The sequence below is a fragment of the Dermacentor silvarum genome, chromosome 2 (assembly GCF_013339745.2).
Source record: "Dermacentor silvarum isolate Dsil-2018 chromosome 2, BIME_Dsil_1.4, whole genome shotgun sequence".
In the NCBI taxonomy this organism is placed as follows: domain Eukaryota; kingdom Metazoa; phylum Arthropoda; class Arachnida; order Ixodida; family Ixodidae; genus Dermacentor; species Dermacentor silvarum.
Genome location: NC_051155.1, coordinates 189,950,217 through 190,021,796, shown reverse-complemented (window position 1 = coordinate 190,021,796; position 71,580 = coordinate 189,950,217). Strand labels below are relative to the sequence as shown.

General features: G+C 44.3%; 3 protein-coding genes across 5 annotated transcripts; 1 reads left to right on the top strand and 2 right to left on the bottom strand.

Annotated features, from left to right (window-relative positions):
* Positions 1-13,642: 13,642 nt before the first annotated feature.
* On the bottom strand, positions 13,643-20,054 carry LOC119442334 (neurogenic differentiation factor 1). The gene is made up of 3 exons (XM_037707176.2): positions 19,938-20,054; positions 18,107-18,474; positions 13,643-14,094 (listed from the first exon to the last, which is right to left on the bottom strand). The coding sequence occupies exons 2-3, from the start codon at positions 18,452-18,454 to the stop codon at positions 13,843-13,845; spliced, it is 600 nt and encodes a 199-aa protein (XP_037563104.1). The 5' UTR covers positions 18,455-18,474; positions 19,938-20,054; the 3' UTR covers positions 13,643-13,842.
* Positions 20,055-27,746: 7,692 nt separating this feature from the next.
* Positions 27,747-43,559, bottom strand: LOC119442332 (isopentenyl-diphosphate Delta-isomerase 1). Of its 3 annotated transcripts, none has more exons than XM_049662062.1 (6): positions 43,412-43,559; positions 41,173-41,399; positions 38,773-38,865; positions 34,748-34,878; positions 32,638-32,821; positions 27,747-29,802 (listed from the first exon to the last, which is right to left on the bottom strand). In XM_049662062.1, the coding sequence occupies exons 2-6, from the start codon at positions 41,357-41,359 to the stop codon at positions 29,654-29,656; spliced, it is 744 nt and encodes a 247-aa protein (XP_049518019.1). In that variant the 5' UTR covers positions 41,360-41,399; positions 43,412-43,559; the 3' UTR covers positions 27,747-29,653. The 3 variants fall into 3 exon arrangements, with proteins under 3 accessions (XP_049518019.1, XP_037563102.1, XP_037563103.1); XM_037707174.2 differs by having other exon boundaries at positions 43,359-43,558; XM_037707175.2 differs by lacking the exon at positions 43,412-43,559 and adding an exon at positions 42,576-42,846.
* Positions 43,560-44,079: 520 nt separating this feature from the next.
* LOC119442331 (cyclin-dependent kinase 5) lies at positions 44,080-70,025 on the top strand. Its single transcript, XM_037707173.2, has 11 exons — positions 44,080-44,193; positions 44,472-44,560; positions 46,405-46,472; positions 51,920-52,037; positions 55,623-55,718; positions 57,533-57,607; positions 57,694-57,790; positions 60,910-60,979; positions 61,844-61,904; positions 62,630-62,710; positions 66,702-70,025. The coding sequence occupies exons 1-11, from the start codon at positions 44,157-44,159 to the stop codon at positions 66,798-66,800; spliced, it is 891 nt and encodes a 296-aa protein (XP_037563101.1). The 5' UTR covers positions 44,080-44,156; the 3' UTR covers positions 66,801-70,025.
* The last annotated feature ends 1,555 nt before the right edge of the window (positions 70,026-71,580 follow it).

Sequence of the window (71,580 nt, the reverse complement as noted above, 5' to 3'; positions counted from 1 at the left end):
TTCCCGACCCGACGTTTGTGAGCGAGTTGAGTGCGTAATATGGGCAACGCTTATCTTAGCGACCTGCGTTCTCATGCGAGACCGAGTTGCCTCAGCGACCGACGGGCACCGAAAATCAAGAAACAGAATGCACGCATGAAAAACTGCAGAAAATAAACATAATTAAAGATAGCGCCAGGCAACAGCTCGCGCGTCTCTAGAGTATAGCTGCAGTTATCGCCTCTACTCGAGTGAGGCCCGATGCATATTTTTATTCCATACGGTCCGTAAGGCTAGGCGTCGTCCCATACCAAGTGGCAACCGCAGGTGTAAGCGCAGCAGCCAATACGCCCACGGATTTGCTTGCTGCAGCTACCGTTCGTTATGCCTGAGTGCTCGGGGAAACAGAATAGCGCCCACTTTTTTTTTCTCGGATTGTAAACAAGCAGGAATGTCAGACTTGTCGAAATGGCACATGGTATGGGAGAAAATCCAGAATAAATTATTGGCTTTGTATTTGATAAAGGGTCAACCTCTATAATATGACTAACATAAAGGTATAGTATATACATAAACGACGACACAGTCGGTCGTCAGTAGGATAATCATATATATGTTAGTGGTACTTGCAAACAGCTCTAGTTTACTAAACGTTCAGCGTGAAAGGTACAGGAGTGTGGTAATATTCAGAAAAGAAGAATTTGTATGTTCCCGCATGCATAAAGCGTATACAAAAGCGGGATTCAAAAACAATATTACGACTGAAAAAAAAAAAGAAAGACCAGTTGTCGTTCGGAGATCGAACTTGGTACTCCCGTCCACTCTATGGGCCAACTGAGCTAACCAGATATAGAGGGGCCTAGAGGGACCCGATGTCTCGTGGCCAGCCTGTTTAGTGTAGAGAGAAGAGAAACAGGCTAGCTCACGGTAGCCTTTACCTGAATAAGACCAGGTGAACACATCGGCATAGATACAAGCATATGTGGGTTCTCAATAAACAGCAATTATATCTGGCGCTGCGGCTATAGCTGTGCTAGTCAGCCACCAATTAATTTTGCCCGTTGATAATTTAGTTTTACCACATTTCTTGCATCCTCAGAATCAAGAAAAGCGTACAACTGCAGAAATAATTAAGAATTTTCAATTGCTCAATGAGTTTCGCAAAGTTTACAAAATGTGGACTCCATGAGAAAACTCCTCTACGGGAATGTCAGATATCAGAACATCAACACTTTCATGTCTAGTATACTTGGAAAGCACCTGTACAGTCACTTGCGAACCCGCTACATTACTGACACTGAGAGCAAACACCGAGCCGTCTATGCCTTCCAACTCGCGTTGCTAAAACACTTCCCGAATATTATTCAAGTTTGCAGAACAAGTCCGATCAGAAGTATTTCAAGCTGAGTGCGACACACTTAACGTGCCATTATTTTGGCAATGATTTTGCTTCTCGTGCACTGTCTTGGCGTGCCCAATTGTGCATACAGCGCCTGAAGAGGTTATCGACAGTGATTTCATCTCCATTAGTGGACGGTGTAATGCATGTGCTCTTCTGTGTGGACTCACATGTAGCGCAGAACCTGAGCGCAAAACTTTGTTTCTTTGAAATGTAACCGATAATGCGGAGTGCGTGCTGGTTAGAAAAGACACCATGTAGCGAGAACTACTTCTTGAAGTTTTCTTGGACGAGCGAGGAGGCACTGCTTACCCAAAAGTGTGCGACCCAGGCTTGTTTCAACCCATCAAAACGAAATGCCAAGCTCTACGGTCGTTTAGTGCTCGAACTCTGCCCCTAATTAGCATAACGGAAGCTGCCTCCGAAGGAGAGAGCGAGAGGCTCCTTTTAGGCTGGAAAGACAGGGGAAGTCCTCAACTGCAAAACTGTTTGCAATGCAGCAGCGCGCAAAAAAACGCGGTGTACGAACGCTCGAGCTGCTGAATAAAATCAAGATGTTGGGAACGCGCAAGGGAGTGGGGTGGGGTTGGGGGCAGCGCTAATGGAGGTAGTGCTGAACGGGGCCCGTATGGTAATGTAATTTCTTGGACCGTTCATGTTTTGGTTGTTGTTTTCAGTGTCAATGATGACTTCCATGAGAACCGACGCGTAAGCCTCTTGTGGGCAAAAAAAAAAAAAAAACGAAAAGGAAAGGAAAGAAAGATAAAAATACTGCGCGAGAGGCGATGCTATCTCCATATAGCGTTCACACGACCGTGCGGCATGACAGCCAAGTAAAGGAAATACTACATCGCCGAGCGGTGTATGCCTTGGAAGGCCAACATGATGCTTATACATATAGACGCTTAGAGAGAGTATACATTGCACCAAAAACCCGCAGAGAGCGCGACGTCGTGCGCATGCACTACGAAGGCTGCGAGAACGGCAGAGAGACCCAAAAGCGTATGTCGGTTCCCGTGCTTGTGGACTGATCTCGTGCGCGATGGGAAGACGCGACACGTTGGGGAGCGGCGGTCTCCGCAAGCGCCCTCTGGCTTGCGGCGGTCGCGCGTGAGCGGTCGCGTGTGGAATTCAGGAGCGCCAAAGCGGGTTTCAGGCTCGCAAATAAGATAACAAATCCTAGTCGCCCGGAGTCACAACTTGAATGGCAATATGGTTGTCTGGAAAAGAGAGAGAGAGGCGAGAGACTGAGAAATAGTGTTTGCCCTGTCTGCTACAGGTACATATATCATTGGTGCTCTTCTCTCTTTTTTTTCCCTCTCTCTTACCTCTGCGTAAATAAACGCAAAGGGGTTTCAAGTAGGGATGATGGACGTATACAGCGATCCTTGGTTTCACATGTTCATTTTAACCTGAAAAGTAATTGGAAATACAGAATCGATTATTTTATATGGAGGTGAACTCGTATGGAACGTTGCAGCAGCGTTATCTAACACCATAGTCCCTTAAAGTATTGAGGGACTATGCTAATACTGATGCTGAAAATATACCATTACCAAATTACTACAACGCTCTGCCAACATGCCAGCGAAGCGTGCGCCTTTACACTCGCTCATTCTGTATATCTCTCGTTGTGTGTGTTAGCAAATCGGACGCTCGTCTGACGTTCGTGTGATAGACTTCACATTTCCCTTTTGCCCCTTCTCTGCATCTATGTCACCGCACATGTCAGCAGCGATGACTGCGAAGATGGAAACCTATGTTGCGATTCCGCCTGCGATCCGACGTGTGTCTAGTCGTGCGAACATACGCAGCGGATCAGCTTCCAGCACGTTCTAGCGTGCTCAAACAGTCGCAGCTGCCATCTTCCAGTCGCCGGCGTCTCTCGCCATGCACTCTAAACACGGTGACATTTTATTACTGAGCGCGTTTTCACATTTCTAAAGGCAATTAAGCTTCACAGGCGGAAGCGTTAACTAAACTTCGCTCTTTAAAGGGACACTCGAGAGAAAAATATTTGGGGCTGTGTTATAGTTACTTAGTTCCAAATTACCAAAAACGGCAGTCTCACCATGCACGCGAAAAGGCTTTTCGTAAGCCAGAAAAGATGCGGAAACGAAAGGCGTGTGCCGACGCCGCCTTGACGTTCCCGCTAACAGTTCGCCGTGACGTCATGAATTTTGGCATTGTCTGCCCGAGTTTACCTGTTTATTTGTTAGTAAAGATTGACTATATTGTTTACTAACAGGGTGAAAGGTTTAACTAAGTAAGTTTCAAGAACTTTTACTGAGCCACTATACGGCCGAAATACAAAAATATACGTTGAAATCCGTGACGTCATACTGACGTACCGGCACTGGCGTTTCGGCACGAAATTCAATAAATGACGCTTTTACCTTAATTTTAGCTTCTAATTATCAACTCATTACCGTAAAGTGAACGCAAATTGAGTTTTAAAAGAGTGCTTTATAGATAAAAACTGACTTAGTGTTTCCAAAAAACAATACGCGCTATATCTGCCTAGTTACGATGTTCTGAATATTTGTCAAATGTTACACACACACAAACAACAGATGCTAATTACCTAAAATATACTAATTAATTTTGAATGACTAACTTCTTAGCACATGTAATTGCGAAATTGAAGCCGAGTATTGAAGTAACGTCTGCTTAGCAGAACTCTTTGGAAGTGGCGCTAGTTCTAGGATCTCTACAGCAGACGTGACTTCACAACTCCCAGGCCTGGCTTCAATTTAGCAATTACAATATATACCCTAATTAGAGTAATTTCTAAGTTAATTAGCACATTCTCGTTAATTGCCCCCCCTCCTCTCAGCACCCCTCCTCCCGGCACTATTTATTTCCGCTAATCTTTCGTCATTGTGGTATGGCTTGACGGTGCGCTTCCGCGATATTTAACGGTAATTATTATTTTTTCTTATCACCCTGAATCACCTGCAGATCCATCATTTCGTCTTCGTTCAAAGCAGAAACTGAAACATGGACAGGCACTTTTGTTCACTTACTCAAAGTTTAAGGCTTTTTGTGCTCAGGGGGGCATCCACCGAATCAAACGAAGGAATAAGACAAAGAAAAATGAACTAAACAGGCGGTTAAGACCCGAAGAACAAACGCTAACGAGAAACAACGTATACATAAAGTCGCGAAGCGGGCCAAGGCAAGCAGTGCGCGCGGAGAGATACCATCGCTCCTTTGCCAAAGGGAGCGTAAAGATCATTTTCTCCCCACTCCGCCGGCGCGCCTCAGTGACCCGCTCGTTTTAGTATTTGTGCCTGCGCACTTAGGGCGTCCCGCGCTCACGAGATCGATAGTAGCGACGGGGACGCCCGGCGTTATCGACAACACGGCGAACGTGATCGACCGGCAAACAGTGCGGCAGGGAAGATGGCGAACGAACGAATGAACGAACGAAACGCACGCCCACGTAAAGAAAGATGGAGAACGAAACAAAACAGCAACAGGAAACGAAAGCTTGCGAAACGCCCTATACGGGCTTCCAGGAACTATCCGTCAGGGACTGCGACAATCTCGGCTCCGTAAACGTGACAGGGGGAGCAGGCCGGGCTTGAGCACCGAAATAAAGCTGACGCCGTGCTCGCCATGTGACGGGCCATGGAAGCAGGCGCGCGCGGAGAGTCGCTTGCTGGAGATCGTGCGCTGCTCGGGAAACAGATTAAGCCTCATACGTGTAACAATGGTAAAGAAATAAGAAAAAAAGAAAGAAAAAAAGAAAGGTAATGAGTGGTGAAATCAATGAAATGATGAGGAAACAAATTGACGGGAAATCAATAAAATGGCGACGAAAAAAAAAGAGAAAAAGTCGTGAGCACCGGGGCTATACATCACGGAGAAGAAAGATTACCTCTTCTCTGAAAGCAACTCGGGCAGCCCCACGGGAGAAGAAAGTAATACACAAGCAGCCACATCGCATTCCTGCCATTCGAGCAGCAATAGACAGATATTTTCTTTGTCATATGAGCAGGGGTGTGCAAGTATTTGAAGCTTTCGAATAACAAATCGAATAGTCACTATTCGTAAATGGGAATATTTTTCGAATACTTTTAGAATATTTCAATACGTAAACTACGCCCAAGTAAACATAAAACTGTAGCCAAAGTACGGTAAATTTTCATCCCCACGGGTATAGTATAGACATAAAACATGAAAACTTGCGTAGTGGAGCAAGCTACATCACATAGGTAGCTGTACTTTACAGGCCGTATACAGAGATCATTCGCACTCTCTGAAAAGCCCTGCGCGTGCGAAGAAACTACATGTTTGCTCCTAATGCTCTACATGTGCTTTTAATAAACAACGCTTTATAATGGAGTATGTAATGGAAAAAAACTTGCTAACTTTGGGAATATTGGGATGTGAACATCGTTTTATTTTACTTGTGATAACGGCTGTTTATTATTCGAAAACTACGTAAAGGGAATTCTCACTGTCTCACTGCAGCGACACTCGTTGACTTTAGAACGTTTCTGCTGCTCTTTCTGCTAATGCAATTCGCAGAAACAGTAAATGACTATAACTCTCACGTTTATTGCGGGCTCATGCATTTTTTATTTTATTTTACCAGCGAGGGCTGTGTGGTTCTGCTGATACGTTGGCCGTGGCGTTAGCCTGCCTTAGCTATTCTGTAAGTGCACCTACCTCCACTTCGGCCAATCTGCCAATCAGAAACACGGTTTAGCTTCGGCTAGATGAATTCGCATTCTTTGGGAAGATCTGTACAGAAATATATATCTGCTTTGAACAAGTTTAGTTTTTTCTAGCGGCTCGTAGCATGTGCTACTTGCTGCTTGGTTATGCCTATAAAGAAATAAAGGAGCTTTCAGATACGAAGAGGATCGAGGGGTGCAGGATTTTCTTTACACGCTCAGACCAATTGCTGCCCCGCGGGTCACAGCGGGAGAGAAAGTGCTGCCTCAGCACGAAGGCTTCACCGCAGCGCAACCTCTAATGCTTCTCGATTAGTACAGTATAGTACGGCACACATATTGCTTATTACCTGCGGCCTCACAGCATGCCTACCTACAGCAGCCTCTTCAACACCGTCGGCACGCAAACTCCGTGAACGATGAGCGAAGTGCGCGTTAGCGCACACAACACACCTGCGGTGTCGTCGGGTCATCACGCGTTTTAACGCGAATATTCACTCCGGACGCAGCGGGTCTGTACGACGGGAGGGCAGTTGAAGGACGAGGTGTATACTTGTTTTGAAACTCGCGGCGATCGGGAAAAACCCTTTAGTCAACCCCGGATCGTCACGTGCCCCGGATGATCGTTGGGCGCAGCCACGCATTGCAGGTGGTCGCAATAAAACGAAAACGGAATGCGAAGTTGAGAAATGACGCAAAGTGCTCACTCGCTGGCGCAAGGTGTACACGCGTATACAAAAACAAGCGAGTCAACCAACAAACAAAGTCGAGGAGCCTTTACCTGAACAATTAAGGGCGAGGAGCGTCGAAGGACAGACACGTCTGAGTCACGCGTCATTTGGGAGGAACCTCCTCGGGGAACAATGAACTCGTGTTCATTGCACCTCCAGGCGGCCTCCCCGCAGTTCCGAGAATTGCAGCTATGTCTCGAAATGGCCGGGTTGTGCCTCGCTTTCTCGCGAACGGAAGAAGACCCTATGCGCTGGTAAGGCGTTGCACGAACACACCGCGCTTCAATATAACTTTTATGTACTTACGAACGCGACGTCAACGTGCGTGGCAGCATTCTTTATGGTGCGAAGGGTGGCACACAGTGTCGATATGGATTCTTTGAAATAGCTGGTACGCCTTAAACCAACGAGTCGTCGATGTAGAGGTATACAGGAGCGAAAAAGAAAGCAGGCATACAGTGAAGAACTCGCACATTAGACGGCCCGGTGATACAGAATGCCTTGTGGTTCAGGACCCGCACTCACAAAGCAGTTTTTACGCTATAACTGATTCGTAAGAGGAGGCGCCGGTGGATCGTTTTAGCGAACGGGGTATTAACTAGGTCGCCTAATTAATGAGAAATTGCCAATGAGAAATTGTTCATGAATGAAAAGTTTTGTTTATTCGGCCCCGGATCCAGCTACATAACATAGCTTCAGCGTCTACAGGTCACCCCTGAGAGTGAAGTAGCCGAGATGAGATGCATTCCAAATAAGAACGTGCCACTATTACAATTTCGAATACGAATCGATCAGCGTTTGCTATTATTGCGATAGCAATTATATGCACACTGCAGGTGCATTTCTGGCGTCGTCGTCGTCCTGATGTTCCGTATGAAGTCCAAGGGCGATAACATCATCGCCGCGCGCGGTATGCTGTATACGCGGGAGTGAAGTAGTAAGTGGTTCTTGAGGGAAAGGGAAAGGTTGACGCTATCTTCTGCAGCCCTTGAGGGAGCACGGCTCAGCGCCAAAGGGGGAGTGAAAGCTTGCGAGGGTGAGCACACGATGGTGGCTCAACCTCGCTCGCGCAAGGGAGGAAAGTGGAGAGGCAGCGTGCCGTCTTCCGTCGCGCGCAAGGCTCTGGGGGAAAGGGAGGGGGCGTTCTTCGCCAGCGGCGGCCGCGCGGGCCCTATCCTGAAGGCAATCTACGACGGCGAGAGCGTGCACCGAGTGCTGATAGTTTCGCCGCTTAGTTCGCGTTGAAGCGAGAGGCAGCAGGAAGGTCAGTTCGCTCGCTGCTGCTAACGCGCTTTCTTACTCCAGCGTTTTGACAGCGAGCGTGCGCGGTCATCGAGTGAGATGTGTTCATGTTTGCTTGTGCGCGCGTGACACCATGCTTGTTAATTTAGTTAGTAAGTAAATGTTTACAAGTTTATACGGCCGATAACACAACTATCCTTGCTTCGTATAGCTGTCCACTAATTTGCTATCGCAATCGATGCTTCGCCTTTCGGGCGAAACTGCGACTTTTCTTATTCGCATTTGATTCCAGAATTTCTCATACGAAATTGTCGAATATTCGTTTCTGTTCTTATATTCGGGACTCTGAGCAAACCTTCGGAGTCTCGAGGGACAGAGGCCGGCCGATGCAAGTTCGGACTATTCCGAATTATTCTGTGGCGGGAGAGCCACGGTTGCTGAGTGAGCGCACGGGACAGGTAACTTCTGCCGAATATTTTGCAGTTATTCGATAAGACCCCCCCCCCCTTACACACGCACAGACAGATATTTAAGCAGCCTACGTACAAATTTGTCAGCTATATTTAGGCAATACAATTTGCTATCTGGCCAGTCTCGCCGTGTTTGCATACCTTTAAAACGGTGCGAGGGGCTGTAGTATCTCATTTCTCTCCTTAAACCAACACAACACTTTACGTGCATCTGGTGACACCATGTTCATTTGTTTCATTGCTGTCATTGTAATTGTGCTAGGGATAACTAAAAACAGTTGTTTCTCATTTACAAACTCCTTAGTTGAGTGAGCATCCAGTTACGAATGTCATTTCGTGCAAATAACTAAATGATCCTCTCTATTTTTACCAAACGGACAATGCGCAAGCCTTGTTTTGAAATGGGAAAATATTCGATTGGATATCCGGAGGTCATTCTTCCCGTATATTCGCATACGATTCGATTCAGAAATTTCGCTATTCGAACACCCCTAGTTCCAATGGAAGCCTTTAGCATACGCCTCTATACAGCTCCCAAGAGGTCTCTGCAGGGTGTCACGCCCCCATGTGCAGCGTGGTACAGCTAGCCAGCAGTCATCTGACTGGCGAGATAACAGTACGCTAAAATGTTCTATAGTACCCCAGGAGTATGACTCCACGAAATATTATATAACTGAACAGCTCTAAGAAAAAAAAGAAATAATATGGGAACGTCCGCAAGTAAAGTATTTCACAAAAGTAAATTTGACCCCCAGGCACGGTGCAAAAGGTACTTCGTGATAGTTGTAGTCGCGCATGTTCTCGGCTTGTGCCACAGGCTAAACGAAACTGCGGTGCACGCAAGCATTGAAGTGGTGTTCGGTGCACTAAAATGCCGTGGTCTGGTTTGCAAAAAACGCTGACATCGGCGAAATTATAATCATCCAGTCAAAGGGAGAAAAAAAAAAAACCGGTGTATACTGGCTTCACAGTGTGCTACATTAATGCGAACGACCTTATCCACGGAGCACACAAAGAAAAGAGGAGGCGCAAAATAAAGATGAAATTGCTTGTCTGGCCTTCTCTATCTCTCCATAAACTCAACGTTGTCCAGCATCTTCGTCTTTTTAATGTCATGGTAAAGAAAATGTCTCTTGCAGCTTTGGGATCTCGCCATATTGAAGTACAGTCAAACCTCGGTTTAACGAAACCTGATTTCATTATATATTTTTTTACCAAGTGCTTTCGATTCCTTGAAACGTATTTATAAAGCACAATGCAATAGAAAACTCGAAGAAACGAAGAGAACTCAGCGTCTCGCCCGATTTAACGAAGTGGGGAAGAGGCGGAGGCAATGGTAAGATATGGAGGAAATATGAATATGCCATGTTCAGGTAATCCATCTTCAGGTAATCTTCAGGTAATCCATCAATATGTTCAGGTAATCCATCTTCAGCTGTTAAGTAGGTTACCACTCCCATGAAGGAACACAATAAGCGCTCAACGGGCCCGTTGTTTACAATAAGTTCGTACGCAGGCAAAAATTACATCTTTTTTTTTTGCTTTTGAATAAGTATAACTTTATTTGCATGAGTGTTTTAAGTGTTTTAGATTTAACGAAGTTTTCGATTTAACGAAATAATTTGCGGGTCTCATTTACTTCATTAAATCGATGTTCAACTGTAATATGTGCGACTCCCTCACATCATCGGCGCGCCATAGCCGGGACAGTTGGAGTTCTTAATGTACTGACACAGCTCAATTAGAACGGGGAGATTTCGCAGGTGCATAAGTTCTTCTCGAGTTTGCAAGCCAATGTTCTGATTTCATGCACCACCATTCTATGCGATGCACATAATGTCATCCTCGTCCACTACAGTATTGCTCGTTCTGACCTCCAAAGTACATGCGCAGACGCCACCGCTCTCTTGAGTCTGCGTGGAGCGTAAAGTCTTGCATTAATTGCCCAGCACTGCTGTTGCGCGATAGTTCGATAATTAGCGCGCTCGACTCCCAAATGTACATTTCTTCACTGACATTTCTTCACGCTCTGACAATGGCAAAGCTGGGGATGACGAGTTGATCTGACAAAAATCGTCGTCAGCGTAACGAAATGGACGGATGGACAAGGCAAACCCCAATTTCGAGCACTTAACTGCTGCTAAAATTGCCAGTAAAATGATCTCAGCTTACACGTTGCATAGTATAAAAGTAAATACACATCTCCGTTAGTTGTAGAGCATGTCGCTGTACTCGTCTTATTTTTGTGTGTTAATAATTGTCTCCTATAACGCGTTGGTCGTAAAAAGCTTCACTAAAGCTTCGCTTTACGTAGATTCAACGCGTGCGTTTGATCTACATAATTTTTCTCACGGACCTCTACCGCATCACCCTGTTTTTCATCCAGCAGTGCTCGGCCGCGCACGACCAGACGAGCCCTCTCGCAGGTTGAGTTATGGGCGTTCCGGTTAAAAATGTTTCCCTATAGTCGCACAGGCTAACTCGGTGCGCTGACAAGTGCTCCTGTAACGACCTCGGCAAGAAACTATCACCGCCCGCAAACTGCCGCTCTTCGCATCTTACCCTTGTTATATAACTTCTTTCGCCGGTGCATCTGGCAGCAAGAAACTGGTCTGCGTCCACTTCTCCTCCAGATGCTAACGGTTGCTCTGTGGGCGGACATGCGCAGTCCGTACGACTGCAAGGACGAGGCCGGACCCACGCGAACGGGGGCGGCACGACGTTGACCCCTGGCTGTGCTGCTGTTGTTGCTGTTGTTGCCTTTATCGGGCGCGTCGTAGACTCGTCGTCGCCGTCGCCGCCGTGACCGGCTGGCGTGGGCTTACCCGCTCTCGTTTCTACTACGCGCGTGTGTTATGGCCCTGATGCGAGTATGAGTCACCGCCGGCGCTACGCGCTGAAGCAGCGTGAGTGCCTCGGGTGTGTGCCGGCTCTGCTGACGAGCTCCTTGTCATTGCAAGGCGGTCTTCTTCCTCCTCTCCGCGCAGGAGGTGCGATGCGGCTGCCCCAGCCGGCTTGGCGTTTCATTCAAGGCTGGGAGATTTAGCGTGGGCGTACCGTAGTTTCCGGTCTGTATGTCTCGCGAGCTTCTGATGCGGCGCCAGCTACACCAGAACGGCGAAACGAACACCCGTCACTGTTCGCGGTTCCGCAGCGTCCCATTGAAGCGGGCACACTTGCCTAAGGTTCTGGCCGATGGAAACGCGAACATATTTTAATTGCGGTAGCATCTGCGCTAACGTGCTAGCACCTCACCATAACTGTCTCCGTTCGCATAGAATTGCACCGCTATTGAACCACACATACATACACACACACAAACGCACATGCGGCCGCATCGGCTGACATGTTTAATTGTAGTGTGCGGGAGCGGAGTTCCATGGTGCAGGCGTTGTGGAGACTCCAGCACCTCCACCACTTGAAAATATGTTTATTGGATGTGGGCCCAGGGCCGTAGACCCAAAAAGATCCACAGCGAATATCACTGATTCAGGTCGCGGACTCTCGCGCACTGCGTTGCCGATCGTGCTTGCGCCCTGGGCTGTTCTCCTCTTTTTCATTAGAATATATATATATATATATATATATATATATAGTGACGTCAGGGGACGACAGGAGGAATTGTTCATCAATAGAGAGGCTCTTCACTCTTCAATATTAACGTCATAATTAAAATAGTCTGACATCTTTAGGTTGTCGTTTCCCTAAAGGCACAAGCTGTGGGCGATATAAAATACTTGTGAGGCTGCAAAAACTTTCAGCAAGAAACTTCGGTATTTAGTCACGATCAGTTTCAGCAGACTTTATTCGCAACTTAGTTCCGGGGTTTACGCACAGAAAAAAAAATGTCACTGACAACTTGGTGACGTACAAGGCAATAACAAAGGTGATCTGCACGATGCGCAGAATCAGTTTGGCATAATGTTCTAACAGTGTCCTAACAAGCGAAACAATATGTAATAGTAAATTGCACGCGTGCACAAGTTGACTGTCGTCAATAACAATGAACCCAAAAACATTGCTTATGATTATATTTACAAGCCTCGCGCAATTATTCCGACATGAAAGCATCAAACATGATTGTTTGGAAAATGTTGCCTTCAAGAAAGAAATTCCTTAAAGGGATATCTTGATGTTACTTTTTCTGGCCATGCAGTGCAGTTACCCAGCGCAACAGAAGAAAGAAAAGTAACACCGATACCACATTAATGACGATGAACCTTGTCAAAAAGCAACGCTGCATGGAACGTTGGCGTGATATGATCCTAAAATTCACTGCATCATAATGAAAGAGAAACCTGATACTTTTGCACACAATACTTTTGCACAGTAAGGACGTAGCAGCATTAATCATCTCATCAGAGACCTGACGTAAATATGCACACATAACTTTCAAAGCGATATTTCTTTCCTTCAGCGGAGTGAAAGGAAGCTGCTGTATTTAATCTTTGCTAGGGAAAGAAATACTGATTCGCAACGTGTGTGCGTGGCTGACTATACAGTCATTGAACATTACGTGTCCAGGCCCTATCGCAATTAGAGCAACAGTTTCAGCGGGAACACTGAAGTAGTGCATTGTTCTTATAGGTACGTATGTCGTCTGCACATGTTACGCTTCTGCTCTGAATTGGATTTCTTCCGGATTACGTGAAAGAAAAGGTAGTTTGCATTGACTGGTAGAAAATTGATGCGTAATTACACTCTCCTCTAAGAATTATTCTTCAGAAAATTAAAGAGCACACTGCATTTTCCTTGTCTCCGTTCTTCAGTCATGTGCATCAACACCTATGCCAGGCAAAGAGCACGCGTGAATAAACAGCGTTTCCAACGGAAATGTAGAAAGAGCGAAGAAAGAGCATATATTTCTAACAACCCCTAGTTCGGTTCCTCAATTGTAGATGAGCGAGCACTAGATTCAGGACCCAACATCTGATCCAACGGGGACGCCAAACTGCTGGAGCTAAGGTCTGAGTGTATACGACTTCGGAAGGGTGAGATTTTGAGAGCGCTTTCTCGATTTGGAAGAAACTAAATGCTGCAGAAAAAATCGTCTCGCGCTCCACATTTCCTTTTCTTAGTTCTGCGCGTTAGAGCTTACTCCAACACAATGTTTCCCCTTTTTCACGATTGTCTGGCTTGTTTTTTTTTTTTTTTTTTTTTCTGTTCTGTTCATCTGTTCTGACATTGTCGCAAGGATCGAAGCCCGCCCTTATGTAATGCCTCGGCGCTTTTAAGGTGAAAATAAATTAAATGAAATGAAGTGCACTCGAGACTAGAATTACCGCAGGCAGCAGAGCAAGCCCGAGTATAACGCGACGCCGCCGTCAAGAAGCGGCCTAGGGAGCCGCCCCCGGATACGACGACGGCGCCAAGGGCCGTGGCCGTTGAACCAGAGCGGCGGCGTCCGGCGTCCGGGGTGGCCTCTCGTAGGCGTCCGCGATGGCGGGCGACGACGGTTGCGGGGGCGTCTTCCCTAATGTGGCGACCCAGTGCGGCGCCGGGGACGGCGCGGCGCAGCCGCCGTTGTCCGGGACAGCGATCGCGCGCGGACTCAGCCGCAGCTGGCCGGCAATCAGGTTGACCGTGGCCTGCAGAGAATAAGCATGCGCGAGCGTCGAAGGCATGACTAAACAGCAAACACGCGCCTCATCGTACAGGCGCTCCTCATGAAGCGTTCTGCCTGATTGAGGACACTTGCGAAATTACCATCATCTCTTGCAGCTCGTTTACACTATAGAAGAACCATCCGTGATGTCCGCACTGAATATACAGCAAAGGCCTTGAGCTATAACCAGACATGGGCACCCTCGTGCGAGGTTATCCTCATCCTCATCTTACCTCTCCCTCACAGAGTTTGGTGAGGGTGAGGTAAAAACTGGAGTGGGAAAGTCCGTGAATGCCAGAGTGAGGAAGGCCGACTTCGACGAAGTGAAGCCAAATTTGCGAGGCCAGATTCAAGCCGCTACGGTTATCTGATCACGCGCTCCTATAGGCAATAAGCGCACAATAGGATGAGAATCGGCCGAATTTATCTCAGCCGACTTCTGACAACAGCCAACAGCAAGTATTGTCGTCTTTGTATGTTGTGTTTATTATTTATTTTTTTCTCAATATTTGTGAATTCTTATTTATTTACATTACATTTTATTATTTTATTAATTAGTATAATTTTATTGACATCAATCATTAATGTTTATTTCATTTTAGCCGTATTAAAGTTTACATATTTGCATCCTCGCTCATTCTGCATTGGTATACACTTTAAAAATGGTTGAAATTTCAGAAGTACTGAAAACCTGCGCAAAACGGCAACAGGGGTTCGAAAGCTGCGAAAAACCATTTTTAATATTTCTGCATTCACTCCCGAACTGAAGCAAATGTGAACTGACAAAAGTACACACAAATGTACAAAAGGCTATTATCGCAGATTGACGAGCTTCATGGCTGGAATGACAAGAGGGCGTTGGGCCGGAGAGGTTGTCAAATGAGGCCGAAGGTCGCTGTTCGTTCTGCCGTTCTAGACACGAACTCTTTCATAACGGCATCCAAGTGCAGTTCCGCAGCTCTCTTCTTGTGCACATGGAGGAGGAGAAAGTGTGTCAGCCTCCTCTGCATCATTCGATTGCGCAAAAATGTTTTTACTCGCCTCAGAGCACTACTGAAAGATTGCTCTCTTGAAGCAGCTGAAGCAGGCACAGAAAACACGAGTTGCAGATACCGGACAACCTAGTCAATCATCTTACGCATATCTGCAGACTTCCCCTGCTGAATTTGTGAAATGTGTTCACTTGCGGCCGGGCCCTCGTCACGCAGGAGCGTTGGGAGAAGCACGAGTTGCGCTGAAAGCATGCTGATGTAAAAATCTGCAGCGTGTGCTCCTAAAAGCTAATTTAGGTCGTTTGCCGCGAAGCTGCGACCTTCAGCAGCGTAAGTCAAAATGTGCTCGAGGCTAATCAGCTGCTCCATGCCAAGCTGTCCAAATCGCCGTTGGATCTCGCTGGTAATACCATCGATAGCGGCAAAAAAACTGTTTTCTCTGTGACGACTTGCCGTCAAGCGCTGCAGGCTCCTCAGGCTTGTATGTGAATCGAAGCCTTCTGGGCGGCTGCAAAACTCTGGGCATGCGGGGTTCCTATAGACCTAACTCTGTTGCTCTTGAGTTCGTCCGCTGCCCTAGGACGTCAAATGAGGCGTCAGACCGTAACCTTGACAAGCGGTCACAAAGAGCATCTGCTGCTTCTCTTGCTCCTGCAGCGCGGTAAGCTGGGCGTTGGAGCATCCTAGCTAATTCCTCGCATGGCCCAAACAGGGCTATAGAAAGGTCGATGCCCAATAAAGTTTCGAACTTCCTTAACACTTTCTAATGTCCTTTTATGGCTGTCTCGCTGGTTCCACTGAGAGAGCTTTGAACTTGTACCAGTTCCTGCAAAGTCGCATGCACCCTTTCATAGTTCTCAACGAACCTGTCCATTGACTTTACTATTACTGTACACCTTGTTGGACACAGTGACAGCAGTAGGGTGTTCGGCCTGGAACAATCCTGCTCACCGGCATCATTACCAGGAGGAAGTACAACGCTCAATTACAACGCTCAAGTGCAACGACAATTTGCGTGTCACGAGTAGTTTGTTCTTTCTGGTTAGGGGGCAGTTTATGAGCTGGCGATCGATATTTTGTGCAGGTTTTCCGCATTTTCAAGAATTGTGGTCAGTTTTGTTGGATCTTAAGAGGTAGTTGGGAAATATACAGTGTCCGGTGACTGCACGGCTTGTGTACTGTTTCGTAGGGAAGTGCGGTGGCACGAGGGAAATGTTTCTCATCTATTGATGTGTGTTCCCTCTCCATGTGCAAGTCAGTATTCCGCCAATTTTTTTGTGCATCTATCTGCGTAGTTGTGATTTAATTCAGAGTTTGGTCACTGGTATGTTGAGTGGCGTGCCTTAATTTGTAGGCTTCTTAACTAGCCATCGTGTCACCGTTGTACGTCCAGTTGATCATCGGCCTTCTGAAAAGCATTGGACCACACAACCACCAGTTTGAAATTTAATTATAGCTCGATCTTGTCAAAAAATTGATTTCAGCGTAAAAGGTCGAAAAGTGGGTGCAAGTTGGAATTAGCTAGTGCAAGACAGTGGTAATTGGCGATCGCAGGGAGAGGCCTTCGTCCTGCAGTGGACATAAATAAAGGATGATGATGATGATGATGATGATGATGATGATGATAATAATAATATTCGACAGAGCACTCAACACTTCTGCACCGATTTACAGCCCTAAAGGTCCTTAAGGGTGCAAATCGGTTTATAACTCACACCCTTACACCCGTAAATTGTGTAAGGGTGTGACCGTGTGAGCTATATTAAGGGTGCAAATCGATTTACAGGGAAGGTTTGTTAAATGTAACGATAGTCACAGCGGCGCGCGTCACGCTTCGGCTGGCCCATTATAAGATCACGCCGCGATGTCGTTCGCTGCACACGGTCTTAATTTGCAGACAGTGGGAGAGTCCGGCGACCTCCACTTTCGAAAACATAATGCTTTCAATGTTACCACCGTACAAGCGTCCTGCCAGCTGAGAGGAGCGGGTCATGCAGTCCCCGCAAGAAAGTTCGAGAAAGCATGGTGGCCGCTTCTGGTGCAACACGTCAAGAATATGCTGGGCCAGAAGGCCTGCTCCTACCAAGGAGGCCTGGACTGGGGTTTTACTTCTTATAGGACTAATAAATGTTATTTCCTCCTGCTCCTCCTCCAACACCGTATATTTGCGCCTGCTAGCGAAGGTGCTCACACAGAGTATGTCTGCAAAACATCACAGCAGCTGCATCGCAGTGACCTTGCCACCGCTGTTCGCCCGTGGCATTTTTCGCTGCCTTGCGTATACGGGGCCGTTCCGCTAAACAAATTGTTTTAGTAATTACCAGACATACAAAATCAGGCCACCTCTTAAAACTGTCCGTGCCTTTCATACATATCCAATCCTTCATATTGGCTCTGTTACGCCAATAGCACATACAGATACGTGCCTGATAAGCACTTGCCGTTCTTTCTAATGAAAACACTTCTGCGGGTGGCAGTAGTATTCTGTAGCGTAGGCAGCTTTATTTTTTCTGCTCGGTGGTTACGAAGCCTAGAACGGGTAGGAAAGTGCTGCGCGCATTTACCGCAGCTGGCTGGCGACGCGTTGGCAGCGATATGCAACTGCAAGCATCTGCAAAGGACGTCTACAGCCAAGAACGATTTCATTTCAGCTAGTCGAACCCGGATATATCGATCCCTCATATAACGAATTATTTTGTATAACGAACAGTAGTGAAATCTCCTTGAATATCTTTGTATAAAATTTTGATATATATATATATATATATATATATATCGAACTTTTTTGTGATCCCCTTCAGATTCAATATATCCAGTTCGACTGTATATAGTTGGTTCATAATTAGTGTAGAACCTAATATACAGAGCAGACATTAGGAAACAACACTACACATAACGTTCTCAGCAGCAAAGCTTTGTCCAGGAACATTCAGCCCAAAACCCTACGGAGATTTGCGTGCAGGCTTTCGCGTGCACTTATGCCAACGAAAAAAAGGTGCCGACCTGCGAGAGTCCCCTGGCCAGGTGGCGGGCGAACACGGTGGCTTCCATGGGGCTGCCCTGGCGCAGCGTCTCGGCCAGGGCGCCGATGTAGTTCTTGGCCAGCCGCAGGGTCTCGATCTTGGAGAGGCGGGGCACCCCGCTGCCGGGCTCCTGGTGGTTGATGGGCACGCGACGCCTGAGCGTGTCCAGCGCCGCGTTCAAGCCGTGCATGCGCTGTCGCTCGCGCGCGTTGGCCTTGTGGCGGCGCTGGCGGAACTTGGACAGACGCGGTGAGGACGAGTCGCACGGGCACGGCGACGGGACACCGCCGCGCGCGCTCGAGCTGGACGAGGCCGGACACCGGCGCATGTCGCACGTTGTCTCCTTGGCTGTTGTGGAGGAGGTAGCGGGGACGTCTTATAAGTATCGACTGCTTGCCATTATCGCACGATCGTCCGCGTTACCAATTGTCCACGTCGTGAAGCGAAAATACAGTCCAAACCGGATATATCGAATCTGAAGGGGATCACAGGAAAGTTTGATATATGGGTAATTCGATATATAAAATAAAGAAAAATTATGCAGACGTTTTTAAGGAGACCTTACAGCTCTTCCAAATATACACAATAATTCGTTATATGTGGGTTTGATATATCCGGGTTCAACAGCATACGCTTTCTGCGGATTGTTGCTGTCGCATGAAGTCAACATTAAGAGCTCCTTCTGCCGCTCTGCATACTCAAATTACGCGCGATAACAACTTTCCGGCTCTCATTACGGCTATGAGCTGCGAGGTTTGCGTGGAAAGGCGTATGTCGGTCTCACGTACATTTCTTTTTCTCGCGCATTTGTGAGTGAGAAGGAAATCGGGCAATACAAAATATTTCAAAGACATTTTATTAACTTTTGTTATTCACTCTGCACACCACGAACAATCTACGAGCCGTCGCTCAGACAAATTAACGGTACTTTATACCGATTTCACTCCAGAATGTGCCGACGTTCTGAAGAGGGAAAGCCAGAATTCTCCAAATCATTTATCAACTCTACCTTTGTGTGATTACCACACGGGGCAAGAAATCGTCAAGCCGGGTACAGAGTGAAGCGATCTTCGGGGGCCACTTGGAGGACAACGGGCCTATACTAGAACCATCTCGGGCAGTAATTTTTTACGGGTACGGAGTAAAATTAGCACACGTGTTCAACTTCTTTTTCCGCTCTGTGGACCATAAATTTCGGGGAAGTGCAAATCACCATTGGCTGAGGCCAGACTTTTAGTTGGGATATGCCAATTTGTCGACGCTCTAGCCGATCATATTCACGTCACTCAAGGTACATACGTCAAACCCACTGACACCGTGCACTTTTTAAAAAGAGAGAATAAAAAATAATAAAGCAGAGCAAAGGCACACACAGGTTCGAGATATTTGGTGCTCCATAACTTTCTGTACCGTAAAACGACCGAACGGACGAAGAAATCGGTAGACAATAATACCGGTGTCACACGACCCCTTTTGATCGCGATCAAGCCGGTCCAGATCGACTGTCCCGATTCTCGACTGTGACTGGCACCCTCGCGGAGCTTGCGCAAAGGAGCCAATCACGACCGAGAAATTCGATCCGGATCGGGCTTGATCGCGATCAAAAGTGAGCAGTGTGACGTCCGTATTAGATACATATTGTAGACGTTCCTTTCTTTCTGTATCCCATATGTCCCTTCTCGGCACACAAAGTCAGGAGAAACATTTATAATAAGAACGCAGACTCGCTTCCTTTTCTCGTAGCGAGGCTATTAAGTTCGGCTGTGCAGTGACAGGTGGTCGAAGCTGAACGTCGCAGTTCGAAAACTCACCTCAGGCGAGCAGCTGGCTGATTGATATGGGAGTGGCTCGCAGCAGGTCGAGAGTTCACGCAGTGTTGTAGCCCCAAACTCGAAGTGTTCCTAACGTGCAGCCAAACTGCCCTGCCGCGCGCACTGCGGTGCTCGAGCCCACGGGCTCACCTTTATGGGCCGCTTATCAGTATCTCGCACTACGGCAACACCTTTCTTCTCCCCCATTCCCTAATACTCTACCTTTACTGCCTTTTATTTCCCAGCCTCTCTCTCCCCCTCCTTCCCGTGCAAACATTCGCGCACGCATACACCTTATTTTCCCTTCCACGAGGAGGCAGCATGCGGCGCCATGTTGCCTCGCATCATCCAATGGCGTTACGCGCGAGCTCGCGAGCTCACGCGCGTATACAGACGCCGCGAGCGTTTCACCCAACGCCAGGCATCGCGCAAAAGTAATTACTCCTAGCCGCCGCCGCTGCCACGCTTGGGCCGATACCTGGAATATGTAGGAAGAATTTTGCGCTTCAAGCGGCCGTCCGCTCCGAGAGAGAAAGACGGGCGTTTGTTATTTCGCACCCGTGCGGGGCGGCCCGTACGAGCTCCGGGCGGCGGCCCAGGCTTGTTTACCTTGGGCAGGCCGCGGGCTCGCGTCTTCGGCGTGCGAGCGCCGCGGGACTGATCTCTGTGGAGTTTAATGGGCTAAGATTGGTAATTGGAGGCGATGCAGCGTAATAGGCGCGAGCAAGCGCACGCTTGCTTGCATGACGGCCTGCCGGTTCGCCGCGTGCTTCCTATCTGCCGAAGGCTCCGCCTGCGCCCCTGGCAGAATCGATAGAGATAGCGCGCGTCCCACCCGATGGCCGTTCATCTTCTCTCGCGGCCGAGGCAAGCGCGCCGCGCGTATCCGCGGGATTAATGTGCCTCCGCTGCTGTGAGCCAGGAATCCGGCGTGTGTTCCCGCTGCCAAGGAAGGAGACGCCTGGGTTATGCAAATGCGCCCACCTTCTCCGCCGAAGGCAGGGCTCCCGTCTTTATCGGACGGCAATATATTTCAGCCGCCAAGTGCGAAACCACCCCCGCCCCCTGTCTTCCTTCCTTCCGCGAGGCGTCTTAGTCGTGCTTCTGCTTAAGCCGTGCTCCTATTCTTCCTTGTCTCCTGTGAGTCATCTACGCGGAAAAAAAAAGAAAGCGAAGAAAAGGAACAAGATGGTGCCCAGATTTTGCTATTGGGGGTCGCGGCATTAAAGAGGAAAGAAGCTTTAGCAGCGCTGAAAAAAAAAAATGCGTCGGCTTATATACAACAATGTGGAATTGCTTGGCGAGTGTGTACCACACGATTATCTTTAGCTAACACTCGTTCTCCGTACCACCCAGTAGACGTAAGTTGCATGATCTGGCGGTGTAGGAAGTCACAGCCGTGTCACCAAGGCACATCGAGGCGTCACATCTATTTGTAAACAGTGTGTACGAATCAATCACCGTGCAAGACAGAATCCGTGTGTGGTTTCATAACCGGGCATGCATGCCCTCAATTTTTCTTCTTTACTTTGTTGGTGCCATGGTTAACCCAGTTTATTGGTTAAAGTGATTGTCGGGCTGTGCGTCAAGCACCCGACAGCGTTCAGACTCCGGTGCTGTCGTGTTAGTGCTCTTTACAGCGTGTACAGCAGCTGTAGGCTCTGTCCTGTATCCTGTTAATTGGCCTACACTTGGTGATTGTTATACCGATGTCACTTGTTGCTGCTATCTATCAAACGCTGTATCCATTTTTGTTGACTAAATCGGTTGCGCTGCCTGGCTACAGAAAAACGCTCTTCGTGACGGAAAGCGTGCTTCACTGCACACAGATACATCTTGAGGGAAAGCCACAGATCAAAGCTGAAGGTCGCGCGAGCGTTTTGGCTGCATAACGACAGTAGCAAACGGTAGCTTTGGTCAAAATGCGACTCAGTTCACGCAGTTGCTCGCTACTTTATCTTGCAGTCTTGTGACCGGACTCTCAAAGCTGGCGAACGAATCAGCTGCGCGTTGGTCGGAGCGTGGTCGGCGGCTACTCCGCGGACTCTTTTGAACAGAGGCGCACTTACGATCGTTACCGCTTTTTCTGCGTAACGATCTGCGCTACCACAGTTGACATCGACCGGGCGGGGCGACAGCTTTTTAATATCGCAAACACTTGTAATCGCACAACTTTAGCGTCATGCGCGTTGAGGTTATTCACACTCAACAGCAAAAGCACTACATGCGCCATAAGCAACAAGCTTGCAGTGATTTCAGCCGAGCATGCGTAAACACAACCCCGTAAAGACTTATAAAAAAAATCAGGCAGAACCCATCTCAAGATGATTTTCGACGTTAATGCGATTAACATTCAAGTAATGCAGCGACGGACCATATAGCAGAATACACATTTATTTACAATCCGTAGTGAGGGAAATGTAGGCTATGATTGTTAATCGCACTAATACGCACATGCGTCACATCGACACTACAAACCACAGAGTCTACAGCTCCGGACTCTACAAAGAAACGTTCACTAAACGCGGCCACCCAACCGCAGCCAGTTTTGCCCCACTGGCACTGTAGAATTGGGGTTCAGCATACCAGACTTCGAATGAACTACGGCGCGATTGCATAGGCGTTCAGCTAGAAGAACGGGCGTTCTAACATTTATCAGTCGGACAAGAAGCTGTGGAGTGCGCTCGCAGCGATTGAAGAGCGCCGTGAAAGAGGAAAAGTGACTGAAGTATCGAAAGAATGCTAACCGGGAAAAGAAAATTAAAAATAAATAAAACAAAAAACAGGAGTGAGGGTAGTTCTCGACTGTGGATCTGATCACTCACTTCTTCGGAAAAGTATATTTGGTGATGATGATGGCGACGACCAGCGGACGGTGCGTTGCCTTCTTTCTTCAGCAAACGCACCGCAAGCTCCCGCTATCGCTTCTATAGTTATGTTTCCCAGTGCACCATTTGTAATACGTTACTCACACTTGTACGTAACGAACTGCATGTAATTTATTACTTGAATTTTTTTCTAGTTTTGTAATTTATCGATTACTTGTCTTATTCGGTAACGCTCGCTGTAATACAATTTTTTTTTTCAGTAACCAATTACAGTGCAACCAGTTACTTTATTGACCGAGACAAGCTGCAACTGGCGACGGAGCTTCGAGCCCTTTAATTTGGCGGGAATTGCAGTAGAGCGCCTGGCTGTCGAGGCACTCGGCAGCCTCGCCGATGTTCAGAAAGGCAAACCCGGGCACAAACCCGGGTTAGTTTTGTCATCTTAACGCTCCGCCGGATATTGGCCGAGGATTTGAACTGGCGCTGGTATGACACGATAGTGATGGCCACATCGCACGTTGATGCCAGGAAATCAACTACGGACCATTTTTCTTTTTAGCTTTTTAGTGACCCTACCGGCAGCGCCTTCCCGGAGCCCCAGCAACAATGAAGCGCTGCGCTCCCTGCTCTTCCCCGTCGTGTTGCTCGCTTGCGCGCAAGGTGTTCGTACATTGCAACGCCACCCGTCCCTCCTGCGCGCACGCCTAACGAGTTTTCAGTGTCGCTGCTGGTGCCTTCACAAGCAAATGAGTGAAGATGACCAACGAACATTTTTAAAGCAATTGTTAGTGAAGATAAACGCACTGAGAGAGTTGGGAGGAAAGTAACGGAAAAGTAATCGATTACAATTTTGTAATTGCTCAGTTACTTTCGTGGGGCCAGTAATTGGTCACTGCAATCAATTACTTTTTTAATGAAGTAATTGTAGTTGTTTTCTTTTTCTGCGATTAAGGCCAAACTACACGTACGCTTGCTGGCTCAAAAGCTCGCGCAAGGCGCCTCGCGAGGAATGGCGATTTGAACCTACAAGACGCGCGCCAGCGCGCGCCCACTTGGCTCACTATTTTCGCCGTGGTAGACATAACTTAGTATTTTTGTGAGGCAGCCAGAGCACCGATACTTGTCTGGAGAAGATATCCGTGCTCGGCGCTAGAGTGACCTAGAATACTCGGCGCCGCGCTTCGACGCGTTAAATATCTGTCCCGCACCATCTGCGCATGCGTAGGCGCGCGGACGCGAGCTTTCGCGCGCCGGTAAGCGTATGTGTAGTTTGGCCTTAACGTGTATAAGTCTGTGTGACACATCTTTTAACCTTCTGGCCGTATCGCCATGTCTGCGGCAAGCAATGCAGATGACAAGAGATAGAATGCGTCCGCAAAACATTCGTCCGGCGCTTGTAACCCGTAAGAGCTTCTGGCCTGCAACACTCATACGCAAAGCAAGCTGCTGCTCAAATTATGCGTGCACGCCTTTTATTCTATAAGCTACTATTGAGCAATTGATAAGATGTTCATACTGATTTTACTATTCTACTAATCTTTTTTTTTTTATGCAGGATCTATTAGACACCGTTGGATATCCGATACCATGGCATTGAAAGAGCTTAGCAAGTTAGCATCCTCTATCGTTAACCTACTTTTGTTATCGAGTACCTGTCAAGACACCACGAACGATCACGACGGCTGGAACAGGCGAACGCCAGAAAATTATGCGACACATTCCCACTAAACTGTGTGTCGTCGGTTGCTAGTTTTGCACCAAGTAGAACAAGTTGATTTATACGGGGTTTTCCGTTCACTTAGATATGTGTATTAGGCTTTTCTGGAGGAACTCCTTACATTCATTAAAAAAAAAAAATTGAACCGACACTACTTAGATGAGCCGTTCGAAAGACGTGCAGCATATCTAATCGTCTGCGGTTCAACGTGAACTGTGCACAAAGTTCAGGGGATGCTTAATACAGCTGATAACGCATTACCAAGTCGTTTGCAGCTAAGTAGTCAATACGCCACAGAGCGATAAATTTTATTTTTACTTTCAAGAATCGTATGGCCTCGTGTTATACTACTTATTTAAAAAAGTTAAAATAGCCACTGCAAGTGCACAGGACAGTAAACGTTGGGCAGATAGGACAGGCAACACGTAGCAACGTCCATTAGGTATACCTAGATGAAGAAACCTGCAGCGTAATTTAGCCCGTTAAAACCAACGGCTTTTCCTAACATCGTGCACCCAGCCACAGCGATACAGTTTCTGACAACGTTGATGACTTGCTGTTTGCCTTCGACTGCATTTGGCTAATATTCGGCAAGCTTCGGATTGCTTTCGACATGCCGAAAGTTTCTACTTCCGACAACCTCCACACTCACCTGCGCACAACGAGCTAAATCTTCGCCCCGCCCAATTTGTCATACCCTCAACCAGCTAATGAAAGCTGCGGCAATTATAAGTGCCCAACAGGCAGCGAGCGGAGCCAACACTGCAGCTCCATCCTCTATTCGCATGCAGGTATCCAATGCATGCGAATATGCAATGCAGGTCAGTCGCTTAGTTCGGGTAATCTTAGAAGGTAATCGAAAAGCGCTTCAGAGAGGCCGAAGTAAAGTCGGCAGACACAGCGCTTTACTTCGTCCTGTTTGAAGCGCTGTTCGATTACCTTCAAAGAATGCACCAACCAGCCCAGTTCGGCACACTCTGGCAATAAGTGCAAGTTCTTGCGCGTCAGAACACCCAAAGAAATTTGAATTATTCGCGTGAAAACACGAAACAGGTCACAAGCAAGGGGAAACACCTTTCTAGATAAATATCAGTTCTGGTTTCGCCAATGGATCTCATTGTACAATCATCAGAAGAACGAGGCAATCACTGAAGCGGGCTTCTCCCCGCAAAACATCTTGCTGCAGAGAAGCCAGCTTCAACGTACCTAATCGGCAATAAAACCAACAGAACTGAGAGACGTTTTAAACTTTATTGGGAAAACATTCGGTGATACGAATGGGCAATAAAAAAGTGAAGCATAAATACGCATTTTGTATGCTTTAGCCATAAAACTGCTAAAAGCAGCTAACTATATATTTTCGCTCACTTTATTCGAATGCAAGCGAAATGATTAAATTTGGGCTAGTTGGTACATATTCATCGTTTCCTGCCTGGGTCCTAAGACACCACGATGCAAGCGAATGAACATAACTGCATTCCATGGTTGCAATTTACATTTAGCCTTTTTTAAGGATGAAAAGTTATTCACGGTCTAATACTTCTATTTGCCCCGTAACACCTATTGCAGTTGTAACATGCAATGTTGCCGATGCGTTAGCTCCGTAACCTTCGAGGGAAATGCGCACATAAACTTTTGACTACTCATCCGACTGGTGTGATGTCGACAATGACGAAGATGGGGGCACGACGATATTCCGTAGACCTGACTTCTAATACCGCGAAGAGTTCTCTTTGTTAGAGAAATACCGAGAATGAGTTCTGCGCTGAAAGCCGCAATTCACTTGGCTGAAATTTTGTCTTTTGGCATTATTTATGACTAAGCCAATTATTCTATAGCCTTTTAATTTTGCTAATCTGTTCTGCAGTTCATCTCTCTATGCACAAAATCTTGCTTCAGTCTCTCTCTTAGCTTGCCCGCGGGAACGATTTAACGTACGTGTGCATAGAGTGCGACTGCTATCGTCTTAACATTAATCTCGATTCCCTAGGTCATTATACTGCTTTGTAAGAAAGATGTTTCCGGCCATCATGTTATATCGCAGCTGCAATCGATGGCAAAAGAACTGCTGCGTTGCACTTAAAAAAAAAAAGCAGAAAAAGATCGTCGGCCCTTTTACTCCGTGAAGATGGCTAACCAGCGAAGCTAAAATGTGCGGCCCCGGTGTTTATCACTGGGTTAATCCCGAGGGTTCACTAAAGTATTTCTCAATTATGAGGTTACACACACGTCCAGCTGCGATAGAGAGAACGACGTCACTGACGGTATGACCGCAGTCCGCCGTTGTCACTTGCGTTCGATGTCTCGAGTTTGCTCGGCGGCGTGGTTAGCAGCATTTGCCCGCCATTGCCGCTTGCGATTCTTCGATATTAAATTGCTTCAAAATTAAATCTGCCTGTTATGTAAGACAAAGAATGGCTCATACCCCCTTAAGCAATGGCTCATCATACCCCCATAAACGCGGCCTCCAGATTACGACCACAGAAGAGAAGTGAAATTCTACGCTGGAATGATGAGTGGCAACGCAGCCAGCTGTGGAAGAAGACGACGAACACGGTGCACTGACACGAGCTCGAGCGCAGCCCGAGGGGCGCCAATGAGCCAGCTGCTGAAGACGACGACGACGCTCGAGCCAATGCTGATGATGATAGTTTTCTATACACAGGCGATTTCGCCTAGACATATAAAGATTCGCTTTAAACAGAACTACTACTAGCAGTACACAAGAAGCAGCCCGCAACACCATTCCAGTTTTTGTTTTCTTGACAAATTTAGTACAACGATTACTTTTCCTGCACTCAGACTGCCGACCCAGCACACTCCAAGTGTTGGCACCAGGAACGAGGGGTACCTATTAGAAACATAAATTTTGGCAGGCTTTTTACGTTTACAGTTACTGCTGGTAGCTGACATAGTTCACATACTTCCTAGCAAGTGCTTTCTGAAGGAGGGACTCGTCTGATGCACCACACAAGCAGTGCATGATGTAATCATTGATCTGCAGCACAGAACTGCAGCAGATATTTGTTTGACTGTTTGCTGGTAGGTGACAAATTCAGTCGAGTTGGATTAGTCACGTGACAAATATGCAATCAACCCTAACAGCAGCTTTCAAGCGAGAGAAAGGAAGCTCTCAAAACTGCTCTAAATGTGCCCTGACAAGAGCTTGGCCCAGTCTTGACAGCCACTTCGGATTCTCCCACTTGAAATTCCATAAGGTGAGATCAAAGCTGGCGAAATGAAGTTCATCTCACAACCAGGCTTTTACACAACAGTAGTTTTCTTTATTTAAGGTGGGACAAGCAGGTACGTATGTGAAAAGCATTGCTGAACAAAAAAAAAAAAATAGCTGACTCACCTCCAAACTACGCCCGAGATTTTGATACACATAAGCAGAGGCCAGGTCAAGATACTCGTAATGTCTCATGATCATCAATTTAAATACCTATAACAATGATCTGCTACCGGAATACCGGAAGAAGTGTACAACTAACCGTATCTGCAACCACCGAGTTCATATCACGTACACAATGTGATAGATGGAAACATAATAAAATGGCCTGCAAGTGCAAACAACTATTTATTTTACCAAACAAAACACCGAGAGCTATGCTCAGTGTAAATTGATGGTTCACAACTGTTGAGAGCCACCCGCTGTCCACTGGTAAACGCAGGTGTGCAGTGTTATGTGTTCTGCAGGTCATGAAGTCAGCGAGTGCTCACCTTGAAACAATTAACATGTCTTTGGTTAGAAAAGTTAGGTTTTACAAGCCACGGCCCAAATCCAAAAAAACTATCGCTAAGATGGATAAGTCTCAGTGGCATAAATATAACCTTACACAAGATTACATAGGGATTATAGTTTAACAAAATGCACAACATGCACTCTGACGGTTCATCTGCAGCAATCAGATGGTCAAGTGCAAGGTGGGGCAGTGGACTCTCCCAATGATGTACTGTCGGAATCAAAAGTCTAGATCACCGCATCAGCAAAAAATTTAAAATTTCATCTACTGTAGCCATGCAACATGAAATTATCTCAATGCATTATGTTGGTAGAACAGGCGCACATAGACTGTACCACTTGATTTCAGCCTGCATGCCTAGGCTATGAATAACGAAATTTTTCGTGGCTTCTGTGGTCTCTAGACTTTTGCTCGTGATTGTACATCTAACTACCTAGACTAGCAATGTCGAACTGTCAGAACAGCACTGCTGCTGTACGTCGTAGCTGCACTGCATTAAGTACATGGAGAGGTCTCCATGCAATCATGACAGTCATCCCCAGCTGTCCCTCTGGAAGTGCAACTCATGCTGTTGACATATTAAAAAAAAAAAATGGTCGTTTCCTTATGTCAGAGAACAAGTGCCAGCTGTTTTACTTCTTACCAAGCCCATTCCTTCTGGCAGATGTAGAGTGGCTGGGAGACAATAACGTGAATGTAGCGTTGCACTGGTAAAGCATGATTTTTCTAGCTCAAAGTTGCACATCGGAAGTTACGCGACTCCTCTAAGAAAAAATGAAACAAAAGAGACTTCTAATAAAACCGAAAGACAATTTTCTTTAAAGGGGTTTTGCCACACACTTGTTCACATTTCCAAATGTTTGTCCTTCATAATTTTTTGTCAAAACGTTTGCATCAGGAGGCACATATACTGAATGGGAGGACGCAGTATGTCATAGGGTGCATTGGCTTCTATCCGCTGCAGTTGCTAAGAAGATATGAAAAGCCACAGATATGAAGGCATGGCTTCTTTGACAAAGGTGCTGCTGAGTCTCTTCGAAATGCAGCTTTAATCGCTTCCAGTGTCTTGGCTACACGTTACCCATCCACCTGATATAGCATGAGGCTACAAAGGAAGCTGATATGAATAGCCATGTGCTAATTTCAGGCAGGTGCCAAATTTCCTACTCGTGGATCTTCCTCCAACTTGCTGACTTCTACAGAATCCACCTGAATAAACCGTCTTGGCTCTAGATGGTCTTTACTACTCATATCAAAATTTAAGCACCAGCATGTATTCATTGTCAGAACAGATGAATCACGTTATAACAAACCTTATAAAGATAAATAAAAACAGGTGCAACAGTAATAACAACAGTCGGGGTGAGGTATCCGAGCGGTTAAAAAGTCCTTCACAGAGACTGGTTCATTGAATGTGAAAGATTGCTAGGAGGTCTTGGCTGTCAAACGGTGTATGGTCACATGGTCTTCAAACTTGCTAAGGTTGTGCAGGTTGTCCCACCACTCAAAAAGAAAGTTCTCCACCACGAGCTTGAACCACGGTGTTATCACCTGGCCTTGTACTTCAAGTGAGGCTGCAAGAGTGAAAGTTAAAACTATTGTTGGTCACTGTGTATAAAGTTTTGATGCAGAGCGCACGGAAGTGCTGTGCTTAAACCTTTTGATGACAACATGACACATAAGCAGCGCTTACATGAATATAACACTAGCGCATTGCATTTCTTCAGGCATCATCATAATGCCAGAGTTTGCATATAGCACATCAACCCTCATGTGACAGCATTAAAACCAAAACAAGCTAATGCCTATTTTTAGAGAGCGAGTCTCACCATTGAACAGAAGAGGGCATATACCAGGTACATCATGCTTTTGCCCTCTCCCTGTTGATCTGATGTGCTAGCGGTTCACAAATTTTCCCAAGGCAACTTTACCCACTTCAGCTACCTCTTGTTGAAGTAGCGCACCCAGGATCTCTGCCAGGGGGGGGGGGTTTACAATTTGCCAATACCATCTAAACAGCACTAATTTCAATTTATTCACGGGAAATTGTCAAAAAATGCACTTTTTGCGAGTGTGCAGACGATTGTGCGTCTTACATCTTAGTTGCAGTACTCAAATGCACAAGGAAAGAAAAGAGGTTAAACAAAAGGAGGCGTTAAGTCGGCCTTAGGGGGGGGGGGGGGGTTACAACCTCCGAAACCCCCACCGTCGGTGCGCCACTGTCTTGTTGGCACATTAAGGTGATGCATCTTCCTAATGCCTCATCCTCGTCTACATGAATGTGAGGTGCTAAAATAATTGATATGATGCACTACTGTCACAGTCATGTAAATGTTGCTACCGATCATTCAACATATCAAAGATTGACCCTTACATTAATTTCACATGAGACTGCCGAGCTACAAACTTCGATAACTCCACAACTGCTGAAGGCAGCAAGAGAACATGCATGCGTGCAAGGGAATAGACAACCCAAACAGCAACAGAACCCTTTATTCTGCCCTCCTGATCTTTTACCAAACTGGCAGATGGAAAGGGAGTCACTCTTGATGAGAGCTACTGTACGTGTTCGCAAAGGGGGCAAAGTTGTGCAGTCTGCTCTTTTGTGCAATAAATTAACAATGGCTAATCTGGCCCTGTAAACACAGTCACATTTCGTGCTTGCAGGATTCCTGCTGAACACAATGTCAGTGTTTCCTCCCCGTGTCAAAAAGGAGGAAAATGACAACTCTGAGAAGATATCTTTGAGCTCACGTTTACAACTTAAATAACTGTTCCCTGCACTCATGACAGTATGAACAAGAAATGAAAAAGAGAAGACACACCCATCCATAAAAGTTTGCACTGAGCAAAAGAAAATGAAGACATACCAAATTTGAAAGCTCCTGTCTGGGCACTGTTTAACCAGCAGTATGCTAGCATAAGATTTAAGTTTATTGACATTCTTATAAGAGTATACAGATCTATAAAAGTTGAAAGTGGTGACATGGTGGAGTTTCCATCATGAATATTGTTTGGCTGTGTCTTAGTGGTGTCTTCTCCACATTGCGTGGCTGCTTCTTGAGCCACGCAACCGTGCTCAGCGAATAGAAGCTTGAGCAGTGTGTGGAAAACCAATGCACAACTGTGTCCCCTTTTGGGAACACAAACAGCAACTCTACTTCAGATAATTAAGAAGCAGGCACAGGTTGAACAACCTTGCCAGCACCACCACTTTGAGTGTAGCAAGATAAAAGTAATAGAAAACCGTGATGAAAAGGTGGAGAGTGGAAAATGTGAAGTGGAGGCATTGAGAAGCACACAGTTGCCAGCTCCCAGAGGTGTGGCGAAGATGCTGATGTTTCATACTGCCCCTATGAATTTTCGTCCTTAGGCATTCAAATGATCTCTTCTAGGCACTTACTCCACAAAAGTACAAAAAAAAAAGATACTGGCACCATTCCCAGCATATTTTTATAGCTAATATCTGTGCCTCATCACTTCCTATAAGCATGTGGCACTTGGTTGTTTGCCTTGTGTAGATGTGTACAGCTCACAGTGTATTTGATTGTGACTTCCTTATGTATCCCGACAATTTATAGCTATTTTTAGTTGTGTCTGAGTAGTAAAATTTCCTAAGGAAGCTGAATAAAGATATTTTAGAGAAAGGACCTTTCATTATCAAATATGTTCTCATTTCTAACAGATGTAAAATATAAAACTTGCATGGTAGTCAATTAAGCTTATTTACATCACTTGATACATGCAATGCCAATCACAACTATGTCTGGTGAACTAGGCAACTTGTTAATAAAGAACTAAAAGGAAACAATGTCTAATGCACTGTGACAATGACAGTAAGGTAACAAAGAAACGGCACGTCAACAGGTGCATGTGCTGTGTTTGTTGAAGGAGCTCAAATGTAATACCACAGCACTGCACACATGCTTTAAACAGATGCAATTATGGTGAAGTTGAGATTGGCCGAATAAAAAAATGTACATGTTTTGCCATCTGCTCACTTTGCTGAATCTCACTTTATACAGTATATCTTATGATGCTTCAAAAAATGCTGTGTAACAATTACGTATTATCACATTTCGTATTGTGCCAACAGAAACCAGAAATGTCACAGCTGCAATTTTTTCAACCATGGTCATGGTTCAGGTTTCACTACAAATGGTGAGCTCACTAAACAGACACAATTTTCTATTGACAACATGTAATCAAAGAAAGAAAAAACTTTGTGTTGAAATAATTTTATATTATAAAAAATTTTATCAAGAGGAATGTTTTGTTTTTGTAAGTAGAGTTTTATAGGTTGTAAACAAAGCCGGCAACACCACTTTCTTGGAGCTTGTTACTAGCAATAATGGTATAAGCCTACTTATTAGAAGGCAGCAAGAGACATACAAAAAATGTGTGCTTACATATGAAGTGTAATATGTCCTTTCTGGATATATAAAGCGATTCCTTCACTTCATTGGGATTGGGTTTGATGGCTACATCTTTATGCACAAATAGGATGTAGTCAACCTCATATTCCCCCCACGTAGAATCAGAGGGAGCCTTGTAGAGGATGCGTGTCAGGTACCGTATCTCATCCACAGGCACCTAGGCAGACAGAGCACGTATTCATCAATTGTCAGTAATAGTGAGCAGGATGCAAACCAAAGCCATCATAACCCCTACTAAGTAAAGTGCAGGTTATTGGCCTCTCTTGAGATTGTCATCTGCCCTCATCCTGCCTGAGCCAAACATACCATATGCCCACAAAATTCTGAATTTCATCATCATCACCGTCAGCCTAGTTTATTTTTGCTGCAGTACGAAGGCCTCTCCATTGACCTCCAAGTACCCTTGTCTTGCACCAGCTGCCACCATTCTATGCCTGCAAATTTCCTAATTTCATCAAATGCACCTAGTTCGCTGCCATCCTCGACTGTGTTTCTTTTCCCTTAAAGCCCTTCCTGCAAGGTTATGAGCCCTAAACATTACATGGCCTACCAAACTCTATAGTTTCCATCTTAATCTCAACTAAAATAATGGCTACCCCTATTTGCTCTCCAATCCGCATCGCTGTCTTACTGTCTCTTAATGTTGCTCCAATCATCTTTCATTCCATTCCTGGTTGTGCAGTCCTTTGCTGCTTCTTTGTTATCCTCCAAATTATTATCAGCCCGTTTGATTCACTACTGCCCTCAAATGCATTCGAAAGCCCTCGAATGTACTCTTCCCTTGTCACCCATACTGTTACCGTAATAGGTTACTGGTTATCTATATTGCAATCACATAACCTGCCCAGCTCTTCATCTTCCTTTTAATCCGAACTTGACTTTTAGCTACTTTTGGTTTACCTCCAGTCAATCCATGGAAGTTAGTGAGAAAGAAATGCACGAAGGAATGCACTACCAGTATGGTACAGCAGGGCTATTAGAAACTGTCGCAAGGAATACAAGAAAGAGATGGTTACTGATGCTATGCAATGCAGTTAAATGGCCTTGGAGACAGTCCATGTGTAACAGGTATGCGAAGGCAAGGCACCAACATGCGTCACATTGTAACTTCTACCACTCAAAGTGGCATTCAAGAGAGGACAACGCAGTGTGCTTCCTTCTGAATGATTATCAGTTCTTCAATAAGGTATTCCTTAGCCATGAGGAAGAAACTCAAGAACATTAAAAGCTCTACACTTATTATGCTCGGAATACTTGCACAGGCTGTCCCAGCTATCATGCTCCGAGCTTTAAGTAATTTACTTTTGAACTAGACCAGAAGCCTTTCTAGTGGCTCTCACGCAGCCGTAGTTTCTCTATATGTGTCTATTAAGGACGGATCATCCAATGTGAATAACACCAAGTGCATGTTGTTCGGAGTCCAGTTGAGGAACTGCCAGTAATTTTTTCGTTCTCTGACATCTAATTGGTTCATTAAAAGTGCCACGAAAATTGGTTCACAATAATAGTATTAGTACTTAAAGAAAGCACTTAAAATGATGCATATGTTAATTACCTCTGCCGTTTTCTAAATGCTGCATGACCGCTTCAGGTTGTTTAAATTTTTATATAACAATTGGTTCAGTGATTAAGCTCAGTTCAGCACATACACAATTGCTATCAATGTATACAAGCAGTTTCTTTTTTTTTTTCCCTAAAACAAACTGCAGTGCAAGGCAGTGATTCTCTTTACTACCTTGCCTGTGTCTATCGTCTTCTGTGTTTGTTGCACTGCAGCGCTGCTGCATAAATCACTGCCAACTCACTCAGCTTTCAGTTACTTTGCATACATGGCACAACTTCAGTATTTACACTTTTCTTATTGTGCCTTTCCACTTTTATTATACTTCTCAGCTAAGAAAATACAACTTCTGGTTGACATTATTTTTCTGTTACTAATTTTCATTTTCTAAAGCAGATGTTTGATACTGAACACCAAAGAAAGTACTATCAGCCACATTTGGCACTTTGCTAAAGCGATCAGAGTATACAGCAACAAGGCATGACAATGTGTGACATAGAAACAAAAGCAGGCATCCATCACCTCTTTCGGATCGATTCCAAGCTCAATGAAAAGCCTACGCTGTGCTGCTTTCTTGACACCCAGAGCGTTTGCTTCCTCCAACTCATCTGGTATGTGGAGGGGATGGCTGCAACAGGTGTTGGTGAAGCGACCTGCACAGCAAATCATACAATCACCAAGCAGCTCTTACGCTCTCTCACGCTACCATAACATTTGTAAAGAAATTGCCAATTAATAAAGAAATTCTCAAGCAATAGCATACAAACATTTCACATTTCTGTGACATAGGGATGACAATGTGCACAGTCATGCACAAGCATAAGCATAGCGTTGTACGCCCCCTTGCATGGCAGCTACATAATCTTGTGTTACCTGGAACGAATCGCATTTTTCACACCCGCACCCGTTTCGTGCATGTCACATGGTGGCAGCGGCAGACATGACTGGCAGCAGTGAGACAAGCGCATATAGCAGGCCATCAAGGGTGGCTTCCAGGTTCAACGGACTTTCGGCATGCTGGACACGAAAAAAGCGCCTCCCCGTCAGCAAGCCCCGGTCACCGCGCTACTGCCCCACCCGAGTGCTCTGGACACGACAGGGTACGCTTGGCAGAGCTGGAGAACATGGAGGCAGGAATTCGACCTGTACGCCACAGCTACCCACCTCAGTCAACAGCCAAAAGAAGTACAAGCTGCAACTTTTCTTATGGTTACTGGTGAGGATGTGCACAAGACTTACAACACCTTTGTCTCCTTCTTTTTTTTCTTTCTGGGGTTTTACGTGCCAAAACCAGTTCTGATTACAAGGCACGCCGTAGTGGAGGGCTCCGGATTAATTTTGACCACCTGGGGTTCTTTAACATGCACTACAACGCAAGCACACAGGCGTTTTTGCAACGTACAATCACGTCAGGAAAAAATTGTGCCCGATACTTTTTATACAAACTCCGTATGAAGCTTAAGCTAAGTACCCAGCAAGTGACTAGGCCGGCAAGAAGGATTCCACTGGCACTTAAGGAAAAGGTTTAAGAAGGAACTAACTAGAGCGCATGGAAGCCAAGCAAGTGGTTCAGAAATTGACGGAACCAACCGAACCAACCAACTGGGCCAGCTATATTGTCATGGTGACAAAGAATGAGAAAGTACATATCTGTCTCGACCCCACAGAATTGAACAAAGCGCTACTAAGGGAATACTACTTATGCCAACCTTAGAAGACGTTGCACTCTCTCCAGCGAGAGCCCAGTATGTCTCAATGCTGGATGCTGCTTCGGGCTTCTGATAGATAAAGCTCGACGAAGAAAGCTCTAAAATTTGCACAACGAGACTCCCTTATGGCCAGTATAGATTCCTGCGCATGCCCTTTGGAATAGCATCTGCGCCAGAAATTTTCCAGCGTGCTATGCGCAGAGTGTTGGAAGGCCTTGCAGGTATTGCCGTAGTCATGGACGACATTCTCGTGTAGGGCACCGAAATTACCCTGTCAACGTGCTACAGTGATGCCAGGAACACAACTTGAAGATAAACGGCAAGAAATGCCATTTTTTGCAGAAATCTGTCAAATACCTCAGACATGTTTTGACGTGTGATGGGCTAAGCCGGGATCTAAAGTGGCTAATAGAAATTCTTCAAGCTCAAGCGCCAAGCAACAAGAAAGAGCTGCAAACGTTCCTCAGTATGGTTACCTCTGTCTGCTGTTTCATTCCACCTATGTCAGTGATCACAGCTCCATTCCACAAACTTTAAAAAAAGGACGCAGCATGGGTCTGGGAAGACCAACACCTGACTAGTTTCAAAGCTCTTCGTGAGGCACTGGCAAGAGCTCCACTTCTGGCGTACTACCACAAAGACCAGCCTATCACACTATCGGTAGACACCAGTCAAGACGGAATCAGTGCTGTGATCATTTAGAACAGTCACCCACTAGCATAGTCATCGCGCTCTCTCTTGAAAACAGCACAGATACGCGCGGGTAGAAAAAAGAAATGCTAACAATCGTGCATGGTTGCGAAAAATTGCAGGACTACCTGTTCGGGCAGCCGGAGGTCACATTAGTGTCTGATCACAAACCACTAAAGATGATTTTTAAGAAACCATTGTGCCCACTTCGACTATAGAGCATGAGCCTCAACCTGCAAAGATATTACTCAACAGTGAAGTACACGCCAGGGAAAGACCTTTTTATTGCCAACGCGTTGTCCCGGTTTCAGAGTTCAGCAGTTTTGAGTGAATACGGAGAACACTCTCACATCAATGCAATGGCTAATCTTCCAGTTTCAGACAAGTGCCTGAATCAAGTTTTGCAAGAAACTGAAAAAGACCCCACCATCCAACAACTTCACCAACATGCAAGCATAAGTTGGCCCGACAGCAAGTATGACATCATTCCAGAGTTACGCAGCTACAGGGACTGCTGAGATAAACTACACACGGAACATGGCATGGTTCTATGCAGCAACCACCTCGTTACCCGTCCCAAGATGCGCAGTCACATTCTTTCTTGTATGCATGCTGCACACGTAGAAGCAGAAAAGATGAAGGCACGTGCACGTCTCGCTCTTTTATGGCCAGGCATGAATGGTGACCTAGAAGAAACTGCAAGACGCTGCCAATTATGCGAGCGGTATAAACCCAGAAATGCCCGAATGTCATTACAGAGCCATGAAACGCCAAGTTTACCATGGGAAGTCATTGGCGCAGATCTTTGCTACCATAACGGTAATGAGTACTTGGCTGTCATTAATTTTTACTCCCTTTTCTTTGAAATCAGGGCTCTTCAGTCTTCATCGATAAGCAAAGTGATCCCTGCCTTAGTGGATATTTTTTGCTAAACCGACTCTGCACCGAAAATGGGCCACCGTTCAGAAGCCAAGAGTTTCACGACTTCATCCGTAAGATTGGATCAAACCATGTTTGATCAAGTCATGGTATGAACTTGATCAAACCATAGTCATGGCCGAGCGAGCAGTGCAGGAGGCCAAGAGACTATTAAAGAAGTGTCCTTTTGGCACGGTGGACTTTTGTGCCGCATTACTGGAGCGGTGGAACTCTCTGCATGACCAACGCTTGAAGTCTCCTTTGTAGCGGCTTATGGGGCGGCTGACCGGGACGCTTCTACCAGTTCTGGCCACCCACCTACAGCCTCGGACGGTATGCACAAAGGATGTTTAACAGCGGTTTCTAGACATCCGCCGTAAGCAACGCACCTCCTACAACAGAGGTCCCAAGCCTCTACCAGAACTACCACTGGGTGCCAGGGTCACGGTGTGGTCGCCCGCTACAGTCATCCAGAGAGCTGACAGCCCAGGCTCACACGTGCTCGAAAGCGATGATGGACATCAATTCCAGTGCACACAAAAACACGTCAGACCACTGCACACACCCACCATGCAAGACGCGGTAGCACCTGAACCTTCAGCTACCGTGATGGCTCCACTAGTACAATCAAATAAACAACCAGTGCAAAGAAGCCAACAGGAGCGTCATCCACCAAAAACATACCCTTAGCCACACTTTTATTGAACTTTGTAAACTGGCTCAATAATTAAAAAAAAAGAAGCAACGTAGGGATGACGTGCACAATCATGCACACATACAAGCATAGCATTGTACGCCCCCTTGCATGGCAGCTATATAATCTTCGGTTTCCTGCAATAAAGCGTCCTTTCCACACCTGCACCTGTCTTGTGCACGTTACAAGTTATCCAGTGTACATAAATGATTGTCTCAAGGTAGCACTTTTTGATCCCTCAGGTGTGCTATGGCAGTCATATACGAAAAAAAAAAAAAAATATTGTGAGAAGTCAAAACAACTTTTTAAAGTGAAGCGTTCTTTGCAGAGCAGGGCATTTTGATGCTGCGGTGGTTGGACTGTGAAGAGGAAGAGGGGATGAGGAGAGGAGGAGGGTGTGTGTAGAGTATGGAGACAATTGACTGGTTGCATCAGTGATGTCACAAATTAGGGCATCCCTGACGCAACCAATCACGGTGACATTCATGGAATGCAGAGAGTGGCATCGCGCTTTTAACAATAACGGAGTGACTTACCTGGAAATGTTATCTTTGCATCAGATCGTTGCTGTAACAGTAGCTCATTTTTTGAATTGAATAAAAAGACACTGAAGGCTCTGTGCAAGAACCCTAGAGAGAAAGCAAGGAAGAAATTGCCAACCAGCAATCAGTGCAAACCAGTACATGGCCAAGCTGCTGGATCTTTCACAGGACTACATAAAATGTCACAATGAAGTCACAGACAAGCTTAAAGAGTAACAAGCGCAGCTGTGACATCCCTGCCATTTTGCTAGATTTGTGCACTAGCAACATTCTTAAGCACTGGCATGTAAATCTTACACAGTGCTGTGATACCATGGTTGAAATACACACCATTGTGCATCTGCTTTAATCCATTATCATAGGGAATGGATTAAAGCGTTCTTGGGATGGATCCATTTTAGCTGTAACCACAAAGTCGTTGCTGTGCGATATAAAGTGGACATGCTGGTAACAGGTTATGGTATGCTTCTGAAAATATGCTTGAGACACTTTTCATGTCATTATTGTTTTGGGTCCTTTTTTTCAGTGTGAACTTCACAGGCTTGCAATTATATTGCCTTGCATAGCCTAACTCTTTCTGAATTCAGGGTTCTGCTGGTTAAAGCAGTATCATCCCTTTATAGGCCAACTGCAACAAAATTTTTGACCACATATAAAGACCACGTAAGAGTTTAATAGAGAGTTTTAGAATAGGGGCCCCAAACGTTTGGGGCCCCAAAGAAATAGTGTCAACACCACTGCGCATGCGCGTTTGGGTTTTGCGTGGGGCACACTATTTCACCAATTTAGCGGAAGTCCCAAAAGCTGCCCCAAAAGCTTTGCGTCAACAAACATGGCGGCACCCATCGAAGCGACGACTCTCCGAGTAACAAACTGGGCTTGATTCGTGGTAACTCGTGAAGTTCGTAAGCTAGGAGAAGAGACTGCAGTTATCGCTTTCTCTCAACTAACGTGTGTAATGAAGATTGATTCATCAGACGCCGCTGATTCCGAATTCGATTGTCTATTTCATGGCTCGTAGGCCTAACGTGGATAAGCTTGGCTGGTGAAGTCACGTAAAGTTGGTTACTGAAAATTAAGCGCAACAAATCGTTTGCTGCTAATAGAATAACCTCTCAATTATAATTAAATGCAAAACCACGAAAGTCAAAATTACTCTTTTATCATAAAATGGTATAGTTTATTTTAATATTTATAATAGTTTTTCTTTGACACCGTAGTGGTGCTGCAAGCGCAAGATGCTATTTGCAAACGCAAAGCCCTATTCTAAAGCTCTTCACTCCTGCATGCCCCAACGCTAACAGTTTATTTTAATATTTATAATAGTTTTTCTTTGACACCGTAGTGGTGCTGCAAGCGCAAGACGCTATTCGCAAACGCAAAGCCCTATTCTAAAGCTCTTCACTTCTGCATGCCCCAAAGATATTCTAAAACTCTCTAAATATTCTAAATTCGAATATTCTAAATATTCTAAAGCTCTCTAATATAGTGAAGATACAGAGCAGCCACAGTGGAAAATTCTACATTTGGGATATGTGTGGATGCATGACGAAAAGCTTGCAAAAACTAATGTTTCTGATAACTGAAACTGAAAACAATGCAGTCATTATTGCTAGCTGGAAATTACGTAAAACCTCAAACATCAATAACTAGTGCTGCTCCTCGGGGCGACCTCCGAGATTAAAATAAATAAATAAATAAAATTCTGATGTTTTACGTGCCAAAATTATGATCTGATTATGAGGCATGCTGTAGTGGGAGACTCCAGATTAATTTTGACCACCTGGGATTCTTTAATGTGCACCTAAATTCAAGTACAGCAAGTGTTTTTGCATTTTGTCCCTATCGAAATGCAACCCCCGCAGCTGAGATCAAACCCACGAATTCAAGCTCGGCAGCACAACGCCATAGCCACTGGGCTACTGTGGCAGGCACCTCTGGTTACCGCGGTAGTGCTGAAAATTCTGTACATATGGTCTGGGATTTGTGTCCTATCAACTAAGCACCAGGTGCATGCACCGTCTGCTTAGGTAATATACAAAGGCTGTCAATAAGAAAACTAGACAATTACCAGCCCTGCAGCTTTGCCAAGATTACTTCAGCAGTATATAATAATAATTCAGAACCAATTGAGCCAAAGCGAAATTTTGCTGCACTTGTTTCTTGGTGAGCTACTGCAGCAGACAAATGAGGGAGAACCTTTACGAGAAAGAAAAAAGCAATTCCGACAACGCCAATATGCTGTAATCTCTTCCAAACTAGTATTTCATTACCATATGCTGGTAATGTAAGGCTACACCTACTTTTAAGGCATGAAAGTCTCATCTTAGATATAACTTTTCTGCCTTTATACAGTGTTTAAAGTGAATGGTACTAATTGCAAAAGGCACACACCCTTGTTGATATTCTCCATCAGGTGGCAGTCTTTCTTGCTGCATGATCCAAGTGCGTGATCTTGCTCATCGACTAGAATGCACTGCTCTTCCAGCAGTTGAACTTGTGTTGGGTCAAATTGGTCTAAGTTGACTGCCTTGCTGGCAGGCTTGGTTGTGGCCGCACGGGCTAGGTTTGTTGCAGCCATGCCCTTCTTCAATATGTCAGCCTGAGGCAGCAGCGCCTGCCTGCAAGAGTCACAATGCAACTGGATCAGATCAACAGAACTGAGTGCAAGCAGTAAAGAGATGTTTATTTATTTTATTTATACATACTGTCAATCCCAATAGGAATTATAACAGGAAGGCAAAAAGAGACAGTACAAGGCAAAAAATTACATTACACAACATTACACAACCAAAGGTCGTCCAATTTACGACTGTAAGGCGTACAACAAACTCTACAAAAGTAAATTGCACAGACAAAATGACACTGGCACTTGACTTATATCAGAACAAAGGCAAAAACCTAACACTGCTTTAAAACTGAAAGGCTAGCAAATCGCTTTCAATTAGTTTAGAGAAAAGGGCTAAGGATGTTCTACAGGTAATGGAGAGAGTCAAGTATTTCCATTCTCTGATCGCCAGGGGAAAAAAAAACTAGAATTTGGAAACAGCAGGTGCACTTCCTATGAGCTCTCTATTTTTGTAATAACCCTGCAGCTGTTCCTACTTTGCCATGAAAGGATTGCACAGTTAACGAAACACAAGTGGATGAAATTCTCTCTCGTTCCAGTTAATGAAGAGGAAAATCCCATAACGTATTGAACATTTCCATTTTCTTTGATATTACTTGTTAGGCTAGAATTGGTATATCTTTTCAGCATTTAATAAGCGCATTGATCGGGGGTAACAGCTTTGCAACTACATGTAAAAAAAGGTAATGCTGACTTGTAAGGTGAAATGTATTTATGTGCTTATCAATTTACAGATACAGTACACATATCTCTGTCCCCTGTGGAACTAATGACATATTCAGATGGCTATTTAAGAGCGCATGAAAGCAGATGAAAAACAGCTTTAAAGCTAGATTACAATAACAGAATATGGAAGCGATGATCTTGTTTCGTTAATTATCATCAGTGAAGCCCGCTTATGCCAGCAGTAATGCTAAATTGCTCTTTCACAAGATCTTTGTGGCGCTGCTGGCGTGCTCCGAGACGACCGCCCGAATATGCCATACCACTAACTCGCGCGCTAACTTGAACAACGTGACTAGATAATTTATACCTTTGCTTTTTTTTTTTTTTTTGCCAGTGAAACAAGTATGTATCGAAACAGCGATTATGAAAGCATAGAAAAGTTGGCCGCGCCAGAGACACCTTTCGCATCAAAAGTACAAGACTACGGTTAGCGTATACTTACGCACGCTCTATGTGACGCGCACCACTGAACACAATCTGCGAATCAGCGGCTACGGCTTCAACGCAACTACGCACGGTGGTGCTTGCGCGCGCCAACGCGCGCGATCGTCGCACGTGCCTGCAGAAGCGAACGCAGCTGGAAACCACCAGACGCTGCCGACGAAAGTGCCCGCGAGATGAGGTCACAAGCTTTCCTCCTGAAACTTTTTCCTCCAGCCGCGGGTTCTGTACACGGCAGTCGAAGTCAAACTGGCTATGTTTGACGTAGAAAAGACAATGCCTTCCTGAGTGTCAAGGAATTTCCTCGTCAGACAATTATTAATGGAATACCAAATACGCCAGAGAGTGATCGAGAGAACCCGTGTGATGCATGCATGACGCATCCGTCCTCTTCCGCCGAGAGCAGGATAGCGAATATTTAATTCACGATGATTACAGAGAACATTGCTTCGCGGGCTAGAACACGACATTGGGCATTTACAACGTTTCACAACGTGTAGTTCAAAGAAAAACGAACGAACGAGCGGAGAGCCACTCGGCTACTGCTGCAGCAATGCAGAGCGTCTGCTAAAGCAGTATGGGGGCCCACGGTACGCATCTAGTTTCAAAGCCAGCCGACGGCCAGTCGCACTTAGATGATAAAAGCCAGCTGCTCTGTAGTTTTCTCGTTTCTGTTAAGTTGCCACTTATCAGTTGCAGGCATTAACCACAATGTTGACCGCTTAATAAAACACCACAGTAAGCTGCTTCTTTTTTTTAACCTTCGAACAATCGTCCACCTTACCTTATGATATTGCGGATCATGTTGACGTTGACAGCTGCAGAGTAATTACTTACAAGATAAGGAAATACGTTGATCGTTTACGCCGCTGGCATTTCAATCACACTATCATATTATCCAACTACGTTGCGATTGATGAAGAGCACAGCTGCAAAGCCGTGTCCACGGAGCTAAACGGAGTGCAGCGCAACGAAGGTATTTGGCGCAACGTTAGAAAAGGAAGATTGTTCTTCTGGATGTATCCCACATGTAGTAGTAGCATACAGGGCCTCAGGGCCTAGGAACGGTTGATCCCATTCCACCATCTAATCATTCCGCAACAAAAAATAAACCCTGCAGATTTAAATATAAAGGACAGATAAGCACGTTCATTGAAGCATCTTGAACATAGAGTTTCTCACTATAGTGTGAAACTCTATGATCTTGACATATGTCTAAGGCGTAAGGCAGGGCTTGCGTAAAACCAGCACCGCTACCACCGCTACGTTACACAGTTACACGATGTTTTCAATACGACCAAGATAATCGTGGTATGAAGCAGTATGTACGTTAGCGCCATCTTTGGCAAGTAGCAGTTACCATTGTTTAGCGACAGTTTCTGTAATTAGTATAAAAGCTTCTAATTATTTGTTTTCTCATATAATAAAAAAACTTGTTTAACAACCAGCACGTTTTGTATGTCTATTTGGATCCGTAAATATGGCCGCTGCCTTATGATCGCGACTGATCGCGACCGACGCTCAGCCGGCGTAAACACAATCGGTGGAGCGGGTATTATGTCCCATTATTTCCCGAACTGCCATGCAAAAATATGAGAAACTCGAGAAGATAGGAGAAGGTACAACATTAATTTCAACTCATTATATTTCCCATACGTTCGGTAGAAAACTCTCAGTTTCTTTCACAGTTTTGCAACACTTTCCTCAACTGTTCCACAAATATTCCGTCACTCTTTAACGGGTAGCACGTTGTACTTCTTGTGATAACTGTAACTAGCATTCTGCGTGTATATTCAATATCACCTGGTACTTTGAATGGCTGCACAATTTCTGTTCTGTATCGGCGACAACTACTGTTGTTGCGCACTGTTGTGAATTGCTGCGCTGTTCGTTTCAGGCACTTACGGGACTGTGTTCAAGGCGAAAAACAGAGAAACGCAAGAGATTGTTGCGCTAAAGCGTGTGAGGCTCGATGACGACGACGAGGTAGGGTGACAGTTTGTTGCCACATTTGTTTGTATTTTCTGCATCACGTTTGTGCGGCTAACCCACTGCATACACCATACCATGCAAACAAGTTCCCACTTGGCACAAGTGCAAGCTTAACTTCACAGAGAGAGAAGACAGAAACTGGTGTACTGTCGGAAAACAGTGTTGACTATCTGGAAATGCTCGCTGTAGACAGATTAGACGACGGCCTGAGTTGTACAATACCTATTGAAATCCAACTTCTGCAGCCGACACGAAATGTTTATTTATAATCTGTGGCCTCATGGGGAAAGCGATTCCTGCGTCCAGAGTATCTACCAACGTTTACCTTGCACAGGCATGTATGTCACTTTCAAAATCTTAGTGGCAGCTCTCCAAACATTTCAAATTGTTGCTTCCTGGTACCTTTAAAATATACTCTTGGGTATCCCAGATTTACATGCCGTCAATTGTGTGTTTATTAGAATAGAAAAAAGAGACTTCATGTATGCACGTGGAACAAGTTGTCGAATATCGGGAGCTTTATTGTCAACAGAATCAGTTTCTTTTGAGTTTGTCATTAAGCCATTCACAGGATGCCCATCACTACAGGGAGGCCTCACACTGGGCAGTGCATCACAAAAAAAGTGAAAGTATCCTTAACCAGGGGGCGTATTCTGTAAATTTCCACTCTCTGTAATTTTTGCACTGATTTACCCTACTTCTAAGCCTGTTTCAATAGTACATCAAGTTGGGAGGGTTGGTTTCTGTTTATCATGTATGTACAGAGCGCAAAAAGGGATGAAGACAAGATATATAGAAGACTGGACGAGTGCTTACTCTCTTGTAAGTAGGCACTCTTCGAGTCTTCTATCTTGTATTCGTCCCTTCTTGCACTCTGGGCATTCATCATTATCAACCAGTTCTTATGTTCCTGTCAAATGTCTTCACGTTCATACTGACACTAGTCAAGCTCGTGACCTGCCACAGCGGCACAGTAGCTATGGCGTTCTGCTGCTGAGCACGAAGTCGGGGATTTGATTCCCAGCTGCCACAACCACGTTTAATTGGTGACAGAATGCAAAAACACCTGTGCATAGTCACAAGCTTTATGACATGGAACACGAGAGCATGTGCCGCTTGGTACATGCAGAGAACTCTGGCGGGTGGCTAACGCGCCTGCGTAGTTTGTAGGTTTGGTGAACGCACTCCCTTATCGTGCTTGTGCATCCTCTGCTAAAGTCTACTACTACACCATAATCAATATGCGGGCTCATGAGAACACATGCTCCGTTATTTCCAGATGCCATATGGTAGTGACAGTAGTAGACAATGCATGAAAACTATTAGGGAGTGCATCCACCAACCTTATAAACGGTGAAAGTGCACTAGCCGTTCACCAGACTACTCTGGATGTACCGTGTGGCACGTGCTTCCTCATTCACTGTCATAAAGCATGTGACTGTATTTAGATTTAGGTGCACTTGAAAGAATCTCAGGTGATCAAAATTAATCTGGAGCATTTCAATACAGCATCCCTCATAGTCACAGCGTTGCTTTAGGACATTAAATCTCATGTGTCATTCCATCAGTGGTTGCTCGTGATGTTCAAGAGCAGCAAGTTGAGGTGGCAGAATTTCCTGCCACTGCCGCCTTTATTTGGCGGCAGTGCACAAAGCTGTCGAATTTTTTGCTCTGAAAATTTCTCATGAACTTGCTTTGGCTGATATTTCGTTTCGAGAGGTAGCAAGTACATGTAAGGCGCAAAAGTATGCTCATTCGTGGTAATGGGGGGAAGAGGGATATTAAAAGCCTTAAAAATTTGTTGAACTGTGGTTTGATATTTTAACATTTCATTGCAGGGGGTGCCAAGTTCTGCATTGCGAGAGATCTGTCTTCTTAAAGAATTAAAGCACAAAAATATTGTGAGGTGAGTTCCTGAATGCTGCTTAACCTCTTAAGTGATCACTATTTTTTGAAAAACGGTGCTAAAGTGGCTGGTTTTCTTTATGACCTCAAATGCCCCAGTGGTGTGCTCAAAAGCACACAAACACTTCTGAAAACCTTGTATGTCAAAGAATAATTATTTATTTGCCTGCCCACTTCACTCCTTGGAACTTTGTGGAAAAGTCTGATGCTGTGCAAACTACTACAGACTACCGGAGGTATGACAGCACTCGATACACATTACTCCTAACTGCACTTTCTTACACCACCCACACAAGATCATAGTTTTCTTGTGAATGTTGTTCCTGTTGTTGTCCCATTTCAGGTAGCAAATGGCACACCAGCATGTCCATGTCGAGATCACTAGCTGCCATCTAGTGCGACAAACCTTACTCAATAAAAGTGCAGACAATAGGGTTTCACACTCTTCGATTATCACAACCTACCAGAGGGATGCTGCTGAGCTTGTGACACAGTCAATCAGTTACTTGCCTCAGATCTAGGTTTAAATGATGCCAGGCAAGGTGCTCTGGTAGCCTCCTGTTTCATTTCTTATTAATGCGAAATAATTATGTCCCACGAGGCAAAACAACCAGCATGATCAAGCGATAGTTGGAAAAATGGCCGACGGCACAGAGAGTAAGAATACGTCAAAAAAATGCTCGGATTGACGTCAAATTTCTCATGGAGGTTCCTGTAAACAAAGTAAATTAATGACTTTGAAAAGAAAATTTAGTGCATCCAACCTGGGCCTCTGGGGTGCGAGAAGAGCATGCTTCCCCGAGGCCACGGCGGCTCCACGGTTCTGGCTGACTAAAGGTGTGCTAAGTGCATGCGTCATTGCACGCATGCACTAAACCCTTAGCCATAAAATACACGGCGTCCCAGAAATCGATCGTACAGGATACGAATGAAACGTCACTGAACACATTCAATTTTAGCCACATTGGTCAAATTAATATAGTTCCTTACAACAGAACTAAACTCTAGCTAGGTGCAGACAAAAGAAGAATACAAGAGAACAACGCAGTTGACATTCGTAAACTTTTTTGTCATTCTTGATATGAGACCTAACTTTCTGTAGGATGCATTAACGATGCTTGAAACATGTTGTTCGAAAGTTAGTCGAGAGTCAACCAATATTCCTAAGTCGCGCGTACAACTCGCTCTTTTCAAAGGAATATTATCAAGTGAGTATTCATATGATAAAGTGGTCATTTTGCGAATAAAGGAACAACAAGTGTCTTAGTTGGGTTAATACGGAAAAAGTTAGAAGCACACCACTCCTTGAAGGAATTCACATCTTCCTGTAATAATGCACAATCCTTCGCTGATTCTATTTCACGGTAAAGCTTAATATAATCAGCGTACAAAAGGAGACGTGAATGCCACAAACATTCTTCAAGATTATTAACAAAGATATTGAAAAATAATGGGCCTAGGACAGACCCTTGCAGAACACCGGAAGATGATTCATAAGGCAAACAGTACTTAGCACCAATGCGAACATAATTTAATCGAGTGTACTGTCGCCGTAACTCAAGTGTTTATGGATGAGAAGGTCATGAGAAACAACATCAAATTGCTTTTGACAGGTCGAAGTATACTGTGTCAAACTGTCTCCGATTAGCAACAGCGGGTCCCACAGCATCAAGAAAAGAAACTAGGTTTGTTTCCACAGACCTGCCTTGAACAAGACCACGTTGGCATATACTAATTTTATGCTTACAGAAAAACGACTGATGTGTAAACATAGCTATTTCAAACACTTTTGCAAATGGAGACAAGAGGGACGATAATTTTTGATGTTGCTCAAGCTGCCACTTTTATGAATTGGCACAACTGTTGTGTTCTTCCAACAAGAAAGAAACGCACTGATACAGTAAGCAAGAATCAAAATGTACGTAAGGAGAAGAACAAAAGTAGAAGAACAGCCTTTGATAACAAAACTTGGTATTTGGTCGTAAGCAAGAGAATGCTTTGGTTTCAACTTACTTACGGCCGCCGCGATATCATGTTCTGAAAAAAACATGAAATGTTGAAATGGTTACTGAAGCTATACTGTCAGTCACCAGAGCTAGGAGCATGCGCTGTATTCAAGAAAACCGAGGAAAAGTGTTCAGCGAATGCATTGGTGATATTGTCACAGTTTGTAAGAATGCCACGAGAAGATTTATTTATGACATTAATTTTCGGCCCGCTTAGAACTGTAATCTTTTACATAGGTCCAGAAACGTTTGGGATCGCATTTTACGCGCTCTTCGACAAACTTAATGTATGCATCACTGTCTCTATGCATTACGCGTTTCACCTCGCTTCGCAAGACACTGAATTTTTCGTACCACCCCGATGATTCTGTTTTCTTGAACTTCCTATGGTACCTTAGCTTTTTACAAAGTAAACCACACAATTCCTTAGAAAACCATGTAGGATAGCACACAGGGCGAAAGTCTTTGCAGGGAATGAAGGCTTCCAAAGCACATTTTACATTATCAGTAAGCATGCCAAATGCTTTGTTAACATCTGTGGCACGGTACAGTTAAGACTAGTCGGCATCATTCAAATAGTGGTAAAGACTAAGATAGCCACCGTTCGGAAAAACAAATGAGCGAACAGGCTCGCTCGACACATGCATCGCCTCTAGAAAAATTGCGAATTCGAGCGGAACATGCCAATTGTCAACGAGAACTAAACTGCTAGGAGCAACAGAAAACTCAGCAATAGCTAGAATCAGATCTAAAACATCTCTAGCGGCATTTGGGACCTTGATAAACTGCGTTTATCCAGGGAATTCGATAAAGAAGAACAGTGCATCACAGCGAGGGGATGAAGAAGATACGGATGTCGCACATGAAGAATCCCAAACAATAGACGGAACATTGAAATCACCAGCTATTAAGATATTATATTTTGCTACATCAATAACTTCAACTAAGTCATTCATATGCTCAGAAAACTGCACATTACTTTTGTTAGGAGCGAAGTAGGCTGTGCAGAGCAACAAATTTTTGCCGCCTTTAACAGGAATTTCAACCCACACAGTTTCTGGTATAATCTCAAGGTCCGCACGCCTTAAAACGCTAAGATTGTTCCGCACGGCAATTAGCACACCGCCGCCGTATTTAACGTGCGCGTCATGCATGCGGTCACATCTATGAACTGTGTATTCTGGTGGAAAGTAATTCCTAGACAGTAAGTCGTTGCAAACCTAAGTTTCAGTAAAGCATATAACATGGTATGAGCAGGCTAGCACATTCTCATAGAAACAGGAGGATTTAGTGCGTAGACCACGTGCATTTTGGTAAAAAATGGAGCACTTCGTTAATGACACCAATAATTTTGATTTTTGATTTGCATCCCGTTTAAGGCAAAACTGCATTCAAAAGAATAAAATACAGTCATTGATTTATTTTTCAGAGCTTGATAAAATCTCCTTGATTTTTCTGACCTCCCTACAGCAGTCACTTCAAGAAGTGATGTATAATGGCAAGAAAACTTTTGGCTGCCGTTATATAAATACTTGATAAACTTCACAAATATTTCTGTTTATCTATTGTGATATGCAACTTGGTCTAGCTGCACCTATAGAACAGAGTTCCTGTTGAGAGCCATGTTCACAGCATCTCTGCAGGACAAAGTCTGGAATTTTTTTTTTTTAAGTAGTCAACATTTGAATAATAAACCAATTGTTAACACATTCATAGAATTTTAGTAATTTTTGGCTTTGACTGTAGTATTTCTCAAATCTTAAGGTTGGCAGGTCTGTTATAAGGAATACTTGCAAACTGGTGTTAAAGTTCAATTCAATTAAAGGAATCACCTGCCTTTGCAAGCGGCAACTCTGCACAGCAACTGCCAACATATCCAAGACAGTCAAGAGCCCACAACAGCTATCGCTATAAAAAGTTGCTGTCAGGCATTTTACAGGCATTTCAAAAGGACTAGTCATCTCCACAAAACCCTACGTGTCATATTTGATACTCGAAAATACTGCTTATAGCGTGGGAATAATGATAGGCGTAACTTTAAGAGACAGAAACACAAACAAGGTAGCCGATGTTCTTGTTCATATTAAGAGGAAGAAACGGAGTTGGGCAGGCCATGTAGTGTATAGGGGAGATAACTGGTAATCGATAAAAAAAGTTACAGCAGGTGCCAAGGGAGGGGAAGTGCAGTTGAAGACGGCAAAGAATTAGGTGGTGCGATGAAATTAGGAACCTGGGAAAGGCTCTAGTGTTTTTGACACGCTGGAGCAAAGTTTAAATTTTGGGGAGCTCGGCAAATCACTAATAAGTCATTATTGTAATAATTATTTACGACTGAAATAACATCTCAGCGTTTTTTATGTGTAATGGTGTGTGCCTTCCTGTGCTTAAATGATTTCAGGTTTACTCACCTAAGGGATGCTGTCATATGCTGGATGCTTTAGTTGCAGCACAGGGTTACTGCTTTAAAACACACACTGTGATTTAGTTGTGATATGCATTGCTTTTTAGTAGTGAGTGCAAAACAAAATGCTGCACTTGAACACTGTATGAATGTAGTTAAAGGGACACTAAAGGAAAATATTAAGTAAAGCTCAAGTGATAGATTAATGCTCGAGAATCTCTAAGGCATTAATATTATCGCAAACAGAGCCTTAGTAATCGAGAAATTGAGGTAGGTAAACGCAGGGCATGATTAGAGACTCCCCCGGGACATTAAAGCATTTGCCCGATGACGAAGGCATTCCTCATTTAAATTCTGTCACTAGTACTCAACCACTTATTATAAAAACATCATTGTATTGCATTATAAGACGAAAGAAAATGCTACTTGTTCAGTTCTATGTCATTTTGGAAAAAATAACTCATTGACATTACCCTTGACAACCACGTGGGTGGTCGAAAAGCTTTTTTTCGCACAACTCTGTGCTGCCCACGCTTTCGCTTTTCAGTGGTTTCATTATCGCGTAGTGCTGCGCTGGTTTTGATGGCTTGCAAAACTCGCACAAACTGCAAGTAGCAGAGAATTCCACTTCCATGTGATGTCGCGGGATGCCGGAACGGTCCACGCCACTTGACCAAAAGCAGCTGCAAATCCACCCTGTCTTGGATTGGTTTCTCCATGGCCGTGCATTTTCGTTTTGTGCAAAAAACCGTACCGCCGTCTGTCCGGCGTTGTTTTACTCACCGATGGCAGCAAAGGGCAGTGATGGCGTATGCAACGTCACCACTCCCCGGTTGGGTGGAGGGAGATTTGAATTGCGATATAGGTATTCGGACCCTTCAGATGCAATTGTCTTGTAAACTAAGTCCTTTTCTTGGCTAGAAACAAGCGTTGCGAGATTTATGGAGTGGTACTTAAACTGTCTACGCTGACTTAGTATTTGCCTTTAGTGTCCCTTTAAACCCTTGATTGTGATGGTAAATTGCAATGTTCTCTTTTCAGGTTACATGATGTTCTTCACAGTGAGAAAAAACTGACTCTTGTATTTGAGCACTGTGACCAAGACCTGAAGAAGTATTTTGACAGCCTCAATGGTGAAATTGACCTCGAAGTTGTTAAGGCGAGTGTGCTTTCTGAAAAACAAGGAGCAGGCCAATTGAATCCGCAGTCATATGAGGAAAAAGAGCGTGCATTATTTTCATAAATTCATTAAATGACTCCTAACATTTTCACATTTTCTTATGAGAGTTCTTGCATGAGAAAGCCTTTAGTGCTTGTCTAGACATGGGCATCATTGCAAGCACTGTGGCTTCCTTAAGTGTATTTTAAAGCCAGTAGCTTTCCTTGGCTCTTTCGCCTGTTTTCGCGATAGGTGGTTGGCGGCCAGACTTTCACCACGGATGCAAAGGCACTTGCTCTTGCACAATCAAATTGCGGGGCATTTTAATTCATTGCCGAACGTCAACTAGCTCTTTGAGATGCACGTGCTTTCGGGCGAGAGCATTGTGATGTCTGCAGGTTTAGATGCCGTGGTCGGTGGTGCCACTGTGTCTCATTCCTCCGCTGCTTGGGCTAATGGTGGCTTAACATATTCTTCGATGAAGTCTGCTGCATGTCTCTTGTCAAGATGCACTGTTTTGTCTTGCCGGCTCACCCCAGCTTCACTTAAACCAACTACTGCAGTGTGCGGAATCTGCACAATATCAAAGCACATGATTGGAGGAGTTTCTGGCCTTTGTGTAGTCAACGAGCGGAGAAAAAAAAGCACAGGCCTTCACAGCCATTGTCATGCTACCGCTGCCATCATTCTGTTGTGATTCTGTTGTCATGCCCTCTTGGTCACACTGCCATCGTCATGTCCGTTGAAAGCCAGATCGTCATCATCAGGCTGTCTTGTTGTCTACCAAAACATGCCGATGATAATTTGTGCTGCCATCATCTCAATGCCAGCCATGTACTTCATAAATATTGCTAGTGTGCCCATTTTATATCTGCTGTGCACGTAAGCTATTTTCTTACTTTTACAATCATCTTCAAGGGTTTCTGCAACAATGTTTTTCTGACATACTACTTCTGGTATGCATAAAAAGGAAAAGGCTAATCACATTTTATGGTGGTTAAAGGAACTGTGTTGTCACTGTCATGGAATTCAGTATGATTTGCTTCACTGCAACTCACCGATGTCACAAAAATGTTGTGCGAAGATCCAAGAAATGGAAATGCCCATTAGTGTTATGCTGACTTGCATGTGACATGCTCTATTGTGCATGTTAGAATGTTATACTGTGGACGTCCTTCCTGTGGAGCATTGTAGCATGTTGGGAGAGGTCTCTTGTTCATAGTGTGCTCAGTCCTTTAGCGATAGTAAAAGCTAATGCTAAAACATCTTTTATTGCTAGAGTATCTTTCTTAAAGCTTTATTTACACTTCTTTGGATGGAAGGACAAGGCCGATTATTAGTAAAGAAGAAAAGGCCAAAGTTCCCAGATCTGCTTTTTTTCCTTAACCCTTTATTGACAAGTGTTGCCTACAGGCAACATACCAGAAAAAAATGTTTTTTCTTGCTGAGTTTCAGTATTGATTACAAAGTCTCTAGTTAAATGTCTTCGACCAATACTGAATGGCAGGCAGCAAGCGTCATTTGTTGGTTTAGAGCAGGAACACTGGACAAGGAAGAAATTTGACACGTGACTCACAGTCTTTTGAAAGCAAGGTCAGAGAAGACGGGCTGATGCAAGATATCCAGCTGCAGTGGTGTCACGCATGTGATGTAAATCAAATGAAATGTATATGATGAGAGCTATCTATACAAATTGAAAACGAAGCCTTAGGTGGCTTGGGGTGAAGCCCACTTCCAGTTTCCTGCTTGGGGGTTTTCCCCCTATTGCTGAAAAAAGTTTTCGCAAAATATTGTCTTCTTGTTGATGGGTTTTGCACATTTAGATAGAAAAGGATTTTTTTTCTGGGTATTTATATGTCTCGTCCTTAAAGGTTGAATGATTAGCCATGCTGAAGCGGGGGTTCCCTTGAAGTCAATGTGATGTTGAGAATCCCGTAGCAATGCATACTGCTTGTTTTCAGCCACCTCTTGATCTTTTCTTGCTAAAAAAAAAAAAATTTCCTAAAGTTCTCAGCTGCGCCTTTGCTTACTTTCGTAATATGTGATATTGTCATCAGCCTATTTTATGTCCTCTGTAGAACAAAGGCCTCTGCCAGTGAATGTCAGTTACCCCTATCTTGCGCCAGCTGACACCATCCTATGCCTGCAAATTTCCTAGCTTTACCACACCACCTATGCCACATTTCATGCATATGAGGCAACCTTACGAAGGCTAGAGAGACTACACTCGCTGCTCACATTTACAACTAAAAAATATTGCCTCCCATATGAAAGAATGATATGGGTTTACGTCATGCAATTTGGGTACACTAGGTCTTGTACTTTTATGTCGCAACATATGGCATAATTATTACATGATAGGCATCGTAGATCTGAACCTATTTACCTCCAAATGAACGGAGTGACACGTATCTGTGACTAGTGGGCACAGCGCACCGCTTGTACTCACAACCAAAACATACTATATTGCATACGGGAAGCATGAAGGTGCACAACTAATATGCAATTGGAAGTGACCTTACGTCAACAAGTTGCAGTTGTAATATATGAAGTAGTTATTCCACAGAAAGGCATAGTGAAATTTGCTTAGTCAGACTACTATGACCGCACTACTTGATTGGCTTGCGCAGCGTTGCTTGCTATGTATGAAACAGAGTGTAGTTCTTTGCTGTCCTCAACTACGTTTTCTTTCTCTTGGCACCTGTTCTGTAACTCTAACAGACCACCGGTTATCTGCCCTATGCGTTACTTGTCCTACCCAAGTCTGTTTTTTCCTCCTAATATGAACTAAAATAGTATTGGCTACCTATGTATATTCTATAATCCACACTACTGTTTTCCTGTCTTTTGAAGTTACACCTCTCATTTTTCATTCCATCGCTCATTGCACGGTTCTTAATTTCTTCTCAATCTGTTTTGTTATGTAATGTAATCTTACTTTATTCATAAACAGTCATTACTAGGGAATTGCTGTGTGAATGCAAAGAATGGGAGAGCACATATATAAGACACTGCGTTCGCACAATGTTTATGTGTATTTCTGTGTGCTGCTCCCTTTCCTCACATTTGCACAGTAATTCCCTACCGTAACCATGAATCAACTAGCCCCTCACAATCTCCTTTTCAAGCTATAAATAGTTGGAGCAGATGCTTTCAAAATCTGTGACATCACAGGGAACTGATGAAGTTGCTTCTAATGTTATTTTTCTATTATTCCTGTCCTGTTCTCTCTTTTCCCTCATTTTTTCTTTTTCTTTTTTAGTGATGTAAAAGCATAACCTTTATATGTTGGGTCGAAGTGAGACGTAACAATTTGCATGAACCATACTCGCAATCCTGTTTGTATGATTCGTAAGTACACCCCTTCTGACAACTGTTGTGATTTATGTTTCAAAGTGAAGGGTCATGTCCAGGTAGTGTTCATCACTTGTGAGTCGCTGTCATTTTGAAAACTTAAGCAATGTCATGTATAAAGGATGTCCATCTGTTCACATTTCTTTTATTGTGGCCAGATGTTATGCTGTTGACGAGATTTTATTCTGGCAATGCACAATGATCAAACAAATGCATGTTCTATTTTTGCAGTCTTTTATGTTCCAGCTTCTTCGTGGCCTTGCATTCTGCCATAGCAATAACATCCTGCATAGAGATCTCAAGCCACAGAACCTTCTCATTAATAAGGTATTACATTTCACTTTTACAACAATGACTTATGCATAAGTGTGCATGCCATAGCCCCATAGAGGTTTTTCTTGCATTCTAATTGATTTAGTGTTGTTGCTATACACAACACACCACTAATGTATTACTAATATTCTGAGTGAGCTAAGAGTATAAGTATTATTCATTGACTTTCATTCTGAGGTATCAGGCAATAAAAAAGAATAAAACCTCGCAACTTAAAGCCATCCTGAGACATATTTAAAGTGTGGCAGGTAAACATGCCTGGTGATGAGGTTATACAATAACATGGAAGCCAAACATTGCTCCTCTATTCACAGCAAAAATGCTGAGTCCTCCCTAAAGAAATGGCTGCCTTTTCTATTTCTTTTTGAATACTTTTTATCTCTTGTTGCTTGACTTTCATAGCTCTGGTGGCATAATGTGGGTCACCTCATGTGCACTGCGTCATGTCTGTAGTTTCAGAAAGAATGAACAGCTGTTGTTGAACATGCTCCTTCAACATTACAAGTGGTCGGGTTAGAAGTGAGCAGAGCAGCAAAGGAAACAAAGCTAGCAATCGCAGCAAGGCATGTGCATATAATCGATAATATTGTTGGTTTAGTCACTCAAGAAAGATAAAGGAATGAAAGTGTATTGCAATGGTATGTCATGGGGCAGAGCATTGTGAATGTTGCCTTTCTCCTACAGAGATGATGCTAATGGAGGCAACAGCGTGGAATACAAGTGTGGAAAAAGCTGAATGTTGCCACGAATACTCTCTTTCTTTAGGTTTAGTCTTTTATTTTCTCAGTATTATCATGTCTGCTTTCACTCAGCTATCATTATTCAGTTTCAGCTCTTTTTCAAGACACTCTCGTGGTATCTGGTTGTTACTGCTTTGCGAATGTTGTTGGTTCTAGCAAGGTGGGCCCATAGCTTGACTTATACATATGCATATAACACATTATTGTATTGTGATGACCGCCAGTAGACCAAGAACACACCGATAAATATCACCCATCAAGTCACCTATAAATAGGGAGGCGATTGTTAGCTGTGTCGTTTGCTCTGACAGTGGTTGACCGTACCCGCCGCTCTTGCCAACGGCAATTTCATTTTCGTGGCCACTAGCTGACCCAAATAATCAGAATTTTGCTTCACTATTCATGTGCTGCCAAATGTACGTGACAATATTCTTGATGTCTAGTTGTGCAGGTCAGAATTAAGAGGTCTTTTGCAGTTAGAGCACTCCTTGACATTGGGCAGCATGCCTACATTCAAAGGCATTTACACCCATTTTAACAACCTGTAGTCAACTAAATTTTGTCTTTGATGCTACCTTTAGAGTAGTTTGAGCAATGAGATTAGATGGCTTTGAAGGCAGCTGAGGGTTAATTTTGATATTGTATGTCTACACTGATTAACACTATCAGAAAACTCTTCTAGGAGGTGCTTTCTGACTTTTGTGCAAGCAATAGTACGGGACACGTTCAAGAAACACAAATAAACATACAGACATAGTGTGCAGTTCTCATAGTAATAAATGAAAACATGAAAGACTCATGACTTAGCGGCTATGGTGTTGCGCTGCAAAGCACGAGGTCGTGGGATCAAATCCTGGCCACGGTGGCCACATTTTTGATGTGGGTGAAATGCAAAAATGTTCGTGTACATTAGGTGCATGGTGAATATTAATCCGGAGTCCCCCACTACAGCGTTGCTCATAATCACATGTGGTTTTGGCATGTAAAACCCCAGAATTAAATTTTTTTTCTTTCAATATGAAAGGCCCTTTGTGTTGGTGTGATATTTTTGGCACCTTTTCCTTTCAGAATGGAGAACTAAAGTTAGCTGACTTCGGTCTAGCAAGGGCGTTCGGAATTCCAGTTAGGTGCTACTCAGCTGAGGTAACTATATTTTCACTTGCTGTAGTCGTTGAAAGCTACCTAAAGTAATGAGCAGATAAATTGATTTTTTTTTTTTCAACCTCTAGGTAGTCACGCTTTGGTATCGGCCACCAGATGTTCTGTTTGGGGCCAAGCTGTACACGACGTCCATTGACATGTGGTCTGCTGGCTGCATTTTTGCAGGTTGGTCTGTTTGTTTCTCATTAGTATTTATTTGCTTATTTCTTAGCGTTTGTGGTTGCTCGTTCATCATTGAAGCAATGAGGTTTCACACAGCTGATAGTGGAACTTTCAAAACAAAAGAACATACTGTTCCTTTAAGTGAATATTTCACATATAGACTAGTGGCACATTGGACGAGAGTTTCTTTATTGTATTTGCTCGACACGAAAAGTCCCTAGAGAGAAATCTGGGTATATTTTGCTGCCATATCTTGCCTCTGTTGCGGCTCAAAGTATGGCTTTGCGTAAATACTAAAGAGGACAATGCGCTTTGCTTTGCTGGCCGCCTAAACTTCCATCCAAATGGGATCATAGTGGCCAATACATAGTCTGAAGTGGCGAAGCGTCACTTTTCTGTTGTCATTATTTGGCTCGTGTCACTGGGGCGCACGTAACATCAGGCTTGCCGCTTCGCAGTGCGTGTTCAGCTTATTCTGCCTGTGCCACGTTCATTGGCGACGGGTAGAGTACGTGCCACATTGGCACACACTGTGTATGCGCCAGCCAGCCATGGACAAGAACTTCACTGTAACATGCAAATGATTATTTTATAATGAAACGAATATGCACTAACAATGTGTCATTATGCATTGGTCTGAGGCTGCTAAAGCAGCATCTACCTAATCCTTCCCACCCCCTTCCCTCCTTGCTTTGCACCGGGTCGTTTCGCTCCCCTTGGCAGGAATGCTCTGTGTCAGGCCTGGTGGCGAAGCATAGGTAAAAAAACAGTTATTGCAGAAGTCAATGGGGGAAATAGTACAAAAATGGGAAAATATAGAAGAAGAAAATCCATCGAGCACACAATTTGAACTGCGAACCTTCCAATTACGAGCGCAGCTTCGTGACCGCTGTGCCACGGAATACGGACAGAGAGCAGGCTTATACAGGAGTATTTATGCATTGTCATGTAGTGCAGCTCAACTAGGGACAAAGGAAGCAAAGCGCATTCTCCTCCTTGATACTCTAGTAAAAAGAAATGCAGATTCCAAGAAGTGAAAGTTCCCAGATGTATCTCTGTAACTCACGCATGCTCAAAATGCTTGGGCAGTTACGAAAAAGAAGGGGTCTCCAGCACATTGGTAAGGAAAAAGGATGCTATCATACGGGGTATGAACTGACATCTACCATGGTGCGCGATTAAAATTTCATTTTGGATGTTAATGTAGATGCGACTTCCGATTTTGGTTCCTATGACACTAAACGTAAGCCAAACGCGGTTATCCTGCATAAAAGTTGTCCTACATATACATATACAAAGTTAAAGGTGAATTGCAACAAAATTTTGGACCGCGTAAAAAGCATAGTTTCAGGTAGTTTTGATATAGAGGAGCTTCCATGCAAAATTTTACGTTTGAAATACCAGCGGAAGTGTCCCGAAAAGCTAGAAAAAAATAGATGTTTTTGATACCAAAACTGAAAAAAGCTGCTATTATCGCTCTCCGGAAGTGACGCATGACATAGAATGCGTGGCTCCTCGGCATCACCTCCTAGTTAAGGCCGCACCCGCGGTTGCCCGTGGCGCGCTGAAAAATCTCGAAAGCGATGTGCTGGGACTTAGGTTATAGTGCCAACCACCAGGTGCAAGCGTCGTCTGCTTAGGTTCTATTCAGAGGCTGCTAAGAAAAAAAAGCTATACAATTACTAGCCCTGAGGCCTTGCTGAGATTGCTTCAGTGGTATACTATACTATTCATTTATAACAAATTTAGCCACAGTAAAATTTCGTTGCAGTGAGCGTTTAAAAAAAATTCAGGTAGGACATGCCAAGAGGGACCATACAACACTGATATGTATCAGTCCTCAGCTTGTTCTTATGCCTTGGTTTTCCCACACCATGTCATCTGAAGTTTTCTTTCTCTTTCCTTCGTGCGGTGGACATCATAAAATTTTTCTCAAGGTTGGCTTCCGTATTGATTTGTGAGCATTGATGCACCCAAATGAAACTTCATACGTTCTTATGCAATGGAATGATTATGTAGCTGCTCAACACCGGTTATCACCTCAGCTTGAACCTTGTCGCATGCATATGCATGCCAACCTTTACGACTTTATCGTAAGATGCCTCGTTTTCAGAGCTTGTTTACATTATATTGATGCAAATAATTTTATGGTTTTTCATTTGCACCCAGTTTAAGCCAAAACTTTTTCTTAATGGGGCCCTGAACCACTTTTATCAAAGTGGAGAAATACATTTGAAGTGAAAATAGGCTATTTCTGAAATAGTTTACTGCAAAAGTACTTCAGTGCGTTCAGCAGTAGCCGAGTTATTGGCAATCAATCACGGCCTCCGCCGTGCTCCCGTTCCCTCTTCAATGCCTTGCATTGCCAAGGCTACGGCGGAGTGGGGCAGGGCCGCAAGGCTTCGCCTTTGAAATTTCACCATGGTACGCGATTAAAATTTCATTTTGGATGTTAATGTAGACGCGACTTCCGATTTTGGTTCCTATGACACTAAGCGTAAGCCAAACGCAGTTATCCTGCATAAAAGTTGTCCTACATATATATACATATAAGGACTGCTCATCACATATTGTGATTTTACCTTTCGATGTCTTTTCTTATAGCTCTAGTTAATACTGTCTTAAAGAGCCCATCACCGGATTTGGGCATTGCAAAGCAGCAATTATGCCGTGTAGATAGCACAGTGATGACCGTGTCTGCAAAGAGTTGCACCAATGTATAGCATGAAAGCAGGAGAAAATTCAAACAAAAGCCCACACGCTGCTCTCCTCAAAGGAAGCACTCCAGCTGCGAGAGAGACGATGCCGGCATTTCTGCGTTGCATGCATGCCGCTCAACAGCCAGCCGCAGCAGTAACAACTTGGGTATTCCTGAGAAATGCAGAGTACGTAGAACCGAATGCACTATGCAGACACTGCTCCTATAAACTCTTTTCAAAAGAGCGCTTTCTGACTGGCCCTTTGCAACATCTAGTCTGATTCTAGTGTATTACCAAAATTTCTGACTGAGCCTGGGGTGCATATGCATGGTGTTTAATCTTGCAGCAAGCTTGGACTGCATACTCTCCCATATAATGAAAAAGGTTCTCATTCATTGCACTACTCTTCTTTTTTTTATTCAGAGCTTGCGAATGCAGGAAGACCACTGTTCCCTGGGAGTGATGTTGATGATCAACTAAAACGGATATTCAAATATCCTTCAGTGTTACTAGAACTGTTTCATTTTATGTTACCAGAATGTGCAGCTTTATTTGTTGCAAATTATTGTTCCACAATTCCATTATTATTATTATTATTATATTATTATTATTATTATTATTATTATTATTATTATTATTATTATTATTATTATTATTATTATTATTATTTCATTCATGTGTACTTTCAGTATTGTGTGGCATGGCAGTATACTTGACCAAGATATGTCCAATGTACTCATTACCGAATGTTCGACTGTGTCTTGATCATAGTGCTCTATAAAATCATAGTGATCATCATCATCCTAGCCATGTCTACTCTACTGTCAGACAAAGGACTCTCCCAAAGATCTAAAGTTATCCATCCTACTTCAATTGAACCGGCTCTGTGTCCAAAACTTGTTTCAAGTCTCATCTTTGCATATGATTTGCTGGCACTCTCAGCCGTATTTTATTTACAAAGGCAGGTTGTCTATCTTTGTAAAAGGTCTACAAAAACAGCACACCTTATATCTTTTATTGTGGCTGTTTAGCTGAAATGTCTCTCTCCCTGCCTACTCTTCTGTTCAATTGTGCATGACCTCAAATGCTGTCCTGGCTGCTTCTTTATTGTGAGTCATTCTCTTATGAGCGCTTGCATGCACAGCTATGAGCTTGTTTAAATGTTCTGTGACAGTGTAATCTGACACTTATCATAACAAACAAATCAGTCTTGACGAAAACACTTGGTCACTTCACTGAGGATTTTTGTATGCAGCATGTGTAAAATCTGCTTCCAGTTTTTATGCATGTAAGGTGCACATAAATCATGTTTAACGTTATAGTTAAATCAAGTAGTAGCTTCCTTGACAAGTGATACGCTCTTGGGAACTCCGACTGAAGACACCTGGCCGGGGATGACGCAGCTGCCAGATTACAAGGTAAAAAAACAACCACACTTCTATTCTCTAGATTTTTTTATGTGTGACTGTTCAATTTTGTTTTTAATTGCTGTCATCAGCAAGCAATTGAGCAGAAAATATTAATCTTAAACTGTTTTCTGTTAGCCTGATGGCATCTGCTATGGCTCTCCTTGTTTTCTACTGGGTTGTTGCTTTCTTTGTTCAAAAGGTCAGCACTTTTGGTGTGCCTGTATAGGTTGTGTGATATAACATTCCGATGTAAATAAACCAGTGATTCAGCCTAGCAAGCTTTGGGAACATTTTTTGAAGCCAAACTACCCTTTTCTTTTTCCTTTTTGAAATCTTTTTATTAATACCGTAGTGAGCATATATTTTCCTGCCATTTCACATTTTCCCGCACTCAGAATAAAATTATTTGTACATCATGTAAGAAAGTACCTTGAAGCCCATGGCACTCCTCTGACATGCTGTGTCAGAGCAAATTTCAATAAAGAACAGTTTGGCCAAACATTTTCTTCAGCAGTAACCAGCCTTTTTCCTTCAAATGAATGGAGATAGAGTTCTGATAATCTACTTTACCAGTTGAAACTGATTCACTTTTGCTCTTCATTGTCTCTCAAAACACAGTGATCATTACAAACATTATTCTCCTTGTACAACATGGTGGATAACCTGCAGTTGCTTTTATTTTTTTGGCCAACCTGTTGCTGATTACTTGCTCTTTCCGCCATTATTCCTGGCAGTCGTTCCCGCTGTACCACCCAACAACCAGCTTTGCACAAGTGGTGCCGAAGTTGAGCTGTAGAGGGCGAGACCTGCTGCAGGTTTGTGTCAAGCATGTTGAGTGAAGTCAACAATTGTGCTACTAGCTATCTGAGCATCTTCAAAAGGGTAGCGCATTTGTGTTGTCCACTCCCTTCTTTACGTTGTGTTTTTGTGGACTGCCCTCTTTTCGATATATCAAGTATGTTGTCTGCTAGATTACACATTGATTGTACAAATATTAGATGTGTTGATCATGCTTATGTTTATGAGTGTTAGATGTTGATATTGTTTAAAATGTTACTCTTTCAGAGGGGGTTTAGTGGAGTGCCTATGAGAGCTAATAATCCGATATCCGTGCATTCATTGCAGACTTGCCTACTTTCACAGATTTGTAGTGTTCCTGCCTGGCTTAGCGGCTATGGCGTTGCACTGCTAAGCACGAGGGCACAGGATAAAATCCCAGCCGTAGCGGCCGCATGAGGAGGGCCAAATGCAAAAATGCCCATGTCCCGTGCATTGGGGGCACGTTAAAGATCCCCTGGTGGTCAAAATTAATCCGGAGTCCCCCACTACGGCTTGCCTCATAATCAAATCATGGTTTCGGCACATAAAACCACATAATTCAATTCAGTGTTCCTGCCTAAGTCATGCATCTTTTTAATTCTAGTGAGCATAGCTTTTCTTGCCGTTTCACATGGTCCCACTTAAGAATAATAGTATCTGTACGTCACAGGCTCACAGCTGTTGCTGTTAAGCTTTTGGTCGCGATGCGTTGATTGCTACGCGTCGATTGCAATGCTTAGTTCATTTCTCGCCTTGCTGCCGCTTTCGTTGCAGTCTTTTCTTATTGTGAGTGGGTTTTTTGCATCTATGTGTGCACTCGTCTGTCTAAAGAAACTTTGAACAGGTCGCGAAACAGCGATTTCCCAGAGACGCGGAAAGAAACGGCTCATCTCATTACCCAGCGCGTCCGCAGACCCCGAACGTATTGCGGATTGGGACAAGAACATAAGAGGCAGATCGCCGGGCAAATGGGGAGACTCGCGTCGTCTCTTGCCTGAAGTCCGCCCATGTCTCAGCATGGTCCGGCACAGTCTCGAAGTGCAGCGCACCAAGCGGCCGGCGGCGGCAGGCATCACACTCGGTGCTACCGCGACACCCGCTCTCGGCATACTAGTATGTTTCTTTTAGGTACTATAGTCGGGCCGTTTGTCGGCCTCGTGCGCGCCATTTCAGTGAAGTTTGCGTTTGCGTTGTGTGTTTACTTTGACAAGATGCCTGTACGTCACAGGCTCACAGCTGTTGCTGTTAAGCTTTTGGTCGCAGAAGAAAGAAAGAAAACATTGACTTGAATGCTTGGGAGAGACAGAATAAACATCATCATTGAACACCTGGTGCAATGTGTTTGGCTCCAGGACAGCCCTAGTAGCGTGGATCATCAACATAATTTTGGAACACAAACAGATGAAAGTTGATCAGAAGGGCTGTTACGCATAAATGCATGGGAGGGTAAGTTTGTAGCTGCTCTATTGCTAGTTTCTAAAGATGATTTAGTCCCAAATGTACATTTTCGAGTTTGGATTAAGTGACTGTTGCAAATTCACACAATCCTGGAAGTGCAACTACACGCGCTTCAACTTTTTCATGTTTGTATTTACACTGGTAGTACATCGGTCTCCATCACACATAGGTCTTGCATTCCATAATGCTGTTTGTTCTTGCCAGCAGTGTGAGTCCGAGCTTAAGGCTTTGGAAACTAAGACTGCGCTTGACACTAAGGGAGAGAGAGAGAATAAACATCTTTATTAGGTAAATGAAGATTTTGAGAGGCGTCCTCATTCCAGAATGCCTTGAGCTCGGGCCACGTCCTGGGCCCTTGCAATCAGCCGTTGCTGATCCTCGAGGTCGGAAGTTAGTTATCTAAATGTCAACCTTTCCTCATTATGGAAGGTGTTCCCTTGCAATATGTAGAATAAAGTTTTTTCAGATGCAGCTCTTGAATACATACGATTTTGTTTTTACATTTTTGCCGCTACTCTAATATTATTGTTGTGCATTGCTAGTGCTGATAAAGCTTGTGGTTAGTATGTTGTTTTATTGGCGGCTTGTGGCACTAAAAAAAATTGACCGTGTAAATCATATATATCACTGCCATCAGGTGCTGTCAAGAAATGTTTTGTGCATTTCTTTTTGCTACTGCTGCTTCTGCTGTGGCTGCACTGTATCAACTGTGGCCATTTCACTACAAGGTGGCATGGATGCTAAATTTTTCTGATATAGTACCATGCAGGATATTTTTTTGTGCCATCCTGGTCTGGTCGGTGTTTCTAATTGCGCCCAAGCCCAGTGCTCGACCGCTCGCGCGTACCATGTTTCTAGGTGGTTTCTTTCGCCGAGGGTGCTCAAACGCAATCATATGGTTCGCATGAATGCATGCTTTGGAGGGGTGGCTGTATGGCCTGTTAGATCTTCAGCGAAAACATTCTTTTTTCAATGGCATTCTGGCACTCTCCCTGTGAAGCCATGGCTACAAAGTAAAGGCTTCTTTGTTCCGTGGTCTGTTAACTGCATCATATGTAACAAATCTGAAACTATCGAGCACATCTTCCTGGATTGCCATGACTCCGTTTTCTTGTGGGACGTTCTCAAACGAACTCTGAAAAAAGAACTGCCTATAAGCCCTTTCGGTATTCGTTTCTTGCCATGCGCAGACGTAGGGGGAGTGCCGGCTGACATGATAATGCTTTTGTGTATGAACAGTGTGTGGAAAACGCGCATGGATGTCAGGAATGCCCGCGTAGATGCAAGGTCGGCAAGGCAATACCTAATTGAAAGTCTCACGTACACGCGGGATGCCCTAAAGCACATGATTGAACCACCAGAGTGGTTTCAGGAGCTTGATGTTTTGGTGTCTGTGGTGGTCTCTTTGAAGGCCTTTTAAATTAGTGCAGAGTAGCCATATTATGTAATAATATTGTGTAGCACCAAGTGACCCGCCGTGGTTGCTCAGTGGCTATGGTGTTGGGCTGCTGAGCACGAGGTCGCAAGATCGAATCCCGGCCACGGCGGCCGCATTTCGATTGGGGCGAAATGCGAAAAAAAAAAACGTGTACTTAGATTTAGGTGCACGTTAAAGAACCCCAGGTGGTCTAAATTTCTGGAGTCCCCCACTACGGCGTGCCTCATAATCAGAACTGGTTTTGGCACGTAAAAACCACATAATTTAATTTTAGTTTAAGTGACCTGCTTTGTATTTGTACGGGTGTATGTATTGTTGCGAAGAAGGTAATAAAGAAAAAAAAAGCTGTATGGCCTAGTGGTTACGGCGCTCGCTTATAGACCAGGCGTACGTGGGTTTGAATCCCGCCTTGACTAGAAACTCTATTTTTTTTCTTGGTATCACACTTTTTTTTTCCCCCTCTCTGTTTGGCAGCGTGGTCGGTTGAACCCTGGTGCTGCGGCAGAAGCAGCGGTGCCAGGCGCCGACGTGAAGCGGCGGTCGTTGGGGTGTTGCGGAGCGCAGCGTAGCAACACCCCAAATAAAAAAATACTGCTCCACTCAGGTAGACTGCTCCCTCCCTGATAGTGAGATTATATTTGGATCATCAAAACAGTGATGCGTTTATTTAGGGATACCATCGAACCCATAACAGCAGCCACAGTCGTGCCTAGTCGCCACCAGACCAGCGTGTTCTCCGTTCCAACGGCGGCGGCTAGAAACATGGTACGCGCAAGCGGCACATGGCGGCGCCAGCGGTTGAGCACTGGGCTTGGGCACAAATAGACACAGGCATCCTGGTCGTCATAAGCTGCCATTGTTGTATGTCAACGTGAGCATAGTTTCTTATCACAAAACTAGCCGCTCAAGCAGTGCAACGTGGATAGCTAGATTCACTTGCAGCAACACAACTTGATATCTCTCTCGCGAACCGTTTTTCTTTTCATAATTTTATGCAGCTGTGTTGTGCTGCTGACTGTGTGCAAAGAATGACGGGCTTCTTTTCTTTTTACGTGTGTCTTATGGCCACTTTACATGCCCTTGATTTCCAGAAACTCCTTGTCTGCAATCCAGCCATGCGACTCTCGGCAGAAGAGGCCATGCAGCACCCTTACTTCAGTGACCTCCCAACCTCCATTAGGAACGGCTGATCATCTTGGCATGAGTGCATCGTGGTAACCAGTCCTAAGGCACTGTCTACTATCGTTTCATTTCATTTGTTTCATTTGTTTCATTTGAATTCAGTAATGTATATACAGTCAACGTAACAGCTCTTATTTCAGTGTTACTACGTAATCTTTTCTTGTCTTTAAGTGTCTTTTCTCGATAGAAGTTGAATATTGGAATGGTCGTAGTAGAATTAATTAATTCAGCAAGTGCGTACCTGATAAATGATAGGAATTTGATCGAACAATCAACCTTGGGCAACTTGGAATGAAGCGTACTAAGCATTGTGGGGATATTTCTTCCTGTGCCTAATTCGTTTAAAATTAATTTGATGAAGCTATGTCGTGATTTTGATTTCATGATAATAAGTTTGGTGTGGTAGTGCTATTGGGGAAGTACGTTTACGAACTGCGAGTGCAATTCTTTTATTATTACGTCAATAGCCGAGCATTGTAAGGTGCACTCTGGTATTTGCACACACTGGTGAGACAGTGCCTGTCAATTCCAGGCTACATGCCAAGAGCGGGAGAAAGCTTTTCATGACACCAACAGTCGGTAAACTCTGGTCCTCGATGGTACCGACATTGTATCTTAGGTTAATGCTGTTTGTCCAACTAAAATTTTGTGAGCATTAATGCGTGCTTTATAAAAAATGCTGCAGTCTTTTGATCATTGTGCGTTGCTGCTTCTGAAAGAGTCCGCACATGTGCAAAATATTCTACGTAGTTTTAATGTCGTATAACTTGCCAAGTTAGGCTGCACAAGCTCTTATTAACAATCAGTTTGAATACATGAGGCTGCATTGTTTTGAACCACTTGCATTAGTGTTGTGCGCAAATATCTGGACAGAAATGATATCGTATAGACTTGTGTAAAAGCCGCACCCCTGCGAGGGCTGCACCCCCAACTTGGCAGCCCGAAGTTTGTAAAAAGAAATTTCAGCGGAGAAGCAATCGCATTTGGTGCCCCGATGCCGCGTGTGCATTGGCGAATTTTCGTTCACTGCATACTTCCGCGTGCCACTACTAGATAGCGAGAGCTGCGTGTTGACCTCTAATGCAGTGGTACATCCGGGGATCCAGGGTGTTCACAAGTCAAGACTGTGCCGGCATCATTTTGATGAAAATATCCGGTCCCGTATAAGAACGGCCCTTACACAAGTCTTTGCGGTATATTAAAGAGTGTCAAGTAGTATTTTTGTGTTCAGCTGTTTGGTAAAGGAGCAAAGGATGTGCTGCTGGTGGCTAGAAAGACCAAGACAATGTAGGCACGAAAGTAGCGGAAGGTGCTTTTTGTTCAGGAACAGTGGTTTTTACATATTTATATGCCTGCGGTACTGACAAGGAGAATAAAAGTGACTTTTGACAGCCACAAATGGTTTGATATTCACGTCTTCACGAGTTGCTATGTTGTTCGGCTATTAAACATAGCATGGCTGTGCATTTTGGGGAAATGCTCAGAAAGATCACCTTCATTAGAATAGTTTATTCTTGCTACATGCATTAAAAGCAGCTTGTGGCTTTTATGTCTAAAAGACAGAATTTCCATGTTGCTATACGTTTGAAAGGTGCACTAAACAGAAAAAACTATTTGAACTTCAGGATTCTTCACAGAAATTTTTGAGAGATGGACATTTCGCCACCGGAGTGGAGGTACACACGCAACTAAGCTTTCCTTTCCCTTCCTTTCCATTCCGTTATTTTGAATTGTACATTCACCAATTTCACATTTTGGGTCATTAACGAAAGAAATGCGAGCCAGCCAACATCGCCAGGACAAAGAAATGCATAGCTTGCCACTATCAACATGCATGCAAAAAGCATCCGACGATTCAAATCTGAGTCGGCTAATGGGAGTCCTTCCTGTGTCCATGTGGCAGCACTAACATATCGCATGCTAGTTCTTCCTCTCTTTGCTTCTTTTGTTCATTTTTTCACAGCAAAATACGATGCTGCGGCTATCTGAAGCATGATCTTTGACGCTTTATTTGCACTTGAAGAAAGGTAAATTTAAGATTACAGAAGGTGTGAAGGTCCTGCAGAAAGGCGAGGCCCATGCAAGCAGATGTGCCTGCAGAATCAACCCGCTGCACCCAAGAAATTTTCCCTCTTTACAATGGTTCTGAAGTGGCAGTATTGAGTCAACCACATTGCGTCAATGGAAAGCTGCACGCTCCACAGCGTGATGGCACCTCCCGATCCCCAATTTTCTACCCATTTTCACCGACAGTTGTGGGGTCGTAGAGTCTCGACCGTCGCGAGTGGAGCGCCACTGCTGAAACTGGTTGCGGGTGGGACCAGTGGGAAGGAGCAGGGATAGCAGAACAGGTGAAGCTTGCGCAATGGCGCCGGCGCATACCTCAATCCCGACACACTGCACTAGAAAAGCCCGATTTTCTCAACTTCTACTTTACTTTTCTTTCTAATGTACTTCCCCATGTGATAGAGAAACCCCCGAGTATCACGAAAAAAAAAAAAAAAAAGAATGGGTAATTAAAGGGCCAGGTGGTAAACCACAGTGATGGGCGGCATTTCCCCCACCACCTACCGTGGGGAGAACCCCGAGCTGTATTAGACTATTCTACAATACCAAAAAATCCACTCTTACCATGTTTGTTAAGCTAGAAAAGATGCAAAAACGAAAGACAGATGGTGACACTGCCTTGAAGTTCCCGCACCAGCTTGGTGCGACGTCATGGATATTGATAGTCTGTGCTCAGGCTTAAGTTCTGAACGGTAAATATTGACTTAATTGTTTTCCAAAAGAGGCAAAGACTGGCATATTCATGAACTTTTACTAAGACTTCGATACAAAATCTGCGACATCACGCTGACATACAGGCGCGGGAGTTTCGGCCCTAAATTTAAGGACTGAACTTTAGCCCACGTTTTCTCACTTATTTTCACAAAATTATTGAAAATGGAGTTTTGAGAGAATTCTTGAACAGCATAAAAGTATACATTTGAAAGCAGCTGCAGGCTTTTATGTCTAAATGACAGAATTTTGTGTTTCACTATAGCGGCGACCACCCTATTTTGCCCAGGAAGGATCTGTAACTTCATTGATCTGGTAAACGATGTACCATTCTTTGTACAGCACGCAGAGGATTGTCTTTTTTTTTTTTTCTTCAGCTGCCCTTCAGTGGTAGCAAAGCCTTCATAACTGTTCTTTTGACTGTGCACTTGCGAGTAAAAGTTGGCATAATTTTTTTTTTTTTTTATGGTTGTCTTGGAGTTCTTTGTGTTCTGTTCACTGTTAAAAAGGAGTCACTAAGAGCCTGGAACACGGCACTCGAATTCCTGAAAAGGATTTGCAAGTATAATTTTTTTGGCAGCAGTTGTCCAAGGCTTGCTAAGTGTCAACTGTTACAGATATAATTGCTTTCATGCAAAAATTGAAACATGATTTGTTTAGGATGAACTGGCAAAATTGGTGCACTTCTCCTGTTGGAAAAAGGACGCACTTCATAAAGAAGACCACAAAATTATTGGTGTCACAAAATGACATCATTACGGCAGTTTGGATGCAAGATGAATTGAGAAAGGGAATTTCAAACTTAACTCTTGTTACCGCTAGAAATGTGCTCATTTTTGGTGCTTTTGGCGCATAACATTTCATTTCAAGATGTAGTAGTCGCAACATGTACTGTGATACAAAAAAGTATAGCCTGATCACTGGTGTTTCGAATAGATGTATAGACAATTTTTCTGAATTATGTAAAACTTTAAAGAAGCACTTCAAGGAACACGAATGAATGTACTAATAATTTGCTATTTTTAGTATACCGGGTGGGCGAGGTATTTGAGAACACTATTCTTTATCGCCATAAACACCAGCAGGTTCATCATATCTATCTAGGCGTGCGGCTTCTTGTTGGTTGACCCCTTATCATTCGTACTGCGCTGTTTGTTCAAAGATGGAAGCGTACAGGTTGACGCAGGAAATGAAACGCCATGTAGTCCTCGTCGCCCTGGCCGCACACCACAGCGACTTGGAAATTGCCACCTTTCTGAACGTAGTGAAGTCTTTTGTTTAGAAGGTGCAGACAGAACTGATATGTTCCGGCGGTGACGTGGCATCTGTGACGAAATGGAAGAAGCACTCGGACGTCGTCAGAACCCCTTGAGTCAGCGTGAGTGACGATCCAGGGAAGTCAATGCGGGTCATTGGAAAGGAACTCTACGTCGTAGAGTCGACTGTCAGGCTCACTGTGCACGAGGACTTGAGGTACCATTCCTATGTCATGAGGAGGGGGCAATTCATGTCCGGTAAAATTCGGGAGAATCATCTGCTACGGTCCAAGCGCTTGCTAAGCAAGCTGAAGAGACCTGAGGAGCCTGGAATGCTCTGTTTTTTTTTTTTTTTTTTTCAGATGAAAAGAACTTTGACCAAGACCAAAAAGTTAACCACCGTAATGACAGGTTGCTTTGCGCAAGCGCTGATGAGGTGCCTTCAGTGATGCGCAAAAAAATGCCGTCCTCTGTGAGGATGTTAGCCGTCGTCAGCAACGAGGGTGATGTCATGCCGCCACACTTTTTTGCAGAAGGACTGTGTTAATGCTGCCACGTACGTGGAGGTGCTTGTCACTGTTGTAAAGTCCTAGATAGAGACTGTTTTGAAAGGAAGACCTTATGTTTTTGAGCAAGATTCAGCTCCCGCCCACACCGCCTGCGTCACCCAGGAGTGGCTGGCTGACAACTCCTATGCTCACGTCACTCCCAACTTGTGGCCTCCTAGTTCTCCAGATTTAAATCCGCTCGACTA

What these genes read in the sequence shown, in the direction of transcription:
- LOC119442334 (XM_037707176.2), bottom strand. Translation starts at nt 18,454, where the DNA reads ATGCGCCGGTGTCCGGCCTCGTCCAGCTCGAGCGCGCGCGGCGGTGTC. An exon ending in TGGCCAGGGGACTCTCGCAG is followed by an intron (nt 14,095 to 18,106) that starts GTCGGCACCTTT and finishes TATTCTCTGCAG; the next exon opens with GCCACGGTCAACCTGATTGC.
- LOC119442332 (XM_037707174.2), bottom strand. Translation starts at nt 43,378, where the DNA reads ATGATCCGCAATATCATAAG. An exon ending in GATGGAGAATATCAACAAGG is followed by an intron (nt 38,866 to 41,172) that starts GTGTGTGCCTTT and finishes CTTTCTCTCTAG; the next exon opens with GGTTCTTGCACAGAGCCTTC. An exon ending in TTGGAATCGATCCGAAAGAG is followed by an intron (nt 32,822 to 34,747) that starts GTGATGGATGCC and finishes CTGTCTGCCTAG; the next exon opens with GTGCCTGTGGATGAGATACG.
- LOC119442331 (XM_037707173.2), top strand. Translation starts at nt 44,157, where the DNA reads ATGCAAAAATATGAGAAACTCGAGAAGATAGGAGAAG. An exon ending in AAGCACAAAAATATTGTGAG is followed by an intron (nt 46,473 to 51,919) that starts GTGAGTTCCTGA and finishes TTCTCTTTTCAG; the next exon opens with GTTACATGATGTTCTTCACA. An exon ending in CGCAGCTGCCAGATTACAAG is followed by an intron (nt 61,905 to 62,629) that starts GTAAAAAAACAA and finishes TATTCCTGGCAG; the next exon opens with TCGTTCCCGCTGTACCACCC.